The sequence below is a fragment of the Bidens hawaiensis genome, unplaced genomic scaffold (genome assembly GCF_021521415.1).
Source record: "Bidens hawaiensis isolate Kalapana, Puna unplaced genomic scaffold, B.hawaiensis_p1.1 tig00006359_1, whole genome shotgun sequence".
Classification (NCBI taxonomy): domain Eukaryota; kingdom Viridiplantae; phylum Streptophyta; class Magnoliopsida; order Asterales; family Asteraceae; genus Bidens; species Bidens hawaiensis.
In genome coordinates, this window is record NW_027491424.1 from 1,333,895 (window position 1) to 1,400,002 (window position 66,108).

At 38.7% G+C, this 66,108-nt stretch overlaps 4 protein-coding genes across 5 annotated transcripts; all 4 read right to left on the minus strand.

The window, feature by feature from the left end:
* Window positions 1–6,321: 6,321 nt before the first annotated feature.
* LOC143632075 (uncharacterized) lies at window positions 6,322–6,771 on the minus strand. Its single transcript, XM_077100664.1, has one exon. The coding sequence runs from the start codon at window positions 6,769–6,771 to the stop codon at window positions 6,322–6,324; it is 450 nt and encodes a 149-aa protein (XP_076956779.1).
* A 22,126-nt stretch (window positions 6,772–28,897) lies between these two features.
* Window positions 28,898–31,396, minus strand: LOC143632028 (uncharacterized). Of its 2 annotated transcripts, none has more exons than XM_077100623.1 (3): window positions 31,221–31,396; window positions 29,532–30,398; window positions 28,898–29,009 (listed from the first exon to the last, which is right to left on the minus strand). In XM_077100623.1, the coding sequence occupies exons 2-3, from the start codon at window positions 29,990–29,992 to the stop codon at window positions 28,907–28,909; spliced, it is 564 nt and encodes a 187-aa protein (XP_076956738.1). In that variant the 5' UTR covers window positions 29,993–30,398; window positions 31,221–31,396; the 3' UTR covers window positions 28,898–28,906. Both variants share the same exon structure in this region, with proteins under 2 accessions (XP_076956738.1, XP_076956739.1).
* A 2,475-nt stretch (window positions 31,397–33,871) lies between these two features.
* Window positions 33,872–50,059, minus strand: LOC143632029 (RCC1 domain-containing protein RUG3, mitochondrial-like). Its single transcript, XM_077100625.1, has 6 exons — window positions 49,576–50,059; window positions 35,423–35,562; window positions 35,136–35,330; window positions 34,456–34,584; window positions 34,224–34,379; window positions 33,872–34,136 (listed from the first exon to the last, which is right to left on the minus strand). The coding sequence occupies exons 1-6, from the start codon at window positions 50,052–50,054 to the stop codon at window positions 33,940–33,942; spliced, it is 1,296 nt and encodes a 431-aa protein (XP_076956740.1). The 5' UTR covers window positions 50,055–50,059; the 3' UTR covers window positions 33,872–33,939.
* An 11,298-nt stretch (window positions 50,060–61,357) lies between these two features.
* On the minus strand, window positions 61,358–62,279 carry LOC143632076 (ADP,ATP carrier protein 3, mitochondrial-like). Its single transcript, XM_077100665.1, has 3 exons — window positions 62,057–62,279; window positions 61,936–61,970; window positions 61,358–61,561 (listed from the first exon to the last, which is right to left on the minus strand). Exons 1-3 carry the CDS (start codon window positions 62,277–62,279, stop codon window positions 61,358–61,360), a joined length of 462 nt encoding a protein of 153 aa, XP_076956780.1.
* Between the last annotated feature and the right edge of the window lie 3,829 nt (window positions 62,280–66,108).

The following is a 66,108-nucleotide window of genomic DNA, read 5'->3' on the forward strand; positions in this document are numbered from 1 at the left end:
TACGAGGCAAGGGATAACGATTTCGAATGGTGATTTTATTCAACTCCCGATAGTCAATACAGAGTCTTAATGAACCGTCCTTCTTCTTCACAAATAAGACCGGTGCGCCCCAAGGAGAGACACTCGGTCTAATAAAACCCAGTTCCAATAATTCTTGTAGTTGCTCTTTGAGCTCCTTAAGCTTCAAAGGTGCCATACGATAGGGTGCCTTAGAAATCGGCTCGGCACCAGGGACAAGATCAATAGTAAACTCTACCTCGCGATCAGGTGGAAGTCCAGGCAAATCTTTAGGAAAAACGTCCGAAAAATCACAAACAGTCGGATAATAGGAGATTTTGGGTTCATTAGAAGATGTAGCTTTAACCGAAGCAAGAAATCCCGCACAACCGTGCGATAGAAACTTATGAGCCTTGAGCGCAGAAATAATTTTTAAAGATTTTCGAGGCTGGGTCCCCTGATAGATAAATTCGGGAAACTGAGGATTTCCAAATAAAACACGACGAGTCTGACATTCGATCGTAACATTATGTTGCGATAACCAGTCCATACCCAGAATAACATCAAAGTCACTCATATGCATAGGATACAAGTCTGCGGCACGGATAACTGAATTGATTCGGATTGGACACTCATTATAAACGTGAGAGATAACAGTGGTGTCTCTCAGAGGAGTAGATATCACTAAAGGGTACTCTAAGGCAGTAGGCATAGTCATTAAATATTTAGCAAATAAGAGTGACACCACAGAATGTGTCGCACCAGTATCAAATAAAACATACGTATCACGATCACCAATTTGTAAATTACCGGAAACCATACCTGGGGCATTAGCTGCATCATTAGCTGTAAGTGTAAAAACTCGTCCTCCTGCAGCAGATCTAGCATCTTCCCTAGTATTAGCCCTAGGGTCCCGCTGAGGGCAGTCTCTGATCATGTGTCCTGCATCTCCGCATCTAAAACAACGACCTTCAGCTCGACGACAAGCACCTCCATGACGTTTCCCACACGTGCTACACAGAGGAGTATTTCGGTTTTGTTGATTAAGTGGTTGAGCTCTGGTGGGGTTATGATGTTGTTGCATATTATTCTGTGCGGGCCTATGATTCTGATTTCGATTTCCCCCATTTCGTGGCTGATTGTTGAAATTCCTATCAGTACGCTGTCTACGGTCTCGGGGTACAAGGGACTGTTCGGTTCCAACTTGAGAAGAAGATTGACCCTGATTATTTTCTCTAGGCCGCTTACGACTTTCATCAAAAGATTTCTGGCGGTGTTTCTTATCATTATCAAGGTTCTTAACCGCATCAACTATCTCATTTATGTCATTAAAACGGAGGTTCAAGATAAACTTCCTATCTCGGTCACAAATGGCCCACTTGAAATGGTTGGTCTGTTGTTCTTGCGTGCCTACAGTTGGGCCAAGAAAACTAACCAATCGACTGAAACGATTTTTAAACTCAACGATGGGCTCATCATTAGCCTGAATAATTGAAGAATATTCTCTCAAATATTCACTGCGATCAGCATCAGTGAAGTACTGTTGGTAAAACAAAGTACGGAATTCATTCCAAGGAAGTGTAGCAGCATAATTGTCTCCACCACGGGCAGCTTTCAGTGTCTTCCACCATCTGTGAGCGTCATCTTCGAGCTTGTAAGTAGTTAATCGAACCTTAAACACATCTTCAACACCCAGCACTTCAAACAGTTTCTCGATGTGCGCGATCCAGTTTTCAGCTTCTACTGGAGAACTAGCAGTACTAAAGGATTTTGGCTTTTGCTTTTGAAAACGCTCAAGCCAGACATGAATACCAACAGGAGGATTGTTGCCTCCAGCATTGTTTCCATTGGCGTTGTTGCCACCGGCGTTGTTACCACCGACATTGTTGCCACCGGCATTGTTCTGCTGCAACTGTTGTATGATGTTAGGGACGGCCGCAGCAATAGCCGCATTGACGGCATTAGCGACAAGGGTCGCAAGAGGTGGGTCGTTTCCAGCATCATTCCCGTTTTGGCGGTTAACACGTCTTCTAGGAGGCATCTGAAAGTAAGATAACGTATGAATTGAACGATAAGGATTTACGGAATACGCGAAAGACGAAAAGGAAAATCCTAACCCGACGTCTACCCATTAACTCACATTTTTAATTATTTTCGTGTAAGTTTTCTACAAGAAAGAGCCTGGGCTCTGATACCATAACTGTAACACCCCAACCCGGAGCAGGCTGACGTGTTACTATTACAGATATCATAGACCAAACAAAAACCATTTAAATGAAATGAAAAGAATCCCATGGCAACCAAAAGTGTTAAAAACACTGAAAGAAATTCTAAGTCAAATTTATTAAATGCTTAAAGAAAATTAAATCAAGTCCTTATTCTTGAGCTTCATTTTACTCTCATCACTGATCTCCCCGATTTCCCGAATTACCTGTTAGCAAATAAGACAGACACAAACAAGAAAATACGGCTGAGCCAAAAATTGCCCAGTAACGGAGAGAACAATAGTACAGGTAAAGGCATACATAAGACAAAACACATACTGAAATAAAACTGAAACTACTGCGGATATAAAACCACGTTTTAGACCGAACTATAATTAGATGCGAAACAAAATCCGATACACTAACGGGACGTAATCTGAATATACTCAATTTTAACCAAATGCGTATACACATATCAAAACGGACCAGAAATACAGCGAAACAAAATATAATTACTAAAATACACGACGATGATGTTAAAATAAATAGGTCGTGTAATACGGAAGCACCCAGAGCCTAAACAGAGGGTTACACAGCTAGCTAGTCCATGCACCAAGGAGACGGTGTGGGTGGCGTGCACACATTGTTCCATCTCAAACAGGAGTCAGGAGTCGGAGCTAAGATCGATCTATACGCCTCTAAGTGGCCAAGGTACTACATGAGTACTTTCAGAGACGCCGTGAACTTTGATTACGCACTGTCACGATAAGTGCCATGTCAGGAGTCAGGAGTCAGGAGTTGGAGCTAAGATCGATCTATACTCCTCTAAGTGGCCAAGGTACTACATGAGTACTTTCAGAGACGCCGTGAACTTTGATTACGCACTGTCACGATAAGTGCCATGTCGTTGACGCCCCAACGACAAGTCAGAAATGCTCGGGTAACAGAGTACTGAACTAAAGTCGTATAACTAAAATATATTATATAAAATAACTGAACTCAAAATATAACCGACGCGTAACGAAAATCCGTACTACAAAGTAACGGAATAGAGTCAATACTAAAAGTGAACAAAAACAGAAACCGTACTACAAAGTAACAAAATAAAATTTATACTATGAGTGACAGAAACCAGAATCCGTACCTTAGTTTAGCAAGCAAAGAAAAATGACTAAATTCGCTGTTAATGACAAAGAGCACCTACAATTTAATTACTATCAAGTCAGGTTTGCTTAGCTTAGTTGCGCTGCCCATTTTGTTGGTTGGATGATGTTCCGGCGACACAGACTTTATACTTTTAACATATATCTTTTCAAAGTTATCTACGATCCTCATAAGACTAACATGTTTTCTTAAAAACCAAATAATTAGTAATGATTATTATTATTTTGTTGAATGAAAACAATACATATCAATATGTTTGTATACAACTAGACCAGTAAGTATTGGATTATAAAAATACTATATCACTTATCTCATATAGTTGTAAAGATAGGAGAACCAATTGTATGGATATTTTTTTTATTTTATTATTTACTTTAAAGAAGCATGAGAGCCATTGCACAACAAATTTAAAACACTTATCAAACTCCTGCAACATATACATGGCCCACGTTATTAAAACATGTATATATTAAAGGAAAGCTTTTCATGTCTATAATATGTATGCAGACGAGGAACACGCGATATATTCAACTAATTTCATAAATTGTTTTTTTTTTTTAGATTCAGTCACGTAAAAACAAATAAAATAGTTGTAGCCGCCGGAACCTAACCAACAGTCGCGAAACAGATACGGTGAGCTCGAATTCGTTACCTCATAAGCCGAACAAAACCGAACGGATCTAAATCGAACACGGATGCGTGACGGTCGCTGAACAGTAACAACTAGATTGGAGGGAAGTGATGGTTGGCGGTGGTGTCGCCGGCTGCCAAAGTGTAGCAGCAGCGGAGTCGTTCACGCGGAGGTGTGAGAGCAGATGTGATGTGAGAGTAGTTGATAGAATGGTACGATGGAGTTTGCTAACAATATATAACGGAGGTTGTTGGTAACGAGGATTCGGAGATCACCCGAATTATCTGGCCGTTCGTTTGAATTTGAAAACAAGGTTTTCTAGAAGATGATAAAACAATTGAGTTTGAACTCATCAGGTTTCAACTTTTAAATTATTATCATTATTATTATTATTATTATTATTATTATTATTATTATTATTATACATATATATATATATTTATTCATTTGTTATCTAATACAAAAGTTTGGGTTATTATATTTATATAAACCCAAGAACTTCAAAACAACATTGTAACGACTAGTTTAGACTATAAAGTAAGGAGACGAGTAGATTGTTATGTTAAACTAGTCAAGACGAGTTTGTTACTAATTAACTACTCGTATCGGTAATGTAAACTAGACGCGACGAGTTAACTACCAATAAATTACTCGTATCGTTAATGTAAATCTGGTAAACTTATCAGAACAAGTTAATTACTAATAAAATACTCGTATCGGGAATATAAACAAGGTAAACTAGTCAGGACGAGTTAACTAGACATGAACTACTCGTATGAGTAATGTTTACCGGGTAAACTTATCGAGACGAGTTAATTACTAACAAAATACTCGTATAATGGATGTAAAGTAATCGTTGACCAATATCTACTCGTAACGACTAGTTGACCAAACAAACTAACCAATCCGGTTAGTGTTTTGAAAAACAAACTGGTTCGATGCATTTGGTAATCAAACTCATCGTCATGGTTAGTTTGATAAACTACTCGCGACTCTTAAGGTTTTATAATCTGCTCAACGCGACTAAATGATATCTTATTTACTCGTGGACGTTGATTACGAGGCTTTAAACTTATTTAATCTTTACGAGTAGATAATTAGTGAAACTGGTCGTTACGGTTAGTTTATAGACACGTGACAAATTTTTATTGGTTATACAAACTACTCGTTGACAACCGTAAACTATTTGTCTCGACTAGTTTATAATACATATTTTAGGAATTTGTTTGAAATGACACATAAAACCTGAAAAACGTATTTATAAACACCTATTTTTTGAGAATTTTCTCTAAAATAAAACGTGAATCACATAAAACACAAATGTCATTCTTACCTTTTCACCACCATTAACACGTTGACAAGATCTCATATTTGTTCTTTGTCGTCCATAATCTGATATACAATCATTTTCTATACTTTAAATTTTACACATCATATATTTTTATATTATTTCTGAGAAGACTAGTTTAAGTTGTTCTAGAAAAAGAAAGAAAGAAAATGCAGTCAACACCGAGTGACCGAACTCCTCGTAATCCCCACCACCCATCCTCATCAACTTGGTCCAACTCGTCGTCTAGCTACACCTTTCACCCGACCCGACCCGACCCGTCAACTTTTGAGTCTTGATGTTCAACCACTTGTGGTTTAGTGTTCTCGAGTCATTTCATTTCAGAAATAAATAATACAAAACAAGTATCAAATGATATGATATAACAAACCAACATTCAGGGGGTGTGTTGCCTAGCTTATATTTTTATGTTTGTGGTTATATCTTTTTGAAACTTATAATTTATTTTATATAATTTGATAAACCCTTTTTAAGTGTTTGAATTAGTTTATATTCTATAAGTTGATTATACATCTTAATAAGTTATTAAATCCATCATTTTTAATTTGTTAGAGTAATAAGTTATTTCAATATTATTAATCCATCACCATTTGAAAGTAAATGAGTAATTTACCCTCTTAAACAAATAAGCTTATTCAAATAAGCTAAATAATAATCTTCAAATAAGCTTCTACAAATTAGCTTATAAGCCTAAGCTAAAAAAGCTAAACCAAACACAAAATAAAGCTTATTTTATAAGAAAAGCTAAAAAAGCTATAAGCTTTGCTAAAAAAGAAGGCTCAATCTCCAATAAACACAAATTCAGACCATCTAATCATCAAATAAATAAAAACTAAGTTACAATTATTTTTCTATTTAATTCCAATAAACACGTAGTCAGAGTTGAGTACTGGGATTTGATAGCGGACTTAAAAAGCCACCTTTTTCCGCATGCTTGCTGGACAGAGAAGCGCGAAAGGTGTGCGTTAATTCATAATTCATATTCTATCAATTTTAGCCGCTTTAACCACCGGATTCTCCCGCGCAATAGCCTCTCGTCCAACGCCTTTATAATCATAACCACACTCATGCCTATCCGAATACCGATGCTCCGAACAGAACAACTCACCGCACCGGCACCGGAATCCGGTCAAACCTACCTTCTTCTGGCATCCAGAGCACCGCATCACCTCCTTCTTCACCACAACAGCAGCTTCGTTGTTGTTCCTCCTCCTCCTCTTATTATTATTATTATTATTATCATTCAATTCTTCATCTAACAACTCACACAGCGTATCTAACACCAGATCACGTCCGATGCGAGACGGTGACCTCAACGAACTGGAACGAGTGCGATGCGACGTCGTTGTGGTGGCGTTGAAGCGGTTCTGACGCATTTTGTCGCCGGTTTCAGGTACCGGTTCTTCTTTTTCAGTTCTTTGAGACATTTGTTAGGATTGAAATTGAAAACTATAATAATAATAATAATAATAATAATAAGTTTAATGGTTATTAAGAAGAGAGGAATGAATAATAATAATAATAATAATAATAATAATAATAATATGGGTTTGAGTTTGGTTCGGTGTGGGGCTTTTTAAAGGGAAGGAGGTCGGTCAAGCGCGTTATGATAATGCGTGTGCGTTGGTGGTTTAGATTTACGGATATGCCATTGAGGGTGTTTTGGTAATTTGGGAAGGAGGATAGGGTTTGGGAAAAGGGAACAAGTATGACCGATGACGTGTTAATTTAATTACTAGTATCCATTAGACCACTCGTAGTGGGTGCGCTGTGGGTTGCCTTTTGATGGATAACGCGGGGGGTACATCGCCCCTCTGTGTTTTGTATTTTTTTTGACGCATTTTACATCCCTGTGTTTTGTACTTTTTTTGACGCGTTTTATGTAAAACGCTACAAAAGGCACAAAAATCAAAAATTGACCGTTGCTTGTTTACCGTTGGAGAATAAAAAAAAAATTTATTTCCTATATTAAACCATTTCATCCCCAATCAAACCTCATCAAACTTATAAAAATTCTCTTTCAACTCTATAATTCCTTACACAAAATTCACTGTATACGGATCCTCCATCTATATATAAACTTTCGGGCCCGACCAACAAGCCGAGGACGTGGAGGAGGAACATGCGGTTACGAGTGCGATTATGCTCGCGACAAAGTATATGAGTTCCGTTACGAGTGCGATTAGCTCTCCACCACCCCCGTTTCAAAAAGAGCATATATCGAACGAGATCGTACCGAAGCCAACAACCGGTTGATGGCGGATTACTTCTGCGACTCGCCGAGATACAAGAACCCGAAGTCCTTTAGGCGTCGTTTTCGGATGTCTAAAAATTTATTTATGCGCATCACCAATGATTTGGAGCGTGAATTTGATTACTTTCAGCAAAAGCCTGAAGCTCGAGGGACGCTAGGATTCACAACTATTCAGAAGGTTACGCCAGCCGTACGCGTGCTCGCCTACGGAAACACGACCGACATCAACGACGAGTATTTAAAAATGGCCGAAAAACAACTTGGGACACCTTGGAGTATTTTTGTTACCGTACGTTTTGTTTTTTTTTAAATAGTTTATCACTTGTTTACTGTGATCATTTATTTTTTAAAAGTTTTGTAAAATATAGGAATATTGAAACTATATGGACCACATTATCTGAGAGAGCCCAAGGTTAACGATCTACAACGTCCTTACGAGGCACATACAAGGGTGCATGGTTTCCCCGGCATGATAGGGAGTGTAGATTGCATGCATTGGGAATGGGCTAATTGTCCAACTGCATGGTGAGGTCAGTTCACACGAGGTGACCAAAAGGGACCAACAGTCAGCCTTCAAGCGATCGCTTCATACGACCTTTGGATTTGGTCGGCATTCTTTGGTGTTCCCGGTTCCAACAATGACATAACCGTCTTAGAGCAGTCTCCTGTGATGGAGAGTTACATATCTGGGACCGTTCTCGTCGCTTCGTTTTGGGCTAACGATAACTTCTACGATCATGGGTACTATCTGGGTGATGGAATACATCTAGAGTTCGCGATAATCGTTAAAACATTCAGAGACCCGATGGATGAAAAAAGACAGTATTTTAAGAAAGTGCAAGAGTTTGCGAGAAAGGATATCGAGAGGTGTTTTGGTGTTCTTCAACAACGATTGCATTATGTTAAAAATCCTTGTCGTCTGTGGTCTTTAGAAAGAATGAGATGTGCTATGTATGCGTGTATCATAATGCATAACATGATCATCGAGGACGAGAGAAGAGCAATATGTCCAACTTTCATACCGGACCCGGATCCACCACGGACTCCGGCAAGTATGGAGCAACGACTCGAAAACTCGGATTCCATGCGGTCAAGAGAGATACATAACACACTAAAGGAGGATTTGGTCCAACATCTTTGGATGTATCGGCCTCTGCCTGGTGAAAACAATGATCAAAACGAGGGCAACAATGAAGACGATGATGAAGACAACGACGAAGATGGTGAAGACGATGAAAACGACGACGAGGACGACGACGACGAGGGCGAAGACGACGACGATGACAACAACGACGACGAATAGTTTTTTTTTATTTTCATGTAATATTTATTTAATAAAATATTATTGCTATTTGATATTCTTATTAAAAATTAAAAAAAAATAAAAAGTGTAAAAGTGACTGGGCGTCACGTGGCACATAATGCCTCGGAGTGGAGAGTTATGACTACAGCCTGTTTTTGTAAAAAACCATAACTCTGACTGGACGCCACGTGACGCATAATGCCTGGATGTGGAGAGTTATGACTATACATGGACTTATGATTAAAGTATTTCCACTTGTGTATATAGTGTATATATACACCCGTGTCACACCCGGTTATAAAATGAATTTTATAGGATTTATGTGCATTTGATATTATTATATTTATATCAGCCTTTGTAATATTCATCATTAGGATTTTCATTATAAGTGTACGTTGGTGTTTTTGTCCTTTGAATTACTAAATTGCCTCAAAAAGTAATTGTGGCAATTTCAATTTTGAACTATTGTTTTCAAATGAGTGGCAGACCTAACACGATTGACAGATAAGTCGACGCTAACTTTAAAAGAACTAGGAGTCTAATTTGGTGAGTGTAGCGACCGAAAGAAAAGAACCACAACAAAAGGAGCATCGACAAGCAATGATTTTCCGAAACTTGGAACTGAAAGTTTGAAAAAAAATTGGAATATTGGCCGCTAAAAAATGTCTATGTGGACTTATAGGGGAGTTCACTACAATGATTAATGCTATAATACTTTTTGGTTTCGATATTTTCCCTGTTTTACTTAAGGGAAAATTTAAAAAACTTAGAAAAATATAGGCGTAATATGACCAAAAGGGTATCAAAATGTATTTGTTTCTTCGTTTTTTCTTATGTTATGTGGCGTCTAAACTCCTGCATGGCAACAACTACCGACTAAAGATAAAACTGATAAAATATAGCATGTTTGATTAATTGGTAGGGTTAATGTGTGGCGAATTAAATAATAAAAAGATGTAAATATAGATAGATAAACCCAATAATATAATGTGTTCCATTATATTGGTTACGATTATTTTCTAAAATTGAGGTTTATTATGTAAATTGATAAGGATCTATTTCAATTTTAAATCATCACCACGTGTACTATCTAGCGGATAATATGTGGAAAGCTAAAAATGTAACACGTAATCTATTTTAATTTTAAATCCTCACCGCGTGTACTATCTAGCGGATAATATGTGGAAAGCTAAAAATGTAACACGTGTTTGCTGATGTGTTAGATTCAACTCTTCGCCACCTAAGAGATTGACAAGTGATTAAAGTTGGTCAATGTAATTAATTATTTACGTTAAACTACCCGACCATCAAACTGGTTTATATTGCTTTGTTTTTCTTTTTATGAAGTTGGTTATCTTTTACATATAAATAAATTAAACGAGTTCTAATTTTATTTTAAATAAATATTCTTTTTTATTTACAATGCAAACAAAGATAGTTTTACTTCTTATGCACTCACACACATTTCATCCACCGGCATTGATTAAAATAATCTTTCAAAACCTCCCGGTTTTTTTTGCTAGCATCTTTATGTTCCTTTTGACGTCGAAAACCCATGCATGCCTCCTTTTCGAAGTCTCGATTTCTGCTTTGACCCTTGCCATCTCATAATCATGCAATCTTGTAACGGCTTACTCCTTTGTTGTTTCCGTACCCATCCTTTCGGAGACGGGAACAAAGATGATCGTAATAAATATTATGTATTTATAATTTAATCCCACCACCAAGCAATTTGCAATCATCCCATCGGTCATGAGAGGTCTCAGAGGTTGTAAAACTATATGTTTTATGGGGCCCGACATTTCATCTAACTGAATGTGTTCACTACAAACTTGTTTGTATTTTTATGTTAAATTATCGTTCGGGTTATTTCAGATTCAAGTATACCCGTCTCTTACTAGGAAATGGAAGATTTGTATTGAATCTTTCCGTTTATTTATTTGTCTCATCTTGTGCCACGGGGTTTACTGGAAAGGCGGTATTGGGCTCCATTTCATAGCAATCCCGTTCCTTTGTACTTTAACAGCGATGATGAATAGTTGCAAACGTTGCCCTTACTGGAGGGCTTGACCGTGCCCTTGGTGTATCCCCAAATATATGAAGTTTGTTTTGGCGAATCAAGAAATCATCTGCATTTGGTGGTATACAAGGACAAAGATAGTACTAGTTTATCAAGTTGGATTCCCGAGCACCTTCTATGAAGCTATCTCATGTTTTCACCGTTACACCGAAACCTTAACTTATTTATGTTAGACAATTAGGTTTGATTATATTTTTCGTTATCAAGTTGTTAAAAATGTCGATGCTTTATTCATTGGACTTCATATATAGTCAGTTAGTCACCAATGAAACTACTAGAAGTTATAAACTCATAATATACGAATTTTCTGGTTTCTAATAAAAGCTTAAACCAAGTTCTATTAGTTGTTAGATGAGCACATGTAACAATTCAAAAAAGAAAAAAGCCATTTAACAATGACTTCGATATGTCCTTGTAGATTTGTTTCTAGAAGTGTAAGTCTCATTTTGACCATTAATGGAGTATTCAAAGTTAAACCTCTTGAGGATATTCACAATTCGTTAGTCACCTCTTCGACTTAGGGCCTAGGCGTGTGACCACAAGTTGGTACCTGTTTTGTAAATATATCAGAGTAATGGGTTAATTTTTAGCGGAAGACTTTAGGTTGAATATAATATTAATTTACATTGAAAATTTACTTGAGAATTAAACACCCAAGTATTTGGTTTACAAAATATGTTTTCATAATACAAGGATTTAGTTTATCAAAACGGAGCAATCTTGTATGCGCTTCTATCTTCATTAAGATTCCAATCCTTGCTAATGCTACTTATGCTTAATTACCTGCAATGGGTTGGAAAAATACGTCAGCTATATGCTTATGAACACGTATGACTCTATAAAACATTTGAATGACATTACAATACAATTATAGTTTTTTGTACACTCAGCAGAAGTAAGTCTACTTCTGGGCTTTGTACCACTACCCTACACACATACAAATGTTTCCCCGGAGCCATGGTAGCCCCTACAAGGAGAACTAGTTATGACCGTTAGCCCGCGGCCACCTCGCCTTTGACTGATTAGGCTGAACAGTTATGTTTGGATCCAGACACATGTGTACTTGGTCTGAGTTGTTTTTACTTTCTATATTGTATTATAACGTTTTTTTAGAGATAACATAATCTCATGTAAACGTTGACTGACTCGTTAAGGCAAACACCCGTTTAACTTATCGAGTATAAATATGTTTTGATTGATTGAAAAAGTTAACGCATTCACGTTATAAAAGGTTTGAACGTATTCACCTGTACCGTCAGTGTTGGAAACCTTGACTGATTGATTGATTGTGGGTGATATTTAACCTATACATAATAGTTTTGTATAAATATCTGAATGATGTTTTGATTAAGCTATTATTTCTAAGCTTAACCTTGAAATCGTTTATCTTTGATTGTGAATGAAAACACTTGGTTTTTATGTGACTTTTGATGTAGCATGCTTTGGCTTATAGGTTATAACACGTTGGTAAGTTTCTCCAGGTAAGTAAACGGGTCCCTCAGTTGATTGGGATTTGTACGAATTACTTTTCCTTAGGCAAGAAACTTACTACTAATGTTATCACCCTTACAGTTACTACATGCCCGTCAAAATATATCTTTGGTTAACATTACTTTACTATGAAGTACGTTTATGAAAACCTGTTTATGAATGTGAATGTTTACAAAATACTTTCAAGGTTAAAGGCCATAGCCTCGATTGATTGTCTAAGCTATAATTCAAATAACTCAAACATAACTCCTACCTTATGTTGGTTACTTAGATTGATAATAAGAAAAAGGCAGGATCTCGCTCTACTCGATTGTATGATTGCTAACTTGATTATAACTTCGTTACTTGCACAAACTTCGAGAAAATGACACGTCGACTCGTTACGGCAACCGGGAACGCCTTCCTATGTTAAGTGTGTGTAAATTGAGATGTGATGGGATGAATTTGGCTTCAAACCCATTCACCCCTTTTATAGGCGAATTTCTGGACCCATCGCGATACGCGATGGGCTTTCTCAACCCCGTCGCACATCGCGACGCCGCAATTTGACGCCGCTTTATCAGAATGAGACACGTGGCCTGTCATATCGTGCCACGTGTTGACACGTGGTTGGACACGTGTCCAGTGACTCAGAATGGTCATCGCAATATGCGATGACCTTGATGATTTGAGCTGTAGCGTATCGCTACGCCGCCTATTTCTGGGTTGTTGTGCAAGTCCGTCGCCCTACGCGATGGGCTTAGTGCCTATCCCATCGCGTATCGCGATGGATGGAGTTTTCTGATTTTTACTTTTTGGTCCTTGTATTTTATAAGTTAGTATATTTAGCTAATATTTTATAGGGTTTAAGACGCGGTGTTACACGTTATATCGATTTTGACAAAACTTTTGGGTTGAATCAATTGGATTGCTTTAGTTTGTTGGGAACAAAGTGGCGAGGCAGAAAAACACATGAACCGGCATACACAATAATTACGCAGTAACAAAAATTAATAACGATAAACGACACAAGAATTTAATGTGGTTCGGTCCCAGCTGACGACCTACGTTCACGGGCTGCAACTAGGTTATATCATTGATTAGACGCAAAGATTACAGTTACATGACATGTATATAAATCGAGATAGACTAGGGTTAATAGCTTAGTCAACAAAAAACAATGAATGGGCCTTTAATAAAACAATTAACCTCGGCCCAATAATACATCATGTTGACCCAAACTAAAAGCCCAAAAGCCTTCACAAGTCCTAACAATCTATGTAACATTTCCAAATTTTCCAAAACATATGATGGAAATTATAAAATAAGAAAATGGAAATACCACACTTTGAATAAATGAAAAGATGGGTTCATCCCATATTAAAAGATGGAAAAATATGAAATTTCCCACATGGGTATAAATATGGAAAGGAATTTGATCCCACATGGAAACTTGAAAGGAAATGGAAGCTCTTTATAAGGAAATGAGTTTCCATAATTTAATTCTTATATGATAGACCACTCTCAAGTGGTCCTAGCGAAGAGTGCGTAAGCACACGACGCGCACGCGCACGTGCTCGGGCGAAGTGCGATGGGTGCAATGTGGCGCTTTGATAGCTCACTTTGCACTCGCATTGCCTCTATAGGGCCGCCTTAGTATTTTTGTGGAAAATTAAAAATCCACCCATCGCGATACGCTACTGGTTTAGTTAGCCTCATCGCATTACGCGATGACATGTAGCTTATCCAGAAGCTTACGTGTCGATCGCGATACGCGATGGATTCCCAAAGTGACCCGTCGCGATACGCGACGTGAAAGTTACGCAGACGTGCCATGTCACCTGACACGCGTAAAAAATGGGGACGACTCATCAACCCATCGCGATACGCGATGTCCTCTTATTGGACCCATCGCGATACGCGATGGGTCAGAAAATCATCTATAAAAGGGGGAAAAATCAGCCTTCTTTCCCTGCTGATGTGCTAAAAATAGTCAATTAAATATTAACTAAATTAAACAAGTAATAAAAACTAGACCTAGACTCAACTACACAAAACACCGGCAAGTGAACCGATCAATTGTACTAAAGCTAAGTAAGTCCGGAATATCAAACCCACAGGACTCTATAAATTACGTTAATTAACCTAATTAAACTCAATTACAAATTACTGCTATTTATTAAATAAGATTAACGGGGATTTTATTAAACTAGTATTAAACTAAGAAAGTAAATAAACAAGTAAACTAGAAACAAGCAATCAAACATAAGATCAAAACCAATAAGAGAAGGAATCTACCTAGGTAAGAATCCCATGCATCAACAATCAACAAGCAATGGACAACTAATATGATATGGAAACTGATCTCTAAACATATTCATCTAACAAACCCTAGAGGACCCTCGATCTCATCAAGTAAAATCCTAAAGAATAACTATTATATTATTAAGCAATCAGATGGATTGATTTCCTCACGGTCATCAATTAGGGTTAATTAATAGTATCTAAAGTAAGCAATCTCACGAAACACTAAACTCAAGATAACTTTATAAACTAACTATGATATCATGAACAAGGATCAACACAAACCAAGCAAGAATATTATCACGAAAACCCTAACTTAGTATGCGATTGACCAAGACACATGAACAACTCCTCACCTTACAGCTATTGGAATCAGCAGAACATTATAACCCAAATCAAATATCAACAAGCTTCTATGATCTGATAGGCCTATTCAATCACAATAATCAAAACACCAAGTAATGATTAAACATAAACCCTAAATCTAAAGAACAAAATCAAGAGATAAAAGATCTATGTGAAGCAATAGTTAACAATCAATCTAGATAATAAACACTCATATGCATCATGAAAGCAAAATCAAGTCTTTACTATTAAAATAACGAAACCATATTCAAAACGATCGTCCAAAGCAAGAATCAAGTCGATACATGTTCATTAAACCTAGGTAGACATGAAGTCTAGCCTAGAATCATTATTAAAAACAAATCCAAACAAAGATAACAAAAGAGAATCATGATAAATAACAAGAACGAAGAAAGTAGAGCGATAAAACCCTTAAAACTTCTTCCTTGATTGATTGAATGAAGCTTCTTGATCTCTAATGTAATCAACCTCCAAAGAACCTCCAATCTCTTGGCTTCTCTCTCTAAAAACGGCTGCCATTGGTGTCCAAAACGGCTAGGGTTGCAATCATAAGTTTATATAGTGCATGTTGGGCTTATTTGCGAAAAATGATGGACCAGACTGCTGGAGGCGTCGCGCGACCATGCTAGTTCTCCCTGTCGCGCGGCGCGACGTGCATAGAAGGGGGGGTTACGAGTTTTCTTTTTATTTTATTACTTAAACATGCTAGATATCCTCCTTAGCTTCCAAGCAACCATGAGAAACTTCTAGGCCTTCTTTTCCTTGACTTACAAGCCACAATCTACATGAAAACAAATCAAAACACTAAGTGAACTAATCATGTAACCAATGATGAGAAAAAACGAACTTAAACCTCACATTAAATGATAGAAAGAATTAGAGTTTAACATGCAAGACACCAAAAGATTTAAAACATGATAAATATAAATAAACTTGACTCAAAACCTAAATTAGTAAAAGATCAACAAAACATGAACTAAAACGAACTCAAAGCCTTAAATAAACATAAATTTACAATGGATTCAAGATGTATAAATAGATGTATATCAAATATCCCCACATTTACTCTTTTTTCGTTCCTGAAAAAGTCTGATGCTGTTGGATCAAAATCGGAAAATACAGTCTTAAAAACATATAGGTTAATTTAAAAATTAGAAAAACGCAAAAACCGCGATCACCGATATTGTTGTCCACTTAAACCCATGCCTTAATATTTACCGGGACAAATAAGACCCGCCAATAATATTACTCAGTGGTTTACACAATTAAGACCCGCTTCTTTTCAGCTTTTACCGGACCAGACCACCCCAACTTGACTTAAACCTCAAAATTAGTAGATTTAAAACTTTTGTTGCTCTATTTTTTTCATGAATAGTTAAGACGATCAAGGGTATTGTTTATCCACCTAAGCTTAAGCATCAAAGTCTACCAAGCAGCCATTAGATACGATTAAGGTTCAATTAATTAATAGCTAGTGTTACCCACAACATGACATACCCCCGTTATCAAGCAATACCCTGAACCATCACCATATGTGAGCATGCAGAATTTCATCTGTAGGGCTTACATGTAGCGTGTCCCTTGTGGTCCGTTTTTCTTAATGGTAATAACACGCGAGCAAGGGGACCCCACATGGCTAACAGCGTGGATGATCAAGTCAGTAGTGTATTTGTACTTTTGTACGTAGTGATCATGGTCTATTGACTTATAAGGGTTTGCTCTTTTTAGCTTAATTTAAATATCCACAACCCCACTTAGGAATTGTGAATACCCAGATCAATAGATTGCATACAGACCCATGGTCTCCGGACCTGAAGCATCCCATCAATACAAGATTTAAGGTTATAAAACCATAAGCCAATGAGGTGTAAAACACTAAAACTAAGCAGTTAAGATTTATATCACAGGCTACACGGTATACTCTAACGTTAAACCTATCCAACATCATATGATAACGTATTCAAATTTTTAAAACTTTATAATATTTTTCACTTTTCATACCAATAATTGAAGCTTGTGTATGGCCCGACCTTTCATTACTTATCTTCCACGGACAAAACACTTTACCCACAAAAGATTTCCATTTTAACCATTTTATCAAATTGCCCTTTCATTTTCAAGGCTGAGCCTACCGACACATCCCAAGTTAAGTGCATTTTCTTTTATTTATCTCATATTATTAATAGTTTGAAAAAACCGATTTCCAGCAAATATCATCATCTCCCACTTTAACGCAAAAAACTAGATTCAAGGGACATTTTATAAATCATTTTTCAATTTTTTATTTTTTTATAATTTTTTTTATTTTAACAATTAAATTTAAACTATGACTCAAATACCCTATCCCCACACTTAAATTTTGCATTGTCCTCAATGAAAGGATAAGGATGACTTAAAAAAATAAAATAAAAAAAATAAAGTCGGACTACAAAAAACTGATGTGTCGTAAAACACACGTATTTTCCATACCTTTTTATCATCTTTTTATTACTAATTTATATAATAAATAATGCTTTTAACTCGTTTTAAATTGATCTTACAAAGTTTATTATTTTTTGTAGGTGACGAGTTTTACAAGAGAAAAGGTTCGGGTTTTTGAAGACAAAAGAGACTCGTATGATCAAGTTTGAAGAACCAAGTTTAAAGCCCGGCCCGACCCATTTATATGAAGCCTTACATGTGTTAATATATATTAATACACAAAAAAATAAAAACCGAATCTTTGGCTGCAAGAAGCCGATCGGAGGAACAGGAAGAAAGAAAATAAAGTTTGTGTCTTTTGCAAGATTGGTCGGCTACTAGTCCGATCGGAAATTTGGCAGCAAGAAAGAAAGAGAAAAATTCGTTTTTTGTGCTTGTGAGGTCAAGGAGAGGAAGGAGATCATCGAGTGACTCGGGACAGCAGCTCGGGGTCGTTTTTCATCACATATCTCAGCCACAATTGATAGTATAACTCTTATAAACTTTACTTTCTTGTTCAAGGTTCATACTTGTTGATTTGATATTTAAACTTGAATTGTTTTGCATTTGAATTGAAGATTGAGTTGTGCTTGATTGATATTGATTATTAAATGAGTTTAATTATGAATTGGTTGAGTTTTATGGTGTTTACATTAAGTTATACCGGCTGTCCAAAAATCATGAGTAACTAATCTTTTTTGTACTACCTAGGTTTTGATGATTATTGACATTGTTTGACGGTTTATTTGGTTTTAATTGATTACATGACATTTTATAATTGAAAGGCTTTATATAATTCGATCTTTGGTGTGTTAAAATATTGTTTTTATATAATTATTGTTTATTGATTCCGCGTATTACTTTGATTGATTGTGTGTCGTTCGGTTAGAGTTTTACGTTTAGGTCATAGACTTGGTGTTTTTGATCTATTTGTGGTTAGCGCGGCCATAGGATTCTTGAGTGCGTTTAATTATTAAAATTCAATATTTTCACCTTCCTTGCGACCGAGAGGTAATAGGGAGTCGGTTTGTCTCGTATCTTTATTCGGTTATGTTAGAATTGCGCGAGAGCGAGTTTTGGTCTTATCCGGTTTAGTTTTGCGTGCAAATATGTGTCTTGGATTGGGTTAGATATTGTTACCCCTTTATCCCTATAATTGCTAGTACCAATTTTAAGTGGGTTTTGTGTCGTTGAGTTCGAGAGGAGATGCGCCAGTAGGGTACCTTAGTAATCTTTTTCCCGGTGCGTTTATTCAATCTTCATAGATTTGTGAGGGTTAGTTGGTGAGACAGAGAGGTGATCTAGCGAACTTTAATGAGCCTTAGTTGATTATTTTAAGATCCCGGTGTCGTGTGATTAGTTAATTCCATTAGCCGTTGAACTGTCAATAGGATTCTTGCCTAGGTAGTCCTTTCTCCATATTTGTTAAAACCTTCTTAAGTTTCGTTAAGTTTTCTTGTTAGTTTCGTTAAGTTAAGTAAGTTAGTTAAATTAATTAAAATAAAATAAAAAAATAATAAAATAAATTAGAAATCTTTCAAGGTAGGACTTGGATTAGGGTTTACAATCTGAGCCGTTCTCACGTGTCTTCGAGTTTGACATCCGGACTTCCATTAGACTGTGCTGCTACGCAACCGTACACTTGCCGTTTGTGTGAAGCTTAGTTAGGATTTTTGGTTTTATAAATTTAAGACTTAGTGTTGAATTGCGAGAATTAGTTACTAATATTTATATATAGCTTTTCGCACATCAAAAACTAAAAACTTAAAAGGAAAAAGCAAAATAAAAAGAAAATTAAAAAGCTAGATAATGGAAAATACTTAGCTGGTAATATGCGCATGAAAAATGATGTCAGAGTCTTCTTCCATGAATGTCTTCCAACTACGAACGTGCTCAACAATTGGTAACTCCTTCTCTCACACACGAACGTAAACGGCCAAACAAAACAAACATCTCTAAAAATGTATCTTATCAAACTGATAGATATTATGCAGTTAGACTATACGCTATGGGGCGGGGTTGGCTGAGGTGGCATGGGGCGATGGGCGCAAAACACCGCCGTGGGGCGCGGTTGTTCCTTGGGCGCGTTGATTCCAACTTTCAAACGCCCGGCGCGCTTGGTGGGGTTTTGGTCCCCCCCCCCCCAACGTTCATTTTGAACGGCTAGTTTTTTTTTAAAAAAAAAACTAATTATTTTATTATAAATACTAACTCATTTTATCATTCGATACACAAACAAATACCAAATACTATCAAATTTCAAAACAAAAAAACTCTCAACTCTCTACCATGAATCCTTTCTCAAATTTCACCGGCTCGAGCTCAAACCCAAACCCAAACCAGAACACGAGCTCGAGCTCAAACCCTAACCAAAACCCGAACACCAACCCAAACCCGTGGGATCTGTCTCAAAGGTGGTGGGCTAGTTTACTCGCAAACAATGACCCTACCAACCCTTACTTTACCAACCAGCATATACCCACAATGCCTCCAAACGATATGTTTTATCGAATGCCAATGTCGTTTATGCCTCCGCCACCCCAAACCCAAACACCCCAAACACCCGAAACCCAAGTTGTCGAAACCCAAGTCGACGAACCCCAAGTTCGTCGCAATCGAAGCCATAAAAAGAAAGTCGTTGCCGATCAAACACCAACCGAATTGTACGACAGGAAGAAGTGGGAAGACGATGAGGAAGCGGCGTTGGCGCAAGCGTGGATCGACTCATCCAAAAACTCGGTGTTAGGTGACGGTAAACGCACCGCGATATTTTGGGTAGAAATACGTGGTAAGTTTTTTGAGATAATGGGTCGAGGTCGCTACCGCGAGGATGATTCCATCTCCAACAAATGAAAGGCAATGGTTTTAAAAATGAACCACTTCTCCACAATTCACACTCGCCTTAAGAACAACAGAAAAAGCGTCACGAACGATGCCGACCTTCTTAAGGATATGTTGAAGCAATACAAGCGCCTTCATGGTCACCAATTCGGCATGGGGATGTTTGAAATTTGGAATAAATGCACGAGCTCGCCAAAGTGGCATCCGATCCCGACATCTTCACCGCGACCGTCCAAACGGTCAAAAACAACGTCTACTTTCGGCCGATCAATCGCCGTCTCAAGCCACGTCGGATGCTCGTTCTCAGTTTAACTTAAACGAGATTGATCCCGATTTTCAATTTGATGAACCGGATGAGTTTCCACGTCCTGTAGGAAGAGAAAGGGCCAAGGCGGCGGCTAGAGGTGGGGGGTCTTCATCTAGAACGACATCCTCGATGAGTTCCGACGTGAGCGCGCGGTTTGACAACTTGGAGCTTGCACTTAAAGAGTTTCGCGAGGAAAAAAAACACTCGAAAGAGGAACTCAAGATAATACACGAAGAAAGAAAAGCGATGCATGCGGAATACAAAGCCATGCATGAAGAAAGAAAGAAGGCTAAATCGGAAAGGCAACTTGAGAAGGACTTCAAGCTCCTCGCAAAGGATCTTTCGCATCTAGATCCGGCCACGCGGGCGTTTTTGGAGAAAAACAAAGAAAGGATAATGGCAAAATACGCAAACGAGGACTCGGACGCCGAAAATTAGTTGTAATTTTTTTCTATTTGTATGTTTTTTATGTATTTTAGTTTAATTAAGTTTGATTTTTATTATTTAGTTTGTTATATTAAGTTTGTTAGTTTTATTAAATTAAAAAAGAAAAAAAAATTAAGGGGCTTCGAAGTCCCGTCACCATTGAGGGGCATCTTTGGGGTGGGGCTTTGAAGCCCCCAGTGCACACGTGGCGCTGACGTGGCGCTGGGGAGGGGCTTCGAAGCCCCTCACCATAGTGACCAGCCTTAAAGTATTTCACCAACAAATATATAAAATATAATAATCATGAGCAAATAAATAAGCATGAAGTATACGGCTCCACTGCTACTCCATCCCCACACTTGTCTTTTTCATTAAATTCTTACTTGGGGATCGTCTCTCTAGCTCATACAATCTTCAAACTAGCAAAACTTAAAAATACGAAACAAAGAAGAACTACAAAAAACTACGTTAGTGACTCGATGACTTATACAAAACTCGAACAACTTAGACCTTAAAACCTGACTCAAAATACCAAACTAAACACAAGGAATAACACCTGAATGATAAAACAAAGGGGTAACAAGGAATAATAAATACATAATAGAAAAAATTTGGTCTGTGCACCCATGGTCGCGCTGCGCGACCAGGGATGAGCTCCTGGCCGCGCGGCGCGGCGCTTTTCTTTGCTACATACCCCCGCGTCGCGCGGGGGTGGGGGGGGGGTCCAAGTAATTCGCCGCGCGGCACGACGGGGGTGTTTAACAGAAAGTTTAGACGATTTTTTCCCCTATTTGCCTTAAAAAAATTTCAAGAAAATTACCAAGTCTTTGTTATGCCCATTTTATGTCATTTTTACGTGTGAAACTTACCTGACATCTCTTGAATTCTCGTCAAAACCTCTCGTCATGATGGTGATGATTCCTTGGAATGACTCAACGACGCAACCAAACTATAAAGACTAACGTTAGTGACTCAAAGAAAATAAAAATAAAATAAAGGAAAAACTACAAAATCTACACTTGAGTTTTCACTCAAGATCCCATTTTATGTGAATCACGTGGCGGACCGAGTGGAGCTTCCTCCACCTCGGTAGAACTCCAATGCCCTCACTGATACCGAATCACGATCCGGCCATTCATCAATCTTGGTCTTCTTCTTTCTAACTCCACGAACCTTATCAAACTTGCGCTTTCCACCACCTCTTTCTCTAACACACTTCACCATTACTCGAGAACTAGAAACCTCTCGAGATAAATGATTCTATCGAGTAGACCGGATGACATGGATCAATAAGACCTTCTTGACCACTCGGTTGTCTCATGAATTTAGGCATATAAGTAGCACTATCATCGCCGGCTCTAAGAGTGATATTTCCTTCAAACACGTCAATGATTTCCCTAGCCGTACGTAAAAACGGACGACCCAAAATGATAGGAACTCTCTCGTCGGCCTCCATATCCAAAACAACAAAATCTGCGGGGAAAACCAAATTATTAACCTTAACGAGCAAATTTTCCACGACACCCCTCGGATACTTAACAGAATGATCGGCTAAAGACAACGTTATATGTGTAGGGGTGAGCTCTCCTTGGCCTAGCTTTTCATATAAAGAATATGGCATGAGGTTTATGCTATCTCCTTGATCAGCCAATGACTGACATGTCGTGTCACTTCCGAAAAGGCATGGAATGGTAAAAATGCCGAGGTCGGGTAACTTTTCCGGTACTTTATTAAGAACCACCGCAGAACACTCTCCATTTAGTGGAACAGTCGAAAGCTCCTCCAACGTATCCTTTCTTTTAAGAAGATCTTTCAAAAACTTGGCATATTTAGGCATATGCTGAAGGATTTCAATGAACGGAATATTGTTATTCAATTGGCTAAATATATTGAGAAAATGCTCGTAATCTTTCGTATACTTTTGATGTTTTAAACGAGCGGGATACGGGACATTGGCAAGGTCAATGATGTGTGGTCAGGCTTCATCCGGCTTCTTTTTGATGCTTTTCTCTACTTGCGGCTCAATAAATGGTGTGTTACCTTGTGTTTTTCCCGGAACCTCCATCTCTATCTCCTCATCTACCAACTCATCGTCCACATCTTTCTCAACTTCTCTAGTAACTTTTTTCGGACCAAAAACCCCACCACTACGAGTGGAGATGGCTTTCAATTGAGCATCTGGATTAGTTTGAGGAATTCCCGAAAAATGACCCGGAGGCCTCTCTTCTAAATGACGAGCAATATCACCAACGGTCCTTTGAATATCGAGAATGGCAGAATGTTGATTCTTGAAGGGTAAGTCATGCTCGGCGAACTTCTTCTGTGTAGCTTGGTCTCTCTCCAGGATTTGCTTCATCATCTCTTCCAAACGTCCAATTCCACCATTCGAATCATGCACATTATTTTGAACATTAGTACCATTATTATTATTATTATTATTATTATTATTATTATTATTATTATTATTATTATTATTATTATTGTACTGACCTTGTCCTTGATTATAAGAATTTTGAAATCCAGGTGGTGCGCCCGACGGACGCCAATTAGAATTGTTCAGTTTCGGGTTCTTGTAGGTGTTCCAACTCGAATTGTTGCTACTATTAAAAGCATTTGGAACCCTGTTTTGACCAGCAAAATCAACCTCTTGATTAATCAACGGGCACTCCAAAGTGCCATGTCCACCCCTACAAACCTCACACTTATCAACCTTCGCCTTCAGCTCCTTAACCTCTCTAGTTAGTGATTTCAAAGCAGCAGCCACACTAGTATCCAGATTAACCTGGTGTACACCTCGAGCGGATGAGGATGTACTAGTGACGGAAGTGGAATTCCCGCGATGTGGCCCTTTGGCAAAATCAGATTGAGCAAAGCTTTCAAACATCTCGTTGCTTCGGTGACATTCTTCTTTGCCATTAGATTTCCTCCCGCAGCTGTGTCAAAATGAACCTGGGTTTCGTAGTTCAGCCCATTGTAAAATTTCACAACGAGAGCCCATGGTGTGAGACCATTCTGTGAGCAATGAGCTAGCATGTTCAGGAAACGCTCCCAAGCATGACAATACTGTTCATCCGGCTCCATGTGAAACGAGTGAATCTGATCACGAAGAATAGTCACTTTTGCAGGTGGGAAGTATCTTTTGATAAAGGCTGAGCACAGTGTTTCCCAAGTAGTGAACGTGCCAGGTGGCTGAGTGTCAATCCAACGAGCCGCTTTTCCTGCAAGTGAAAAAGGAAAGAGATGTAAGAAAATGGCTTCGTCAGTTGCCCCTTGTAAATTAAAAGTTTTCAAAACGTGGTAAAGCCGGTTAATGTGTGCCGGTGTATCCTCGTCATCACGCCCTGAAACTGATTAGTTTGAACGATATTGTTCATGACGTATGACGGAATCTGCCACGAGTTGGGATTGTCGATTTCGGGGATAACGATGCATGATCGATTTCCAGTTAAGCCATCGAAGGCTTGAGCAGCAACTGCTCTATCTTCGGCCATTTGGTTGTCTGGTTGACTTCTCGGACTTTCTGGTGGTGAACTGTTTGGTGATGACTTTGGTGTCGAATCAACTTCTGACAGCTGTTTCTCTGCTGACGAGCTAGCCTCGATCTTCAACGGGGAAAATTCTAGATTCTCCAGCGGTGGTCCTTGCGAACGAAGATGTGGCATAAGCCTGAAAAACGCAACGGACCAAGTGAGTAGACTAAAAATAAAAACTAAAACAAAAATAAACTAGAAATTAATTAGACTCCTACGACTAAAAAAACAAATAGCACGTATGTAGCAAATAAGTCCAATTAACGCTAATAACGCAATCGCCATGAGTCCCCGAAAACGGCGCCAAAAACTTGATGTGCTAAAACAGTCAATTAAATATTAACTAAATTAAACAAGTAATAAAAACTAGACCTAAGACTCAACTACACAAAACACCGACAAGTGAACCGATCAATTGTACTAAAGCTAAATAAGTCGGAATATCGAACCCACAGGACTCTATAAATTACGTTAATTAACCTAATTAAACTCAATTACAAATTACGGCTATTTATTAAATAAGATTAACGGGGTTTTTATTAAACTAGCATTAAACTAAGAAAGTAAATAAACAAGTAAACTAGAAACAATAAATCAAACACAAGATCGAAACCAATAAGAGAAGGAATCTACCTAGGTAAGAATCCCATGCATTAACAATCATCAAGCAATGGACAACTAATATGATATGGAAACTGATCTCTAAACATATTCATCTAACAAACCCTAGAGGACCCTCGATCTCATCAAGTAAAATCCTAAAGAATAACTATTAGATTATTAAGCAATCAGATGGATTGATTTCCTCACAGTCATCAATTAGGGTTAATTAATAGTATCTAAAGTAAGCAATCTCACGAAACACTAAACTCAAGATAACTTGATAAACTAACTATGATATCATGAACAAGGATCAACACAAACCAAGCAAGAATATTGTCACGAAAACCCTAACTTAGTATGCGATTGACCAAGACACATGAACAATTCCTCACCTTACAGTTATTGGAATCAGCAGAACATTATAACCCAAATCATATATCAACAAGCTACTATGATCTGATAGGCCTATTCAATCACAATAATCAAAACAACAAGTAATGATTAAACATAAACCCTAAGTCTAAAGAATAAAATCAAGAGATAAAAGATCTATGTGAAGCAATAGTTAACAATCAATCTAGATAATAAACACTCATATGCATCATGAAAGCAAAATCAAGTCTTTACTATTAATATAACGAAACCATATTCAAAACGATCGTCCAAAGCAAGAATCAAGTCGATACATGTTCATCAAACCTAGGTAGACATGAAGTCTAGCCTAGAATCATTATTAAAAACAAATCCAAACAAAGATAACAAAAGAGAATCATGATAAATAACAAGAACGAAGAAAGTAGAGCGATATAACCCTTAAAACTTCTTCCTTGATTGATTGAATGAAAACTTCTTGATCTCTAATGTAATCAACCTCTAAAGAACCTCCAATCTCTTGGCTTCTCTCTCTAAAAACGGCTGCAATTGGTGTCCAAAACGGCTAGGGTTGCAATCATAAGTTTATATAGTGCATGCTGGGCTTATTTGCGAAAATTAATGGACCAGACTGCTGGAGGCGCCGCGCGACCAGGCTAGCCCTCCCCGTCGCGCGGCGCGGCGTGCATAGAAGGGGGGTTACGAATTTTCTTTTTATTTTATTACTTAAACATGCTAGATATCCTCCTTAGCTTCCAAGCAACCATGAGAAACTTGTAGGCCTTCTTTTCCTTGACTTACAAGCCACCATTTACATGAAAACAAATCAAAACACTAAGTGAACTAATCATGTAACCAATGATGAGCAAAAACGAACTTAAACCTCACATGAAATGGTAGAAAGAATTAGAGTTTAACATGCAATACACCAAAAGATTTAAAACATGATAAATATAAATAAACTTGACTCAAAACCTAAATTAGTAAAAGATCAACAAAACACAAAGTAAAAGATCTCAAAGCCTTAAATAAACATAACTTTACAAGGGATTCGAGATGTATAAATAGATGTATATCACATGCTCATAACTTTCTTTCTCTCTCAAATTTTCTTAAGGATGTTGGTATAATACCCGAGTGGTCGTAACGATATCCTATCCGATCGAAAGAAGCTTTTTAGACACGAATCCAAAAGCTCTACCTGAATAAGGTAAGACATTGTGTCATCGTGTAAAGTTTCTAATCTCGTGATTATCATTATGATTATGGGTTTATATTAACTTAGTTATACTACGTGGTGTTTAACCTATGTGCTTAATACCAGGAAGCTCATAAACCGTAAACTTGCAAGGTGAGACATTCGAGTTTTTGTACAACTCACATTTGCGTGAGACAACTATTTTTCCGACACTGTCATGTTAATTTCAAAACCTATAAAACTCATGGCAGATGGTCTAAATGTTTTCAAATATGTTTTTAAAGTATTTTAAATACATTACAATGATTAAGTCTCAGTAGGCTTATGTGATGGTTACTACTGGTATTGTGGGGTTTTGTATACAAGGCTTACCTACTGGGCTATTACACGTTACTTATTGGACAAGTGTTAGCAAATAAGTAATATGACCACAATCATAGATACGGTCGAGTGACAAGTACCTTTCGGTAATTTGTAAGCAGGCAGATGTAAAAACATTTTAATGCTGTAATTGTATATGTGTCATTATAAATGAATGTACTCACCATTATTTTCGGCTGATCAAAAAATTTTAAAACATGTTTCAGGTGAGATGATAAAGATAAAGGAATGGTGCCCGCGTGTCTTCCAGCTTAAATAAGTGGTTTATCACCAGAATAAAGAAATATGTTTTTTTTGTAAACTAGGGTTTATCCCTATAAAACATTTGTAAGGATACAAATGGGGTTTATCCAACTAGATGAAATGAAAATCATGGTGTTTTACACTCTGATGATTTCTTCCTAACTACGGTCCTGATGAATTTTTCCGCTGCTAAATAATAAACACCGATACCACTACTCGCTTTCACGGCTCCCCTCCCGAGGTATGGGTTCGGGGGCTGTGACAATGTAACATAGTTTGGGTTGTTCTATTAGTTTCGACCGTTTATGAACACCTCAATCTAAAATAAGGATTGGTTAGTTTGATTTTTACCCACGTGCATTAAGATGTACTTGTGCACGTTAAAGTGCTCCTATTGAAATTTTGGTAATTGTAAGCTTTATTGAGCTTTCAGCTTTGGTTTAGTATTAGTCGAGACTGACATAAGAAAAATGGACCAAGCTGGTGTAACATGTGAGGTATCACACATGTTACACCAAAGCCAAAAATGTTGTACAGACTTTAAGTTATGTAATGTGTAGATATGATAAAGTTATCAACATAATGTGTCTCACGCGTTAATAGCTATCATAAAAACAAACTTTAGCAAGTGTAACCAATTTTGGTACTCTTTATTTTTAAAATAGCTTGTTTCCAACAGGTCCATTTTGATTGAAACCCAGTTTCACTAAAATCATTTGAAGATAAGTTGTTGCCCAAATGCATGCCTAGCTCATAAGGATCAATGTCCATCAATTATCGATACAAGTTTAATCAACCAAAGCATATATATAGATATATAGTGCCATATTAACACAAGTTCAAACTAAATATGTTTCTGACAAGATTTCAATCAATCAATCATACCCAGTGAAGTCCCACCAATAGTATAGCTATAAATAGGGTCTGGGAAGGGTAGGATGTAGGCACACCGTACCTCTATCCACATGGATAGAGAGGTGGCTTTCAGAGAGACCCTCAGCTCTAAAATACATATGTATGAAGCAATACAAAGGAGATCAGAGTTCAACAGTAATAATAATAATAATAATAATAATAATAATAATAATAATAATAATGACAATAATAGTAATAACAATAATAATAATATTAATACTATTTATGTAGAGAGAATATTATTATGGTGTGTGCTTAAAATAAGGTAAATAGAGGCCCTAGGGTATTCTTTTCTCCCTAAAAATCCTTAACTTTAATTCTACTTCTCCAAGAATTCCTATCCTCAACCATGTCCTCCGAGAGGTTTAGGTCTATCAAATCCTGCTTAATCCTTTCATCCCAAGTCAATTTAGGTCGTCCTCTACCCCTTCTCCCCTCTATAGTAATGTTTTCTACTGATCTGACAAGATTTAAGAGTCCTAATTGATTAATAGAAAAAACTCGCAAAATCATCTTGCAGTAAAAACAGGCTCAGCGTCTGCAGTAGGCTGAGTTCTTCTAGTGTATTTAAGAAGTAAACCATCTGAAGTCAGTCCGGGAACACTAAGATCCCTACACCAAATACAAACAACAATGTCTTTAGTAATAATATTTTACACTAATTATTCAGAAAAAATAAGATTTTATTTTCACCAAAACCCGTTTTGACCCGTTATCCGACCCACCCATTTGCCCCCTACAATTTGAATTCAGATATCAAAATGTTAAGAAGCAATATTTAGTAAAAAAATTCAAAGCGAACCTGTTTTGACCCATTATCCAACCCGTCAATTTGCCGCGTTTAAACTAAATTCAAATATCAAAATGTTGGGCATGATCTAGTAACAAAAAAACATCACAAGCCCGTTTTGACCCGTTATCCAACTCATCCATTCCCCCCTTTAATTAAAATTTCAAATATCAAAATGTTAAGAAGCAAGATCCAGTAAAGAAAACACAACACAAGCCTGTTTTGACCTGTTACCCAACCCGTCCATTCGCCACCTTTAACTTAAATTCAAACATCTAAACACTAGGAAACAAAATCTAGTAAACGAAAAACAAAGCAAGCATACAAAGAAACATTAACAAAACCTGATGTAAGGGTGTAGATCCTTCCAATCCCATTTAGCCCGTTCTTGAAACAACCTAGAAAACCGGTTGGCAGGATCCGATGGCAAAGAAGAAACACTAAACGCATAAACCCAAGATTGAACTGCAAGTTTTTCTACCAAAATTTCACCTTCCAACATATCCAAACTCACCACCATTCCACCTGGCACTTTACTTATCCACTCCTCCATAAAATTGTTCATATTCATTTTCCCATTATCTAATAATATCCTTCGTGCAAAATGCATGCAAACCCGTTTGTTATCCAGTTCCCAAACACCCTCATTTGTTTTATCACCATACACTTCCAAACAATGATGTGCAATATCCATATCGAATCCATCGCTCACTAAAGATTCAACAACTTTATTCTCATCAAGTGAACTCAGAGACCAGTCATTTAACAACGAGTTGTTTATAAGCATGTTTAGTATCTTATCCATGTACTTATCATCAACAATTCTTCAATACCCTTTAATCTCCACAGCTGAAAGAACACGAAGAGCCGACTTCAACTCATCATCACTAGCTTGAACCCTGTTAATTAGGTCATCCCACTGATACAAACCAGAAACTTGCATATTATTGTCTTCATCGCATCTGTATGGATTTTGTAAAAGAAGTGTTTTAAGTTTGTCTATTCTTGGTGAAACCTCTACTAGCTCCATGATTCCTGGAGCCACCTTAATGACAGATGCAACTGGTGGATTCAGATTCTCGGTTACTGGAAACTGCTCTGATGGAGGTACTAGGAACACAGAGTTTGAGGTTCCAACAAATTTGACAGCATATGTTTTTGATTTTGTGCAGAGAACTGTGTCTTCATTTGGTTCTCCCCTTAAGCTTACTCTGAGTAGGGATAGTATAATTAATGGTTTGCAACTTTGCATTAAGATAATAATAAAAAGGGAAAACTTCATCTAATAGTAACCAAGTTTTTCAAGTGTTCCGTTAAAGTTATTAAAATGTGATCTAGACTTAGATTATTTTTATTATGTACTTCATTAAATTGTTCACAAAGCAGAAAACAGAAGATAAACTTGACAAAAGTCAAAGGTCGTTAATTGGCGGTTATGACAGTTTTCTGAAACCCCAAACGAAGGGGTATGATCTCCTAGTATGCACCACTATATATAGGCGCAAAATTGTAAAGATATGTTGGTCAATTTTATCATTATAAATGGTCTGCTTTGACTTTGTCTGGCAGACCAGATTCGACAAAATTTATCCCATCTTTCTTGATTATAATCGCGTGATATGAACTATTATTTCGTAATTACGTGCTCTTGATATCCAACAAAGGTCACTCAAACTTATTTGTGCACTTCTAAAGTCACTCAATTTCAATTATACGTTCCAATTTTGTATACGTTTATTATCAATGTTAGATTTTAAGTGAGGAAAATAAAACATATACGAATCTTGGTTTCCTTTTAGTCACTATTTTTCTCAAATAACTTAAAACATGAGGTAATTACGAAGGAAAAAAAACTCACTAAATAAAAACCAAGTTTCATAATGTTCATTTTAAGTCAAATTGTAAAAAATTGGGACACTTGTTTCCTTCCTTTTGTGTATAGTTTAGTAAAAAAAAAAAGCTTTAAGTAACTTTAGCAAGACACTTGGTTACTACTACTGTAAAGTTACCCTTACAATTATTAGAGATGTTACCTTTGGTTAATGACATCAGGAAGAAGCTTTTCATCAAGCTCAAGAAGAAGCAAGTCATCATGAGGACCAAAAAGAGGGTGATATAATATCAGGATTGACGAGTTCGGGGGAACGTTTAAGACCGCTTCGGCTCCTTTTGTGCAGCTAAATTCAGTCTTGTCCATCTATGGTTTATATCAATTTATCTTCAAATTAAGAACCTGAATCACAGTAAACCACTATGGCCAATAACAATCAGAAAACTAAATAAACCAAACTATGTAACAGCATTATCATTGAAAAAATAAAGAGCGGTTACATTTATAAGTTAGTGTTAATCATCAGCGTGCCATCCATACTTTTTTTGTATAGCAATGGTACGCTTTCGTGATAAAATAATTTACGAATTAGTCATAAAACGATAACACTATCTGATGCTACTGAATCTGTCAAATCATGAAGATATGTAGTCTCCCATAGTGTTTTAAAAGTCGTGATAAGGGCTCCCGATTCGATTTCATCTAATCGGCCCTAAAATTCTGGTCAAAATTGGTCAAATCATTGAAGCATTTTAAAAACCATGCTAATTTAGAAAAATTACACATATAATTTCAATCCGATTAATCCTTATTAGTCAGTAGTATATAGAGATGAGATCGGTACCAGTACCTAAAATAACAAATTTTTGGTACTGGTATCAAAATGTTCGGTTCGGTACCGGTACCGGTGGTATTGAAGGGAAAATTCAGAAAATACCAGCACCATACCATACAGGTACCAAAAACTCAAAACTTGGTACTACCGATTCGGTACGGTACTGAATCTGCTCATCTCTACTAGTATTGTACGCCGACCGCATAAGTAGCGCGTGGTGAGTTGTACAACACCAAATAGAGGTTTTCGGTTGATTGAATGCGTGTGCATACTATGCTAAACAAAGGCTTTAGAGAAGCACATTATTAGTAAATCGAAATGAATATCTATCTGATTGAATTGTTTGAGAAGACTGAAATTAAAACTACTACCCAATACAGTATAGTCAAATTAACGAGATCTAAGGAAGTATAATAAGATCAATGATAACAATTAGAGAAGAATAATAATAATAATTACCTGAATTTGAGATTGATTGATTGATTGAATCAGCTAATAATGAGATGATGAACGAATGGTAGCTAGGGTTTAGACTAGTAACAAAATCCAGTGCTGAAATATTCGGAGGGAAACACTCACAGTCACAACCTGCTGCTGTTCATTAAAAAGAAATTTCTTTGCCTTATTTTATTGGTCTAACCCTCTAAAAATATTTGGCTAAGAATAATGCGGTATTTCACGCCTTTTAACTTTTTCAAAAGTTAATAAGTTATAAATTGTTTAAAATAAGCAATTCCAACCACCTACTTAGTGGGTACGGTGGGTGATATTAAAGCGATGGGTTACTTATGTTTATAATAGATCGAATAAAGAGAAAATATCATAGAAGAAATGGAGGTTATTTAATATTTAAGTGGATGTGGATGTTTTCCCTTTTTATGTTGTTGACGTAAATACTTACCAGCGGTTGAATATGTTTGGTTTGGTTAGTGCATTGCTATACCGTTTGATGGTTAACAAAATTGTGTTGGATGTCAACTCGTGGCAGTGTTCAGTGACGGATCTTGAATAACAAGTATGGAGGGTCGAAATTCACAAGAGCCAAAAAAATTTTCCTCTACTTCTATGTTTCTGTTCGGCAATCCGATTCGGGCCGGGTCAAATAATAAAATTATATTCAATCATTCAACAAAAATACCAATTCAATAATTTAAATTTAAACATAATCATACAAATTAACGTTCTTACAAAAAAACCAATTTTTTAAACAAACAAAAATAAGATGCAAGGAGAATGATGAGTACCTGAAATATAATCATAACTCAGCACAACTCGGCGACCTTTAAGCTCTTTGAACTCATCAGTTATTCGTGAGATAATCATCGGGCATCTTACTACGAAGACGATTCTTGAATACTTTCATTGCAAAAAACCACCTCTGTTGTTGCAGTAGAAACCAAAAGTGCCAAGATTAGCCAAACCACTCTATCAAGCAAATAATATTCGCCATGTAATTGAGCATCCGCAAGACTTTTGAATAGATAAACAATAGATGATGCACCACTTAGCTTGGGTAGGCTAAGTAGGTTGTTCAAAAAAATAATTCATTTGGGTAACCGGGCTTTATTTTTTAACCTTTCGCGGCTAGTCCGGACTCAAATAATGGGATGGAACGGACTCAAATAACATGGTTGGGCCGGACTTCATACATATATTTTTTTTGCGATACTTTCGGTAAAGATACACTACCAAACAAAAATATGGTGGGGCAGTGGCCCGGTTTGGCCCAAAGAAAGGACCACCCCTGGCAGTGTACATTGTACAACTTGATCCCGCTTTTTCTTTTCCCTTTGTTTTCGGCCAAATTGACGGCCATAAATCATTTCTTGTTACTACTTGTCATGAGTTGACAAATTATTCAAATGCTATAATATTTGTGTATATAGTCAACCATAAACCGTTGTTAATCACAACAAAATATCATTTGGTTCGAGCTATCTTAAAACTTGTGGTATAAACCGTACAGTGAACACCCCTAACATCAATTGAGTTCTAACGAGATTATTTTCTACTCCCCATAGAAACCATCATAAAAGTACAAAACAAAACAAATATGAGGTGATACAAAACAACATTGTTAAACTCATCATGAATCATTTGACCTTGAAACCAAGCAAAGAGCATGCGACGCCCCAATGGCAACCGCAACAACGTTGTGTGACCCCAAACCGTCATCATCCTTAAGAAACTTCACTTCTATTGGAAACGGTTGTATCTCGGGCAGACCCGGAACACCTAGCTGACCGTCTTTTGCATTTCCCCACATGTACAACTTACCATCATCTACATATATTAACAAAACCAGCTTTACTCGCCTTACACATGCTAATAAAACTTTTTAAAATTATTTAAAACTTAGATAAGATTTACCAGTTACAGCAGCTGATGAAGATCCGCCACAAGCGATATAAACAACTTTTTCAGAAGCTAAAGATTCAATAACTGTTGGAACCGGTTGATTTTGTGTAGAAAAGTGGCCTAACTGTCCGTGTCCACCATACCCCCAAGATAATACTCGACCTTCATCTTTAATATTACAAACAAATATAACATTAGTTTTTGATAAGCAAAAATTACAATCTACCGTTAGCAATTGTCATACCAGTTAAAGCAAGCGAATGATATCCACCACTTGCTATTTGAATGACACGAATACCGTCCAAACCAGGAATCGGTTGAGGTTTCCAACTGCCCACTCGATTACCTCTTCCAAGCTCATTGTTTGAGTTTGCTGCCAAAAACATAACACGCTAAGGTTTATCAGTTTTAATCGTTTATCATCTTCTGTTTCGCAAACATATATTGAATTATTACACGAAGTTCAAATAGTTACAACTTTAAAGCAACTGTTTGCATGAATGCAACACCGTTCGTCCCTAAAATGAATGGAAGTTAACCTGTACCATTAAGTGCATATGAAATGTCCAAAATTCCCCTTAACACAATTGTCTAAAATAAGGGCTTTTGAGATCTATCTCGATGCAACTTTTTATATTTATTGAGCTGTAAAAGAGATGGGACCCAAATGATTATAATTTTGTATTTTATTCAATGTAATTTTAAAGGGCATTTTGGACATATTACACGCGTACTTAATGAAACAAGTTAACCTCCATCAATTTTAGGGATCAGCAGTGTTAGTTACGTTCGTGCAAACAGTTGGTTAAAGTTATTATTTTTTAAACTTGGGGACTAAGTGACTAAAGATGCAAATGGCCAAACCAGTGGAACTATCTGTGCATCTAATTTTTAAAATATCTAAAAAAACAAAGAATTACTTACCACCCCAGCTCCACAATTGACCATCATCGGTAATAACTGTTGTGAAAAAACCACCACATGCAACAGAAACAACAGAAACTGGTAACGCTTTCACTTTGGTTGGTATACTAAGCCCACCAACTTCATTTGGGCCACGATTAGGCCCAAGCCCAAGTCTGCCTTCCCCTTCATCCCTTCCCCAAGTATATAGTTGACCTACATTGACCATGTATATAAGAACTGTTATGTTACAATTTGAATATGAGTACATATTTTATAATGTAACAAGTTGGAAAAACGAGACGCGCCTGTTTCGGTGATGGCAGCAGTATGTGTGCCACTAGTTGCAATTTGACAAATTTTGCCCTCCCAAGTGCCTTCTACTCTTCTAGGAGAAAGTTCTCTAGTATAAAAAGAGTGGCCAAGAGCTCCAAACCCACCATAACCCCTGTAAACTTCATTATAAACCGCAAAAATAACATTATTTAAAGGAAATATTTACATTCAACGAGTCTTTTTTTTGTGCTTCAGAAAACTTTCAAATAATCATTTTTGTTCTCCATTCTTTTTAAACTGTGTTTTGATTACAACTTACTTACAACTTACTGTTGTTTTGTAAATGTTGGTCAACATTTTTAACTGTCTGGTTGATTGGTTTTGTAAACTCTTTTAAATACTTACGCAGTTACGCTACAGGTATTATTTTGATAAGCTTTGGAACTTTTGTGAAATAGACTAAACACATAGAATACTATATAAGGGTTCGCAAAAATACGAGTGTTACAATTTCTCACACCCTCTTATGATTATATTTATACAAGAAGCACATCACATATGAAAACAACAAACGTACCCACTAAATCCCACAAATAACAAAAGCTATTGGTAGGGTCTAGGGACATCACATATGAAACTTACCAACAATTACAAGATGTGTTATATTATCATTTAACCATGTATAGAATTTAGCATCCTCGCTACATGTGAAGCATAAACAAGCAACAACATTGACTAACAGATTGAGGGGTGAGAAATGTAATTCTTATTCTACAATAAATATTCGGTGGATGAAGAAACACTAAGTGACCCGGTACAGATTATAGATAATCTGAGGGTTAAGTAATGTTTCCCACGAATGAGGTCTAGCTGAGAAGGCTGTCCTTCAGGAGACCTGCAAAACAAACACCGTAAGCTCGTCACTGAGAAGGGGGGGGGTTCCTCCTTGTGACCACCCTCCGGCGTGAGAATCAGACTAGGTTGCTCTGAATATAAGTGTATATTAAGAGATTGCTAGATAACTGGATAGCAGATGATCTTACCATTCCAAGATGTTGGAGTATTTATAGCCGAAGGTAGGTTTTCTAGAAGGTACAGCCGGCTGAATAGTATTCCTGTTCAACCAACAGTGGACTATGCACAGGCCATACTGGTTGGTGGGTAGGTTACGGCCAACAGTAACAAAGTCGGCTGCACTATTCCACCAACTGTAGATTATGCACGTCCTACTTACTGTGGATTGTACGCAGGCCATGCTGGTTGGTGAATAGGTTACGGCCAACAGTAACACTATTCCACCAACTGTAGGCCGCGCATGCTCCTCAGTAAGGGTTGGTGAGTAGGCAGCGGCTGATAGTGACAAACAGTACTAGAGGGTGCTCCTCCTCGTCCTGTTGTCGATGAGCTGTCACCCTGTGATTGGCTCATGGGCTGTTCTGGTCAGATCGTCTGTCCTATCCATACTTCTGTAGGTATGGTACAAGAGATCTTTCAGAATCAGACTGGCTCATTTAGGCGGGATTGTTCCCGCCTTGCTCATCCCTTCATGTGACTACTGAAGTAGCTAATGTCTTGTGCGTGTAGCCCTGCTGTCTGCGGGTAGCCTTTCCTGGTGGCTTGTATCCGCAACTGCGGGAACAGGCGGGGTACTTCACCATTGGGAGGCTTTCCCTGCGTGTTCAGCTTGTGTACTGCGCGTAAGATCCTATGAGCATGGTGGGTCCTGCGGGAGCAGATGGCCTTTGCGCAGACGTCCCTGCTCCAGGTGAGTCTTGCGGGACCAACTGGTCTCTGCTGGGACCTACCTCTTCAAGTCCCCCCAGTCCAATGTTCTTCTCATGAATGTTTAATAAAGTGAGGTGAACTTTTGGACTTTGAGCAAGGGGTTTTGAAAAGGGTTTCTAGTTTTAAGGTTCTCCGTGGGGATTCTTCCCGCGGGTTTCCTAATGTCACTTGCAAAAATTCCCGATTTTTTTGCTTGATCTTTGGGTATGATGCGGGTAGGTATGTAACCTTCTCGCAAGTCATGAGCGTTGAGTCTCACTTGTGTGGATTCTCCTTGAGGTTTTAGTGGTTTTGAACATAGTGATCAATTATGTTTAAACCACCAATTCCATCCTGGAGCCTCAAACAATGTAGTTCTCGACGTTCCCGCTATGCGGGGATGTTATTTCCGTTTCCACAAGCATTGCCCAGAAGATCCTTCCTGGTTTCAATTCCCTGCCGAGCGCTAGGTATGTGAAGGGTTTTGCCTTAACACTGTACCCGCGCTCGTCTTACGGTTACTTTACTTTCAAGGTACTCCTGGCGTCAATTCCCTGCGGGTGCTAGGTACGTGAAGGGTTTTGCCTTAACACTGTATCCGCACCCGTCTTATAGTTACTTTGTTGCCGGGGTATTCTTGGCTTCAATTCCCTGCGGGTGCTAGGTATGTGGAAGGTTTTGACCATAACACTGTACCCGCATCCGTCTTATGGTTACTTGGTTGCCAAGGTAAGGGGTATTTTCCCGCTTACTTTTGAATCTTTTTGAATTTTGAATTTTGAAATTCGAAAGGTTGGTGAGGATAAGAACAATCCAAACATCTGAAACGTCGTGTGACGGTTTCTTCTGACTGTGTCAGGACGTGCAGGAAGTTATGGTGACGTGACAGAACATGGTCATTCCAGTCGCTTTTTCAGGCGCGTGGGCGTGTTTTTTCGGGCGCGTGGCCGCGAAGTTACTGGCACGTCCTTTCAACAGCTGTTGCCAGCTTGCTTTTTGCCACGTGTCATAGTTTCATTGCACTGTCGATTTCTCTCTCCTCCGCATTAAATTCACCGCATTAATTGCGATTACTATATAAAGGGGAAGAGGGTTATTTGCAATTCACACTTTCACCTCTCTTCTTCTTCTTAGTGATTTCCGGCAAATACTCCCCTTTTTCAGGCAAGCATTTTCCCGAAATCACTTCTTTCTGCAAAAATGTCTTCTCATGATGCTGAAGCTGTAGCCGACGATAGGAGTACTGCTGGCGAGTGCCAGTGTGCTCTACCTGTCGATCAGTACCAGTACATCGTCAGGAAGTTCATGCTCGAGTCTCTCGAGCCTGAGTTTCCTGAATCTCACCAGACTGTGTACGATGCCCCCAGTGGCAAGATCGGGGTATATGCTGCATTCTTTGTTTATGGAAACCTTAGGTTCCCATTGACAAAGTTTATGTACCGTGTCCTGGAGAGGCACGGGGTGCACCTGACCGAGGTGCATCCGATGGCGATTGCCAAGGTCCGGCACTTCGAGTGGGTGTGCCGGATTCTGGGTATTGAGCCCTACGTGGACCGCCTGATGACCTTCTATACTTGGAGGTGCGTCCAAGGGTGGTACACCCTGACAACCCGTATAAAGGGTTTAAAGATCTGCTTGACCGAGCGCAGTCTCCGATCGTGGAAGCGGGAGTTCTTCTACATCTCTGCCCGCGCCATCCCCATTGCTATGAAGTTCAAGAAGGGTCAAGCGCTTCCGAGCCTTCACGCTTCCAGCTACCAGGAGGCGGAATGGTTCGCGAAGATATCCCGGGTCCAATCTCCGGTTTACCGGTTTGCGGAGTCCGGGATGGTGCTGCTGGGGATGAGCCGGGTATGGAAGGATGCGTCTCGGTTTCCTATCCTTCTCGAATACGGTTTGAACTCTATTCCTTATGGTATGTCTTGTCTTTCTTGCTGATATTAGTTTATTTTTCTAACTGTTTCTTTTCTTTTAGAGGGGAATAATTTGGAGTCGCTCCTGTTCCCGCGGGAGGCTGACCGTCCCGTGCGGGTGGGCACTCGTGCTCTGGACGACAATGAGTTGCCCATCCTGGAGCAAACGGCGGATAGGTTTGTGGAGGTCTATCCGCCAGGCCAAGAGATCCTGAGCCACCGGCGGCCAGGTAAGGAGATATTTTATCCCGAACCCCTCAATGCTGTACCCGCTGTTGGAAATCCTTACATCCTATCTTCTTCTGAGTAATCCGCAGATGGTCCTCCCCTTGTGCGGAAGAAGAAGACTGCTGCCGGCGTGAAGGGGAAGGAGAAGGCCACAGCTGATCCAGTGGTTCTATCTGACACGGAGTCAGATAGTGAAGAGGTGGCGGGGAAGCCCGGTGGTGAGAAGACCACTGCTCCGGAGGCTACGACCGTTACCTCCGGAGAACCAACGAAGACGACGGTGACCGGTACCAAGAGGCCGGCTCCATCGGGTTCCTCCCCGCCCGTCCGTACGTTCAGGGTCAAGAAAACCCGTAAGTATAATCATAATGCCTTTGTAGATTTGTCACTTCATAATTTTCTTTTAACACTTTCTTCTTTGTGCAGGCGTGGATGTTGACGCAATCCTGGGTGAAACGCAGGGGAGTACCTCCTCGCCAATGACGGTAGGCTCGGTCAGCCTTCCTGAGGCGTCGACCCAGTCGCCTGCGCCTGCATCCGCTGGTCCAGTTGCTCGTTCCATCGAGCCAACTGTTCCGGCCGAGATGACGTCACCGCCGGCCGTGAGTGCGATTTTTACAGCATCCTTCACGGAACCGGCGGTTACTGCTGCTTTTAAGGAGGCGGCGACCGCGGCGGAGACCACGACGGCGACCACGGCGGCTGCCACCATGCCCGCGGCACCGACAGCCGGACCATCAGGTACGCGCAGGGCTTCCCGCCGATCTTTGCCACCTTCCCATCTGCCTGACCTGTTGGATGGATTTCCTTTAGGTTCAGGTGATGGGTTTGGCGGATATCGGCCTGTCATTGACCCTACAGGTGCGTAGGGTTCCTTTGTTTTTCCCCTTTTTTTATCATCTTTTCCTTACTGTCTTTGTTTCTTTTGCAGTGTCGGATTCCAATGAAGTGTATGTTCCACGATGGAACATACGCCGAGGAACAACCCTTCGTACCCCTGTGGAGTGCGTGGACTGGGCTCGCCACGCTGCTCCTCATGGTGCGTTGGGGGAAGCCATGGCTAGCTACCAGGAGGGTAGGCTAACCAATGAGCTTCGGGTTCTCCAGGCCCGGATGCAGCCGCGCATCGAGCTGCTTTGTCGTGAAAACGACAAGTTGAAAGCAGCTCGCGCCAAAGACGTATCTGAAGCGCGTGCTCTCCGGGAGGAGAACCAACAGCTGGCGGCAGCTGCCGCCACCAAGGAGAAGGCCTTCAAGGCCCTCGAGGTTGAAGTTCAGGCGCGACTCGAGGCCCGTTCCAAGGCTGCCCAAGCTGTGAATGAACAGCTTCGGCTGGCCAGGGAAACTGCGCGAAACGCAACCGAGAGGGCTGCCCAGGCTGAAGCCGTTGCTGAGCCTCTGCGTTTGGAGAATGAGGAGCTGAAAGGCAAATTAGAGGCTCTCCAACGCGCTCATGATTCCTTGGCAATGGAAGATGCCAAGAAACTCCAGGAAATCCTGGACCAGAGGGGGGTGCTTGACCAAACCGAGCGGAAGCTTAAGGGCGTCGAAGAGGCTGCCGCTAAGGAAGTTTTACTTGCCAACCTTAACAAGAGCGAAGCCGAACGCGCCCATACCGAAGCTCAAGCTGCCCTCCGATGGCTTCTTCGAGAAGCGTTGCCTCAGGTATGTTTAGATTTGTCTTCACGCATTTCTTTTGTAAGAAAAGGTTCTAATACTTGTATTTTTTTCTGTAGGTTGTGCGTCGGGTCTTTTCAGAGACCTCCTACGATGATGCTATGACCGCAGCCCTCAACGCTTCTCATGATGATGAGGAAAAGGCCGGCTTCATGCTTGGTCTAGGGTTTGTTGAGAAAGGCGTCCCGCCTTCCAACTTCCCTTTGTTCGATGTGGATACCGAAGCCATTTACGACCAAGCATTGAACCAATACGCCGCCTTCCCGCATCCAGTGGTGGAAAAGGTGGATAAAGTAGCTGTTGCTGATGATGGGTTAGCTGTCCTCAAAGCTTTCCTCGAACCACCCCGTTCTTCTGACGGAGCGGGTCCTAGTGGAGGCGGCCCTGAAGCTTGACCCCGAAGATCCCTTTCCATTGCTTAAACTTGTATAGATTCTCTTCTAGGCGGGTAGTAACCCGGCCATTCTTGTAATATATTATTGAAATATAAATCTTTTTTGCGTATAAGATTGTTATTTCCTTCTTTGGATTCCTTGCTTTATAAACTCATGACTTGCATACTTAGTTTAACTTAGCAATTTTCCAAGTGTTCTAGAATAAGTTAACCTCTTGAACGTGGTTGATGATGGGTTAAAGTTTCGCTTCCTCTTTCGTGATTGTGCGGGTAGAACCGTCACTTGCACTTGGTAGGATGGCTAAACTTTAACCTTTATCTGACCTGCGTGCAGGTTTTCCTCATTTCTAAGTATTTAGGATAAGTTAACCTTTGAACGTGGTTGATAGTGGGTTAAAGTTTCACTTCCTCCTTCGTGATTGTGCGGATAGAACCGTCACTTGCACTTGGTAGGATGGCTAAACTTTACCCATACCTGACCTGCGTGTAGGGTTTCCTTTTTTCCTTGTATTTATTTATTTATTTTTTTTTTTTTTTTTTTTTTTTTTTAGGATAACCTTTGAACGTGGTAAATGATAGTTTAAAGTTTTGCTTCCTTATTTGTGATTGTGCGGATAAGACCGTCACTTGCACTTACAAGGATGGCTAAACTTTACTTACATCCTACCTGCGTGTAGGTTTCCCTTATTTTTAACGTTGTGTTTATGCGGGTTTTGCCGCCTTCCACACGTAACGACTTACTTCTCCCCCTTTATGGTAAACACCGGCACCAGCGGGGAGTTCATAAGAATAAAGGTAAACATATTATGAAAGGAGAATCATTTCCATTAGAAGTGGCTCTTGGCCTTTTCTTTACAAGTATTGGAATTGATCTACATATAACATTTGCGTAATTGAGCTCCATTCCATGTTCTTGGGATGGGAGTGCCATCGAGCCTTTCGAGCCGGTATGCGCCCTTTCCCAGAACTTGTTTGATAACATATGGCCCTTCCCAGACTGGGGCCAACTTTCCTGGGCGTTCTTGGTTCGAAGCCTCGTTGTTACGCAGTATGTAGTCTCCTTCCTTGAAGTTGCAGAGTTTTACCCGCGTGTTATAGTACTTTTGCATTTGTCGTTTGTAATTCTCTTCACGCACTGCGGCTAAATCTCTGCGTTCCTCGGTTAGCATAAGATCCAACCGTCTTTCCGCATCATTGTCTTCTGGCTGACTCAAGACCCTTGGTGAGGGTAGACCAATTTCGACCGGTACCATGGCTTCCGTGCCATAAGTGAGGCTGAACGGGCTTTCCCCCGTACTGGCCTTCTTCAGCGTTCTGTTTGCCCAAAGGACGTGCGGAAGCTCGTCCACCCAGCCGGATCTGTGTTTCAAAAGTCTTTTCTTGATGCCTTCGACGATGCTCTTGTTTGCTCTCTCCACCTCACCATTACCTTGCGGGTGTGCCACTGAGGTAAAGGTGTGGGTGATTTGAAGTTCTTTCAGCCACTGTTGTAGCTTCTTGTCAGCAAAGTTGGTGCCGTTATCGCTCACCAAATTCTGTGGAAGTCCAAAACGACAAATTATAAATTCCCAAATAAATTTTTTGATATGCTTTGCGGTTGTTTGGGCTAAAGGTTTTGCTTCTATCCACTTGGTGAAGTAGTCGATGGCTACCACTAGGAACTGAACATTTCCTGCTGCTGTAGGAAATGGGCCTGTCACATCGATGGCCCACTTCTGAAATGGCCACGAAGAAGTGACTGGAACCAGTTCGTTTTTTGGGCGATGCGTGTTAGGTGCGTAAAGCTGGCAAGACCTGCATTTTCTGATGTATGCCAGTGCATCCGTATGCATCCCCGGCCAAAAGTATCCCGCGTTGTTTAGCTTGGCTACAACAGCGCGGGGGCCTGCGTGTACCCCACAGATGCCTTCGTGTACTTCCCTTAGGAGGTAGTCGGCATCTTGGTTGTCCACGCATCTCAAGAGTGGGCCAAGAAAGTTACGTCTGTAAAGGATGTCATTGACGAGTTGATAATTCAGTGCTTTACAGCGTAGTTTTCTTGCCTGTGTTTTTGACTCTGGTAGTATTCCTGCTGCAAGGTAATTTATTATTGGTGTCATCCATGTTTCTGTATTGTTCTGGATGACACAAATTTCCTTGTGCGGGACTGATGGTGCTTCGAGGAGTTCAATGCGGATGTCCTTTCCCAAGTGGGTGAAGGCTAGTGATGCAAGCTTGCTTAACGCATCCGCAGATTTGTTTTCACTGCGCTTGACGTGTATGACTTTACAATCACTAAAATCACGCATAAGGGTTTTTGCATGGGCGAGGTACAGGGCCATGGTGTCATTCACAGTCGTGTATGTTCCATTTATTTGGTTGGCCACCAGCATGGAATCCACGTGGGCTTCTAAGTTTTTCACTCCCATCTTACGCGCAATTCTCAAACCGGCCAAGAATGCTTCATATTCGGCTTCGTTATTCGTACTTGGAAAGTCCAGCCGAATAGCGTAAGTATATTCTTGGCCTGCTGGGTTGGTTAATTTTAACCCTGCGCCTGAACCCTCGTTACTGGCTGCTCCATCAGTGTAGAGTCGCCAGACATCATTGACGTCCTGTGCTGGGGAGGGTTGAGCCTCCTCCTGGCACTCTTTTTCCCGCGAAACGGGGACTTCTGCAATAAAATCGGCCAAGACCTGGCCTTTTATGGCTGGTCTTGGCTTGTACTTAATTGCATATTCTCCCAATTCAATTGCTCATTTGGCTAGACGTCCCGATAATTCGGGTTTGCCTAGAACATTTGAGAGTTTGAAGTTGGTGAGAATGGTGATTGGGTGGCCCTGGAAATATCGTCTTAACCTGCGTGAAGCGTGTATAAGTGCTAAGACCAATTTTTCGAGGGTAGAGTACCGGGTTTCTACGTCTGTTAGTACACGGCTAACATAATAGATTGGCATCTGGATGCCCTTTCGTTCTACTAGCAAGACTGCCCCGGTTGCTCTATCTGTTGCGGAAAGGTATAGGATTAACTCCTCTCCCGCTTGTGGTGCTGTAAGCGTTGGAAGTTCGATCAGGCGTGACCGAATCTCCTGAAAAGCTGCTTCCGCTTCTGGTGTCCAGCGGAAGTGCGTTTTCTTCAGGCAGTTTCTCAGTGTTGACACGAAAGGAAACGACTTATCCGCATGGTTTGCCAAGAAGCGATTAAGTGCGACTAGTCGCCCATTCAGTGTCTGAGCCTGTTTGATGGTGGTAGGTGATTCCATTTTAACAATGGCTTCGACCTTTTCAGGGTTCGCTCTAAAGCCATCTTTAGTAACAATGACTCCCAAGAACTTCCCTTCTTCCATCCCAAATGAACACTTGCTCGGGTTGAGCTTCATGTTTATCTTTCGGAGCGTGTTGAAAGTTTCTTCAATGTCTTTCAACATCGCCTCAGGCTCGAGGCTTTTGATGACCAAATCATCCATATAGACTTCCAAGTTTCTCCCGATTTGGGCATGAAACTCTTTGTCCATTAGCCGTTGGTACGTGGACCCTGCATTCTTAAGTCCGAATGGCATCATTTTATAACAAAATGTACCATCGGGCGTCCGAAATGCGGTTTTGTCCTGGTCATCAATGGCCATGTGGATTTGGTGGTACCCCTTATACGCATCCAAGAAGCATTTAAGGCGAAATGGCGCCAACGAATCCACTTTGAGATCAATTTCTGGTAACGGATAACAATCTTTGGGGCATGCTTTGTTCAAATCTTTGAAATCTATGCACATGCGCATTGTTTGTCATTCTTCGGTACCATTACGGGATTTGCAACCCATGTTTGATATCTACTAACGCGTACGATGCCTGCGTCAAGGAGTTCCTTGACTTGGGTTCTACACGCGTTAGTTTGTTCAGGCCCCATTACCCTGCGCTTTTGTACGATTGGCGTAACAGCCGGATCGCATTTGAGCTTATGCTCCGCCTTACTTCGGGGTACACCAGTCATGTCAGCTGGTGTCCACGCAAAGATGTCAGCGTTTTTCTGCAGTAAGCGCTTGAGTAAGGTGCGGGTGGGATCAACAATTGTTGGTCCAATGGTAACGGCCTGGTCGGGGTATTTGCCATTGAAGGCCCATTTTTCCGGTTCAGTGATGGTTGGTTTAGCCTTCTTCAGTTTGGGTTTAGATGAGACAGATGCAATGCATACCTGGGGAATGCCAGAGATCATTGCTACACCCTCAGCTGTTGGCCATCCCATCATGCCGTGGACTGAAGATACCACGGCGTTGAATCTTGCCATCCCATCTCTTCCGAATAGGATGTCGTATGTGTGGTGTGGCTTTTTCATCACGACAAAATCCACGTCTTCTGTGCGTGAATGATTCCCATTAGTAAGAGTAACGGGGAAAGATAGGATACCCAGGGGTGTTTCTGTACTGCCATCAAACCCTTCCATTGAAGCGTAGACCGTTTCCAAGCGTTCCTTGTCTTCATCATCCAGCTTATCAAAGAACTGCCTGTACATCACTGTCGACGAAGCGCCGTTGTCAGCAAGAGTGCGGGAGGTGATGTAGTGCCCCAGCTGGCTTCTGATGACGATGGGGCCTTCTTTGCTGGGGCCTCCTGGCACTCGCGGGAAGCGCACCTCAGCTTCCTTCCACGCGCATGGTTCTATCACCCGTCTTTTTCTTCCTCTGACCTTGCCATGAACCATGTTGATGCTGATGTCGACGGGCTTTCGTCCGTTACCTCTGTACCGGTTGTCATTCCTTCCTCCCTTCCTGATCGATGCCACGAGATGTGCAAGCCTTCCATCCTTAACAAATGTTTCAATAATATCCTTCAAGGATGTGCACTCTTCAGTACCATGACCCTTTGTCCCGTGGAAATCACAGGATTTGCTTTGATCCGCATTAGGTTTCTGCCGGATCGATGGGGCTTTGGGCCATGGCAATTTTTCCGTGGCAAATATCTCCGTGACGCTCTTTGTGAGTGGCGTCCACCGGTGTTTTCGATTTGAAGGGTGTGTGTTGTCCCTTCCGCCAACAAGAGGGCGAGAGCTGGATGAGGTGTCAAAGTTTACCCTTGACTGCCAAATACCTAGCCTCCTCTTTTTGTTCTGTCGGGCGATCCGGACATTGTTCTCTCTTGTCCTCTGCGTGTAGAGGTGCGTACTCTGGGGAAGGTCCCTTCCCAGTTGCTTTTCCGTCTCGGCAAAGCGCTTTGCCGCCGTCATGATGGCATCCCATGTGGATGGCATGCCATCCTTACCCGTCAACGTGCGGATAAGTTCTGGGTATTCGGCGCCTTGGATGAAGGCGGCGCGAACCAGATCCTCACTTATGTTGCCGAGACTAAGCTTTTTAGAGTTGAAGCGAGTGATGAAGTCTAGTAAAGATTCATCCTCCTCTCTCACGCAGTTGAGGATCGTCCACTGCTCTTCAGTGTACTTCCTCTGTTGGCTGAAGTGCTGGCTGAACTTGTTCTGAAAGTCCGCCCAGTCATATATGTGGTGGATCGGTAAACGATCGAACCATGCCCTGGCTGCTCCGACCAGAGTCATCTGGAACATGTAGCACCACGTGGGTTCCGTCCAGTTGCTGACGGTAGCCCCCGCAATGAACCTGTTCAGATGGTCGTCTGGGTCGGATAGACCATCATAAGTGCCAATGTTTGACATTTGTTTGGCACTTCTTGGGGCGATTGCCTCCGCAATGTCTCTTGCGAATTTTGACCTTCCTGCATTTGTGGCAGTTGGTCTAAAGGTTTTGGAGAAGTCACGCGGGTTTCTCTCCGCGATTGGTTTAAAAGCTTCCCCAAAATTCCTTTTTGGTTGGACGTCCGTGTCCTTACGCTTCCCTTTCGCCTTATGGCGAGGGTTCGCGTCGGTATCAGACTCCAACTCATCTTCTGAGTACTCGCAGTCACTGCTCATATTGAGGTGTTGGCGAGTACTGGTGAATTCGTCAGCCTGTTGAGCTGAACGCAAGCGTTCATCCAATTCGGCTTGGAATTCTCTTTGCCGTGCTTCGGCCCACGCCTTCACTTGATCTAGTGTTTGGCGAGGGACCTTCGTTCGTTTTTCCAGTTGGGTATCGGTGAACCCCAATGGAATATTTACTCCACTTGCCCCGGCTTGGGTAGTCGGGGTAGTGTTCGTAAGGATTGTATAACCGCCGGTGTTCCCCACAGTTGCTGGGGTGGTTACCGGGGTTTCTTGGTCAGTTACAGGCCTTTGGACCGGAGTAACGTTAACCATTTCTTCAGAAATTGTGAAAACTAAAATAGTTCTAGCTTTTATGCACGGATGGCGCCAATGAAGAAACACTAAGTGACCCGGTACAGATTATAGATAATCTGAGGGTTAAGTAATGTTTCCCACGAATGAGGTCTAGCTGAGAAGGCTGTCCTTCAGGAGACCTGCAAAACAAACACCGTAAGCTCGTCACTGAGAAGGGGGGGGGTTCCTCCTTGTGACCACCCTCCGGCGTGAGAATCAGACTAGGTTGCTCTGAATATAAGTGTATATTAAGAGATTGCTAGATAACTGGATAGCAGATGATCTTACCATTCCAAGATGTTGGAGTATTTATAGCCGAAGGTAGGTTTTCTAGAAGGTACAGCCGGCTGAATAGTATTCCTGTTCAACCAACAGTGGACTATGCACAGGCCATACTGGTTGGTGGGTAGGTTACGGCCAACAGTAACAAAGTCGGCTGCACTATTCCACCAACTGTAGATTATGCACGTCCTACTTACTGTGGATTGTACGCAGGCCATGCTGGTTGGTGAATAGGTTACGGCCAACAGTAACACTATTCCACCAACTGTAGGCCGCGCATGCTCCTCAGTAAGGGTTGGTGAGTAGGCAGCGGCTGATAGTGACAAACAGTACTAGAGGGTGCTCCTCCTCGTCCTGTTGTCGATGAGCTGTCACCCTGTGATTGGCTCATGGGCTGTTCTGGTCAGATCGTCTGTCCTATCCATACTTCTGTAGGTATGGTACAAGAGATCTTTCAGAATCAGACTGGCTCATTTAGGCGGGATTGTTCCCGCCTTGCTCATCCCTTCATGTGACTACTGAAGTAGCTAATGTCTTGTGCGTGTAGCCCTGCTGTCTGCGGGTAGCCTTTCCTGGTGGCTTGTATCCGCAACTGCGGGAACAGGCGGGGTACTTCACCATTGGGAGGCTTTCCCTGCGTGTTCAGCTTGTGTACTGCGCGTAAGATCCTATGAGCATGGTGGGTCCTGCGGGAGCAGATGGCCTTTGCGCAGACGTCCCTGCTCCAGGTGAGTCTTGCGGGACCAACTGGTCTCTGCTGGGACCTACCTCTTCAGTGGATTAGCTTTCCTATATATAACTTATATGATGGAACACTAATCTCAATTATCTTAATATTGTAAATACTAAACATAAAAATGGGGATGTAAAATTTTGTAAATATATTATTAAATGGTATATAAAGCACTTCTAGCCACACCTGACATGTTTCATATAACCGGACACAACCTGTAGTTATACTTGTTACGTATAACTCGTAACATAGATTGTTGATGCGTGATGTGCTTCTTATATAATGAAATTAATGACTTTGATAAAAAGGTACAGATTAGGTCATAAAAAACTCAATGTAGTATCAACTTATATAAAGCAAAGATCTAATGCTATCAACCAGATTAGACCCGCTGAAAATGAGTTTTAGTCTCTTTAATTATGTGCACTTGTTTATAGGGCACATTTTGATGAGGAACAATCCCAAAAAAATCTATTTTGCCCAAGTAGCCTAAAATGATTTTTTGTTTCGGATAAAAACCGGCTCAAACAAAGCAACAAACTCTGACTGATCTTATTCCAACGGCATTGGAACCGGCTCGTCGAAACCTAAACAGTAAAGTTAGCCCCTAACGCTAAAATTATAAAACGAAACCCTAAAGGCACTATAAGCTATCCGCTAAACCGTAAAAGCTAAACATTAAAAACCAAAATGGTATAGTTCGACAAGCCAGTTCCAACGCCGCTGTCGTGAGTTCAATCTGAGTACATCTGAGCCAGTTACCGATAAAATAAAATACTTTCCTATGCTACCTAAGCAAAATACTTTTTATTTGATCTCACATTCTCACCAATGTTTGATACTATTCAACTCTAAATTCATATAAATGTATCAGCATACATTCAATTAATAATTCGACAATTAAAATAAACAATTAACATAAAAAACACAAAATTCAAGTTAAAACAACTGACCATGAGAACACTTGACCAGCCGAATCAATCGCAACAGAATGAAGCCCACCAAGAGCCACACTCCGAACCGACTCCAAACCCGGGTTCACCGTCGGCCGAAACACGGTATTCTCATGACCAAACCCAAGTCGCCCACCGTCTCCTTTACCCCAAATCCACAACCTCCCATCAATTAACACGGCAGAATGAAACAACCCACACCCAACACCAACATCCAATTGCCCATTTCCACCCTTGGCACAAGATGATATTATATTATAAGACACAGAACCAACAATCATTGATGAAATGGGTGAAGGGTATATTTGGGATTCTTCTTTGCCGTTACCCAACTGCCCGGAAGACCCTCTACCCCACGCCAGCAGCTGGAGGGTAACGGCGTTGTCGGACGAGGTGGTCGTGGAGTTATTGTATAATATTGGGAGTTTGTCGGCGGCGGCGGCGGTGGTTAGTGTACGGCGGAGGTGACGGAGGGCCATTTGCTTCTACCGGGTTTATTTCATTTCTCAAAATCACATCTATACTGCACAAACTTTGTAGGAGCGTAAACGAACAGGGTGTTCGGCAAACTGTTTATGAACTGTTTGATAAAAAGTTTGTTTATATTTGTTCGTTGAATAAATGAACGACCATGGATAAGGTATTACGTTTGGTTAGTTAAATGAACGAATACGAATAGATGTCATGTCCCTTCAATTATGTTCGTTAATATTTGTTTGTTTATGTTTATTTATTAAAGATTTTTTATTTTACCGTTGATAGAGTTAAAGAAAATTGAATTCTAATAATTAAAACCATTATTTATTGGTCAATATTAATTTCAAATAACAGTCTAATTACTGGTAATCTTAACTTTCAATTTTGTTATCATTAAAAACCCTATTTTAACGGATTAACTCCGCTATTTTTTAATTATGTGGTGTGTGACGTGGATAATAATATTAAAAATATAAATAAATTATTATTAAACTCATAGTAATAATACACAAACACATGTTTCTTCTCGAGAATTTTCTGATTGTGTTCCTAAGTTCATTTAAGAAAGAGAAAATTATTGTTTACGTTATTGTGGTCTAAAAGCGGAGTCACATTGAGTCCATGATGTGCGAAACGGTCTATTAAAACGTAACCTAACCTAGACACTCTAGTTTTAAATTTATAAATCTAGACTATCCTAATGCTAGACCACTAGACAGGCAAGTGTACCTATCAACCGTAGTAAAGCCTAATGAAGTCCGGATATCGAACCCAAAGAACACTAGCGACACCTAAACTAGACTCTGACTAATAACTTAAATAAATAGATTTAAATGATTTTTGTGTTTTCTAATTATTAACTATAAATTAAATAATACTTAAACTAAAACTGACGCGAACAAATAGGGGTAAAACTCAAATAGGGAGAACAACTACCTAGGTAAGGAATCCTACTAGTCAACTCGTAAACTCTCAGTAATGGATTAATGAATGGTACCGTATTCTAAAAATATGAAATTTAAGGAATAACTAAAGTATGTTAGATCTCCTCCCGGTCTCACCAACAATACCTAAGAACCCTAAATATCATGTAAGCTCACGGTTTAATGGTAAGGATCACCTCCCGGTCTCACCTTACCTAACTATGCTAAGGTACCCAAAGATTAAATTACCTCCCGGTCTCTCTAATCACAAAACACACTAAGGCGTAAAGGGGTATTTTTATTAAATTCGGTTATAATTCGGATCTGTGAGAATCTATGTAGTCTAGGGTAACTCACTCCCGTGAAATCACTACCCAAACCCGCAAAAGACCAAAATAGACGACACTTAATTACCTCCCGGTCTCTCAAGTGGCAGAATATAAAGTATCTCTAAACTTTCAATTACCGTTCCTATGGAAAACGTTAACAATAAACCATAAACTAGTTGTAAACACACAGTAAACAACCTAATATGCATCCATACATGAAAGACAATCACAAAGACGCATATGGAACAAAAATTGATTATAAATTAATACCAAGTACGCATACGCATCACAACCAAATAAAATAAAAACTTTATCAAAACATGAACCAATTAATATATAATCCAAAACTGAAAATAGAATGAGTCTAAAAAGTATTCATCCAAACCCAGACAGTATAACAAGTTTAGTTACTCATATAAAAAGTATGAACCAAAAAAAATCAATTCATTTGTATTCACGACAATAATTATAAAGAAAAATATATAACTAATAATAATAATAATAGTTCGAACCAGGATGCTTTTTTTTTGTTTGTTGACTCCACGTGACCAAGTACCCCTCTACCAAAATAACTTTTTGATTCTAACTTCACGTGTGTGGGTAGCAGCTGACCAAAAGGGGCGGCCCCCCTTCTCTTGCGCCACCCTCTCTTGACTTCTTCATCTCCATAACCTAGCTCCCAATCCTCTTTATATTAATTTGATTGATCTTATAGAGTTTTTCTTGTGGGCCCAAGATCCAATTTAGCATGTCATGTGGGCTGGAATTGAACCTCACAATAAAACGAAAACCAATTTTGTTATTAGTATTTAAATATGTATCCATATAAATACATACTTTGAAGCTTGTTTCACACTTTTAAGTTGACATGAGTTTCAATTTCATACAAGAAAATTGATTTTTAATATTATAAGAATTAAAGGTGCATAATAATAATATTTGTCCCCATTGGTCTCATTTTTAGAGAAAATGCTTCATATTAGCTCGTTATCTTATGAACCTTTAGACTTTTAATATGGACCAACTAAAAGTAATATTTTAATAAAAACCACCCCAAAACAACTTATAAGTGTCAGAAATAGCTATAATATTTATATATAATTTAGCTCATATCAGTCCCGACAAAAAAACTGAACTTGTTGAATCCCCGTGATTCAAAAAATGAACTGAATGAGTCACTGCTGTTAAATTTCCATCCACATAAAAATTGAAATTACCAATATACCCTTAAGATTCATATGAGTCCATGAGGATTGTTGCCATGCTCAGTTTTAGTCCCTCGTTATAAATTCCATCCAAACTATTTATTTTTAATAAAACTAATCGATCCGAACTATTTTTTAATAAAACTAATTGAACCGAATTACTTAACAACAAAACTATCCGAACCGAACTAATTTTTTAACAAAATTAATTGGGCTGAACTCGTTTTCTAACAAAACTAACCGGGCCAAACTGGTTTTTCGAAAAAAACTAAACGAACTACTTTTTTAACAAAACTAATCGAACCGAACTACCTTTTTAACAAAACTATTCGAACCGAACTACTTTTTCAACAAACTAAACGAACCGAACTACTCTTTTAACAAAACTAATCGGGCCAGTCTAGTTTTTAAACAAAAACTCATCGAACAAAACTATTTTTTTAACAAAACTAATCAAACCAAACTACTTTTTTAACAAAACTAATCGAACCAAACTAATTTTTTAACAAAACTAATCGAACCAAACTAATTTTTTAACAAAACTAACCGGACCGAACTAGTTTTTCAACAAAAACTAATTGAACCGAACTACTTTTTTAATAAAACTAATCAAACCGAACTACTTTTTTAATAAAACTAATTGAACCGAACTACTTTAACGAAACCAATCGGGCCAAACTTGTTTTTAACAAAAACTAATCGAACCGAACTACTTTTTTAACATAACTAATCGGGCCAAACTAGTTTTTCAACAAAAACTAATCGTACCAAACCATATTTTTAACAAAACTAATTAAACCGAACTACTTCTTTAAAAAAACTAATCGGGCCAGACAAGTTTTTTAACAAAAACTAATCAAACCGAACTACCTTTTTTAACAAAACTAATCGAATCAGACTACTTTTTTTAACAAAAACTAATCGAACCAAACTACATTTTTCAACAAAATTAATCAAACCGAACTACTATTTTGACAAAAAAAACTAATAACCAAACTACTTTTTCAACAAAGCTAATCGAACTAATGCGTCGGAATCTGGTGGGTTCGGCGGAAAGCTTGTCGGATTATCACAAAACGTTTCAGTTGTCAGAATCATCTTGCAAACTACTGAATCACCAGCTATTCCACCGTAACCAACCATAGTCGACATACAACGGTGAAACCCTAGCTCGTGCGTCGTCACCGCCGTTCACCTACTTTTCTGCTGTTGTTACAGATGGTTGTGGCTACCGCTGCTACTGAGGTGCCATCGGAAAGTTGGTCGGAGAACACCCTCACCCTTGTAGCAACCTTAATTGATTGATATAACATAGAGGGTGGAGCATGTGGAGTGAAATTTGGGTTTCAAACGTTCGAATTAAGAAGTGATGTTGAATCAGAGTGTGGATTTAATTGATTTGAGCATAGAATTTGAAATTAGAAACTGGAATTTGATGATGAAGATAATGAATCGTGAGTTAGGATTTTGATTGTAATTGATTTGGGAAGTGATGAACGTAGTGTTTAAGTGATGAACGTAGTGTTTTTCTTTTTCTTTTTTTTTTCATTTTTTTCTTCTTTTAGTGTGAAAGGTCCTTTGCCCCTTATTTTAAATGTGCTGATAACTCAAAGATGACGGGGGACTCGTCCAGTTCATTTTTGGAATCACGGGGATTCAACAAGTTCACTTTTTTTGTTGGGGACTCAATGTGACTCCGCTTTTAGACCACAGGGACGTAAACAATAATTCCCTCTGGCTTTTGATACATTTGGCTCCTTGACACCGGAAGCTATCCGTTTTCTAACCAGGGTCCAACAGGTTGTGCATAGCAATGTGTCGACTCCAAAGGGGCAGGGGTATGTCTTTAGCAGGTTAGGGTTTGCAATTCAGAAAGGGGTGGCGGCGCAGCTTGTTGCCCGCCTACCTGCCATGTTGATGTAATATCTATTCTTCTACATATTGGAATGGAATCTTTATAAAAAAAAAAGAAAAGAAAGGAAATGAAAGTTATCTTTTTTCTTCTCTTCTATTTCCCCTTTTCTCCTTTCATTTTATTTTCTTCTGATCAGGAAGAAACATTTTTTTTTCTCACATTTCCTTTTTTTTTTCTTTTTTTAAATGAAACTTTAAAACACAAAATATTATGACTTTTGTACACCTGAAAAAAAAAAAATAAATTTCCAAGATAACTTGAAACAATAATTGTTGCATAATAATTATGTAGTGAAATAATAGTTTTTACATGAATTGAGTGTTACTATAGACCATGCTTTCTAGTATAGGGAGTAAAAATGAGAAATTGGTTATGTTGACTTGGTCAATAAAAGACTACATGCTTAGAAATCCTTAACACGTTCTAGGGTGTGTTTTTATGTGTGTTTGTGTTTTTGATAAACGGGAAGAAAAGAAGAGGAAGAGCAAACCCCAAAATTTTTCATCGTTGCACAAATCAAGTGGTCTAGTGAGATCATCTAAGTTTCTAAATTCATCACTAATGTTTTCTAGTTTATGTAAGTATCATCCTCCTCATCTCTTGAGCATGGATGAAGCTTCAAGCTCACATGTGGTTATTGTAGCTACTTTGCGTGTAAATTGATATATCTAGCAACCAAGTTTCTAGTGTTCATGAGTGTAAATTTGGGATTTTATAGTTGGTGCTTTATGTTAATTTGGATAATTAAATGAGTAGAAATTGAGGCATGCTAGAATATTATTTGCGATAGACGCCAATTCCTTGTGTTATGTAAATATGTTAGAATTCATGTGAAAGTAGTCCAAAAGAGAATTTGTTATATAATTTGGCCGATTGATGATGATTATGAGTAGTTGACTTTTAAGAAAGTCAAAATTGCTAATTATAATAAATAATATAACAAATCAAAATCGGGCACACCTTCTATGAATACATATTGTGAAGTGCTTATGAGATATGAAAATGATGGTCTAATGACCTAAATTGTGAATGTTTAGGTAACCGAGCCATCAAGATTTAAGATCGTCAAGTGGAATCTTCTTCGTCTTCAAAAGGTACATCTTTGTACATGTGATAATATTGTGTCTATTATTTTATCCGATGCAAAAGAACGCAGTTTGTAGAGTATAGATGAACTAGTGTTGCCAAGATGTGGATATTTTATCTAAACGGGCAAGTGTTGAAATCATAAGCATTGAACATGGAAGTTAATCCTTGTAAATGGTTAGTCATCGAGTGTTATGTAAATTATGTTTGTACGAGTCGATGGGTAATGGTATAAAAGAGAAGTGGAATAAAAAAATAAAAAAAATGTAGGAACCGGCACTCGGGGCGGTGCCTGAGGGGCGCCAAAATAGGCGCCTAGGTCCTAAAACATTTTGTGGGCGGCGAGAAGAGGGCGCCTAGAGCTACAAGTATCGGCTCCTGGGGCGCTAAGATGAGCGTCTAGGTTCTGAAACCTTCTGTGGGTAGCGAGAAGTGGAGGCCTAGAGCTGCCAGCACCGGTGCCCAGGCAAATTCGTATTTTGTAACTTTGATCCATATTTAATCGATTAAGTGCCCAACATATATAGTCGTTTGCCTATCTTAATGTAATGTTTTGCTAATACATTTGAGATGTTTTTGGCACTAGGTAAAGCTCAATAGGGAAGCTTCATGAAGCCGGGTCTCAGAAGTACAAGTGTTGTTTTGGAAGTAGTAGACGTTTTGTTTAGATACTTCTTAAGTAGATCAATATGGCCATATGGGTGTCTTAAACTCTTGTTTTAGGCTACAAACTTGTAATCGTGTAGTTTAATATGGATAACCACTATACTTAGTTGATTTAGTTATCCATGGTAAACCTTGTTTTGGTTATAAAACTAAATGTTTATGTTTTGTATCAACTATAAATGAGTTTAAAAGAAATTTTTTGTTGGGACCAAATTTCCGCTGTGTCAGAAGCTAACATTATCCATAGACGATGTTGGATGTGACAACTTTCCTTTCCTTTCTTTTTAACAAAAACTCTGAACACAACTCCTCTTTTGTTTTCTTCCCTTTCTTCTCTTAAATGAGACTCGGGAACATAATCTTGTTCTCGATGACCCAACTTTGCCAATTTCAATTTCAAACTACCAGTCGTCGATATCATACACTTCATATTTAACCTAAACATTTGCATGCGAGATCCCGTTCCGAGCAGTCTCAATACCATGATGCACACATAGATGTTGTTCTAAGCGGTATTCTTGTCGGCATTGCAAGTTTGGCCGGAAACACAGGGTGAGGGTTAAGGTTGTACCAACTTATCGAGCATTCGTTTTCTCTTGCAAGCCGGAGTAGTCACTGGAGTGGTGCCCGAAGTGGTGATCAATTGTGAATGGGGTAAGTGATGAAGATGATGAGTTGGAGGAGATGGTGGGTGTAACATCCCGTTTTTCGGGTTCCGGTTAATAAATGAAATATGAGTTATTATGAGTCGGGCTAGTGTTGGGTTAAATGAATATGGGTTATGGACTTGGGTTATGAAAGAAGGAAAAAGACCATGGGCTAAAGCCCATGATCCATAAATATATAAACCTTTAATCACCCATTTAATTCATTTTACACATATTCCATACACCACCAAAACACACACTTAAGCTCTCTCTCTCTCTCTCTCTCTCTCTCTCTCTCTCTAATTCTCTCTAGCCGAAACATAGAAGAAGAACCGATCCCGACCTAAGGTAATGATAGTATGATGTTATATGAGCTTAAACCGTTAGATATAGTCACGAAACGACGAGCCGACACAGTTAAACCATTTAAGTCATGAGATCCGGGTGGATTCAGGTATAAACCGAACCTAAGATGAGCTTAGGGATCACCCTAGCTCAGATCTGGATCGAACGGGCCGAAAAACGGTGAAAAACGAGTCAAAACTCGTTTTTCTGGCGAAACCGCGTTTTTTCGGCGACAACGCCGGAAAGGCGGCGCCGGAAAAGGTGTACGAGGTAAGGATGTCAGGGAATGTTCTCTGACATTCTGATCTAACCCTAGTTCGTTAGCGGGTGTAACGAATCAGCAGGTAATTCGTGTGTTGATTCGTTAAGGGAGGAATAACGAACTAAGTCTCATTCGCTAAGCGATTCGTTATAATGCCAGTTCGTTATAAAGAGTCCAATTCGTTATGATGACCAGTTCGTTAAAAAGTCTAATTCTTTATGAGGACTGGTTCGTTATAAGAGTTCAGTTCGTCATAAGGTTCAATTCGTTAACCAGACCAAACGAATGAGGTCTGATTCGTTATAAAGTAACGAATGGGTTCATTCGTTATGAACCCCATTCGTTAAAGGACTGGGACGACCTAGAAGTTTAATAAAATGGCAGAATGGTCCCTAGACCTAGAAAGGAATTGATTAATTACAAAGAAGTCCTCGAACTTTTAAGTTGGCAAATTTAATAATGATGCAAAATCCTAATGGAAAATGTGATAAGACAGTTAATAGAAATAAAATTTTTCCAAGCTGACCTGACAGCTTAACCCCAGCCAGGGGCTCTGCCCCTTGGACCCTGCTAGGGGCTGTCGACCCTAGAACCCCGCTGCCAGGGGTGCTGCCCCCGGACCCCTGTTCGTTGAGGGTAATAATTAAACTAGAAAGACGATATGTGTAGTGATAGTTTATTGATACGTATGATTATTATACAGTTAGTCGTGCACAGCTCAAGAAGGGAATAACGATTAATGGTGAACGTAACCGAGTTCAGGTGAGTTTCTAGCCCCATTCCTTGTTATGTTTTCGGGGCTGTGTGCATACTCGACATGATAGTTAATACACTTACCTTAAGTGGTAAGTGTATGCCTTGTATGATTTATGACTGATGATTGCTTGACGGTGCGTGAACGATCTTTGGATATTGCATGTACCGTCAGGTGGTAGTTAATGATATGATTGATATGTATGATGTATGTATGAATATAAATGATGTATGAATAATGTATGTATGATATGTTAATGGTACGTGAACGCTCTTCGGAGATTGCACGTATTGTCAAGGAAAGTAAATAAGAACAGGTATGGAAGAAAGGGTGACTGGACCCTAATAATATCCGAGGATGAAGGGAGACCGGACCCTAATAATATCCGAGGATGGAGGGTACCGGACCCTAATAATATCCAAGGTATGTAGGGTGAAACGCCCTTTATAACGTAAGGTTAGCTATAAATGTGTATGGACGAATGAAGTATAGGTTATGTATATAATGCGTACCTTTGGGCACGTATATGTGTATGTAAAGTAAGTTATGTGATTAACTAGAACTCACTCAGCGTAGCTGACTTTTAGTATGCACGCAGGCTAACAGATTGAGACAGATGGTTTGAGATGGACACATGGCAGGATTGAAGAGGCTGGCATCCGAAGATTGTTATGATGTTTTGAATGTTATAATTTATGTTATGTTTTAAAAGACAAATTATGGATATTTGTAACGAATGGTTGATGTTTTATATTATTCCGTGAAAGTTTTAGTTAACTCTGATTTCTAGAACAGTGTTTATGAGTAAATCCAACGTCCAAAGTAGGGCACCGGTAACGGAGCCTTACAGTGGGTCCATTCTATTTTTATTTTTGAATAGCTAATTTTTTCACCTATTTTATCCTCATGTCTCAAATGAGACTATAACCAACGATCATTTGGTTGAAAGTCATACATATTGGCCATTGGACCAAGCTAGTGACAATTGCACTATTATGTTTATTCTCCTGATTTATATAATTAATTAATTAATTTTATATTTTATTTTTAATACTATTACACATAATACAAAATTAATGGAGTTAATAGTTCGTTAGAATGAGATTGTTATTGGTAACAAAAAATGAAAGTTGGGATTGCAAATAGTTAGATTGTTAGTTGAGATTAATATTGACCAGTGGTTGATAGATTGGATTAAGTTGATTTAATTTTCTTTGAATTAACGGGCATACTTGTTTAAAACCTGTTATTTTGTGGTGAACCGAACAAAATTGGTTTTTTCCATATTGTATTTTTAGCATGCATACATGTTTCTCGATGAAATACATGGATGATAATTGTATGATTATTTTGGTACAAACATCTGATTTAGGATGATCACTTGACCAGTTTTTAATAGCTATGATAAAATCATAAAATGTTATTCCCATTGAACCTTTGACTACGTCTATGATATGATATTGGATGATTTCATGTTGTAGAATAACAATTTAAATAATGAACATGATCACATTCATGCAGATAAAGACAAAAGGAGGGTCATGCGTAACGACCATAAAAAAGAAAAGGAGGCCCGCAATATCACAATTGAATAGCGATATGTTATTCCCCCCTCCCCCCCCCCCCCCCCAACCAATAGGAATAATAGTACAATGGTAGATGTTATGGGATATTTATAAATAGATTTAATTGCATGGTTGGTCCTTGTGGTTTGTTGATATTACAAGCTTGATTCTCAAACTTAACTAATAGTTGTAAACTTATTACTAAGGTGGTCAAGATGTATGAATTTGGTAGCCACGATGGCCTTTGCCCGCTAACGTCGTTAAATTGTTTTGGTAAGTCTGTGTAAAATGACTAAGCTACCGATAATAATAATAATAATAATAATAATAATAATAATAATAATAATAAATGACCAAGCTATTATCTTCTCCATTCATCCTCGCCATCGTCCATGGCCTCCACTCACTAGCCCACCACACAATTGCTCTCACCCCCTGTACAATCAACGCCTGAAAATCGAATTTGCTCATATCGAGGGAAGGAAGAGCATCCCCTATTGAAAATGGATGTTGCACAACCCACCTTATAAATCCCAATCTAAAAGCTCATGTATGCCACGGTGTCTATGGCGAGATTGATGCCATGCATGCTGTGGTGGTGTTGGATGGGTGGTGATTGTGGGAGTATGGGAAGAAGAAGAAATGTGAAGTGTGGGTGGGGCCCACATATATTATATTAATATTATTGTTGTTAATACTATTATTTTTATAGAAAATTACTGTTTTCGTTCCTGTGATTGCAGGGCAGATTCACATTGAGTCCTCGAAAAAAATTTAAACCGATTGAATCCCTCTGGTACCAAAAGTGACCCAAACGAGTCCTTTCGTTATCTTTTTGTTAACAACACTGTTAAATGAGGGGTAATGTAGTCCTTTTAACCTATAACACAAATAATAATATTTTTAATTACCAAATAATTAAAATAATAAATTTGAGTCCACATTACTAACTCATCTTCTATCACCATCAACCACATCCACATTACCAGTACCATCACCACCACCCACAAGCCACTACCAACTCATCTTGCATCTCCATCAATAAAAACAAGATGGGAAAATTTATAAACACAAAGAAGTTAGGGTTCCGCCACCTCCTCCCCCCGTCGTCTAAGCATGAAGCCCCCCCCCCCCCCCCCCCCGGCCTCTCTCTCAAACACTTGATCCGCCCTGCAAATGCTAACTCGATGTCAACATTTCAATGCTATACAATATATACAATGATGCCACTCATAAGTAACTCCTTCCCAATGGTTACGAATGGATCCAACGAGCTTGGCCAACACCCATTTTAGGAAAAAAAATGCCACAACGTTTAATTCTGTTTTATGTTATATACAAAAAACACAGAATGGTCATATTTGGAGGTAAAATACTCTTGTTGAGCCTCAACACTCAACAACTGTTATTTACCAAAATCAACTCATTAGTAAAACTAAACATATTAAAACCAAAATAATATGTTATAAAGAACTCGATCATAGTCTTTAGTCATGCATCATTGTTAATTACCACCACTTAACCCTCACGTATCATCAACGATGAGCAACTTCAATTGATCGTAACCGGAGAGCACAAGCGCACCAGCAATGGCTTGGAGTTTGAGAATTAGAGCACGTTCACCCTTGAACAGAGACCTAGGACCCCCTTCTTCAAGATATGAACAAATGCATCCATTGAATTCTTGTACTTATAAACCGCTTGACCCGATGTCATCAACATCTTTCTTCTTATCGCTTCAATTGGATACGACACAATTTTTGCATTAGTTGTGCACCACCAAGCAACCAAAAAACTTTCAAGGAAGTTAAGCTGAAAATGCACCCAAACACAACCAACAATCATTAATAAACAATGCCATTTTTGTCACAATTTTGACCCATATTTATTTTGGTGGGGTAGGAGGAATGTGATGAAAAAAAAGATATGAGGAATGTGATGAAAAAAAAGAGAGATAGATTCAAAAGACGGTGTTTTAAGTTGAACTATAAGAATTGCGATGAAGAATGAATTGTGAATGCGTTAAGCCACCCAAAAATAAAATAAAAATTAAAAAAAACTTCACCTACGGCTAGTTACCTGATAATCTTCGGTGAGCATGATTTCCTTGAAAGAATCGTAAATGCTACTATAGATGATTGTGCTGACACAAGAAATGTTGAATCCACGATAAAGGCCGACAATACCATCAGTGGCGAGTGTCTTCTTGTAAACTCAAACCCTGAATTTCATAAAATCGCATAATTATTTAAATACAAATTATCAAAAGTTCAAAAACACCAAGGTTATAAATGAATTTTATGTTACAAGCCTGCTTTGAGAAGTAAGGAATGACATTACCGGTGTTTCCTCGCCACAATGAAAGCAAACCTTCATATTTGACAGTTCGAGAAAAAAAGTCACTAACTCCCATGTAAGGATGAGACAACCGACTGACCTTGATAATCTCATATTGGTTACTGACCTTGAACACAAAACAGTCTAATGGAGCTACAACGGTTTTTGATACTGCACCAGACACTCGACCCATAAGGAAATCAATGGTGAACCCTGCTAACCCATTTTCGGCTGGCTTTGAATACAAATTGAAGATGGTTCAAGCACAAGGGGAAGTCTGGATTGTGGCGGCACTGGGTACCGGAAGCCAGCATTTGTGTAGTTATTGTTTTGTTGTCTTAAACCATGGTCACAAGCATGTAAGTGTCTCATACTTGATGCAAGGATATTCCCAACAACTAGCTTTTGGGAAACACTTGGATGATATCATTGTTCAATCATGCTATCCTAGCTTCACAACAAAGAATAAGAAGATAAGTAATTATACTATAACACAAATAAGAACATATAGGTTTATACAAAAAATAAGCTAAAGTTTGGGCTCATCTTTAACCGATCAAATTCTTTGAGGGTTTAATTTATCTGTTTCGTATTCGATTCTTCCTCTCCCATTACAACTTTGAACTCCCTCACTTCTCAATCTCTCAAATTTTTAGTTAGAGTTGTATGAAGGATTAATCTTGAATATTAATAAAGTTAAAGGTTTATTTTGTTAAGTTATAATTTAGTTATTTGAATTGTAGTAGGTTTAGGAAAACTATGTCTTGGAGAGTAAGTTAAGTAGGTCTATAAATAGGGTCTAGATTATTAGTTTTATTTGTGAGAGTTAAGAGAGAGTCAAAGAGTCTCATCTCCATGTACGTTTGATAAGTTCGTGAAGTTCGTTTGTTATGTTCGTTTGTTATGTTCGTTTGATATATGTCGTGTTCGTTTGTTTGATAAGTTCGTTTGATTCGATTGTTTGATCCGCCTGGGCCAACATTGTATAATTTTGTGACATTTGGAAATTGTATACCAAAATTTGTACCGTTGTATTCCTACATGTTAAAATCTTAAGCAAAAGTTAATATTTATACAAAAAATAGCTAAGAAACTCATAATTCGTTTTCGTCCCCCAAATCGTTTGAGCCTAGCTTGCTACATAAAGGCAAAGGAGCAGCAAAAACCAAGAACAAAACAATGTATTGGAACCAAACATCATGTTACGAACTCTTTATTAAACTCACAAAATTAACCGTAAGTAATTAAGCCTTTACATGGACCCTCTATTGATAGTAATCAAATACTAAACTGACTATGACTAATATAAATAAATAAACAAAAAACTAAAAACTGAAATTAAACCAACAGATAAACCTAAGCAATAAACTGTAAAACTAATCAAACTAATTCCCGTTATCTTTTACTTAATTAATAATATTTATCTTCATGGACTTCAAATTCAAAGCGTGTTCCATGGTGTCTTTTAATTCGATCCGAATTAAGCTAACAGTCTAACACTAGAAAACAATACGTAACCATGGATCAAATATATAGCATGCAGAAATCTTCAGATGACATACCCTTTTTAGAGAGAGATGACCATCCAAAATGAGAAGAAGCAGCTGTTAACAAATTGGCAAAAAATATGGCTCACCGTTGTTCACTTTAGGGAGTTCGGTTTTTTGGGCTATTTGTTCACATAATAAATACATTAAAGCCAATAAACGAATGAATAATTATATCCTTTTTATTAACGTCTACAAATGTGTTGTGAAGTAGCTAGGGGGTTATACGTACCCGCCCTGTGAGGCGGATTAATATAATAGGTCAAGAAAAGAATTAAACATATTACAATCATAAAAGAAAATTGTTTATAAAAGAAAAAAACTTTACTAAACATTTCTAGAGTTACAAATTAGGAAAAATATTATATATATACTAATTGGCAAAGTGTGTCATACTCACATATTCATACTACTAGGCTATTGACCCGTGTACGACACGGGTGGAATATAGAAATCGTCAACTAAAGACATATTTAAGATGATAAAAGTTTGTTTCATATGTTTATTGGGAGAATTATTTGATATAATTGCAATTCATATTCCTATGTAAACAAAGTACTTAATACAAAAACTTACTAAAAAATAATATTCATAGTACATTGTTTAGAAACATAATTTAAAACTTTAAAAATTACAAATTTATAAACTGCTAAATATTTCTTTATAAACCATATTTGTTGTCTTGTTTGTAACTTTACCTTACTTTTCCAAAATATGCATTTTAATACAATATCTACTATTTACTCTTGATAAAGCAACATATTGTTGATCATAAGTAGAAAAGGGGTCTCTCATATATATTCCAACTCGTTCTAGAGATCTGCTTTGAGTCGTTACAATTATATCGCGCTAATCTATTGTGTCACCGATATCACCAACGATTAACGCTGCAACTTTAGAAATTTTTGGCAGATTGTAAGTCCTTGCATCTTTTTGCCTTGTTCCAATAATGCACAACTTTAAATCCATACCGGGATCGTTTTTAAAACAATCGCTTACCATCTGGTATCCTTGAAACAAAAGATTTTGAGAATCCAACATTATCTTCAAGTAATTCATTATTTCTTTCCGAACTTGATTCTAAGTCGTTACGTAAGAAAATGATTATGTGTTAAAAATAATAGATTGTTCATAAAAAATATTAAAAATAACAAATGATGTTTTAAAGATCCACCTTGAGTCGTGACAATTATGATATACAATACGTAAATTCAGTTATTTCATATAATAATCTTTATTTATGATTTTTTTAATAAGTTTTTGATATATTTATCCACTATTAATTCAAAGTGTCAAACCAAAATTTGGTGTGATTAGTTATAGAAATAAAAATTCATACCGATATTATTATATTACATTTTGTGTGCATAAAAATGATATTTAGAAAAAAATATTGTCACAGATTTAAAATGTAATCTCACAAAGACTAATACTTTGTTGTAAAAAAATTATCTTAAAATAAAAAGAGAAATGTTCAGCACGAGTTAGTAAATCAAAGAACCGTTTACCACACTAGGGATGAGCAAAATCGGTACCGATTTGGTACCGTCCGTACCGAATCCGTACCAAAGTTTTAAGTTTCGGGATCGGTACGGTACCCGGTACTGTACGGTTCGGTACCGGTATTTCCCGATTTTTTACTCTCGGTACCGGTACCAGGGACGGTACCGAACCGAATATTTCGGTACCGGTACCAAGAATTTCCTATTTTCGGTACCGGTACCAGTACGGTACAATGCTCATCCCTATACCACACAGGTGGAAAATATATAATATGTTATACACTATAATGAATTGTAAAAAGTTGTACTTCTAAAAAAAATAATATTATATATGAATTATAAGGTATTTATAAAAATAAAATTACAAGTTCAATCATCTTTATAACTTAAACCATGAACCAAAAAAAATACATTAAGAAAAACATGTAAAATCTATCTAATTCATATGTTACATGCCCAAAAACTTTGTAACATTAAGAGAGACGTTCAAAAATATATGCTTTAGTAGGTTATGGGTTAGTGACCCGTGTACTACACGGGAGAAAATTATATTAAAAATGTCAATTATAAATATATGTTAATATATTGAAATATATTGTGAATTTTTTATTTATATGAACAAAATAATTTTATATGAATGTTATGTTTTTGAAATGTATTCAAAAATCGAATGTGTAGTGAGTCATTGCTAATAATTATAATATTTCATTTACTGAACTACTCGCTAAACTTTCTTTAAAAATGATCAAATAAGAATGCAAGCATCGTTATGATCCTTAAACTCTTTTTGTTTTAGCATATCACATTTAAATACAATCACAAAAAATAATATAAAGAAAGTCAATTGAATTTTTAAGAATCCACTGGTGACATCGTTACCATAAAAAGAAAAATCAACGACAAAGTAAAAATAAAATTATAAAATAAAAAATATATATATGTCAAAATTGATATTGATATAATTAAGGAAATC

What these genes read in the sequence shown, in the direction of transcription:
- LOC143632028 (XM_077100623.1), bottom strand. Translation starts at nt 29,992, where the DNA reads ATGGATAAGATACTAAACATGCTTATAAACAACTCGTTGTTAAATGAC. An exon ending in GATCTACACCCTTACATCAG is followed by an intron (nt 29,010 to 29,531) that starts GTTTTGTTAATG and finishes TATTTGGTGTAG; the next exon opens with GGATCTTAGTGTTCCCGGAC.
- LOC143632076 (XM_077100665.1), bottom strand. Translation starts at nt 62,279, where the DNA reads ATGGGTCGAGTGTCTGGTGCAGTATCAAAAACCGTTGTAGCTCCATTA. An exon ending in TTACTTCTCAAAGCAGGCTT is followed by an intron (nt 61,971 to 62,056) that starts GTAACATAAAAT and finishes TATGAAATTCAG; the next exon opens with GGTTTGAGTTTACAAGAAGA. An exon ending in GAAGACACTCGCCACTGATG is followed by an intron (nt 61,562 to 61,935) that starts GTATTGTCGGCC and finishes GTGCATTTTCAG; the next exon opens with CTTAACTTCCTTGAAAGTTT.
- LOC143632075 (XM_077100664.1), bottom strand. Translation starts at nt 6,771, where the DNA reads ATGTCTCAAAGAACTGAAAAAGAAGAACCGGTACCTGAAACCGGCGAC.
- LOC143632029 (XM_077100625.1), bottom strand. Translation starts at nt 50,054, where the DNA reads ATGGCCCTCCGTCACCTCCGCCGTACACTAACCACCGCCGCCGCCGCC. An exon ending in GCTGGTCAAGTGTTCTCATG is followed by an intron (nt 35,563 to 49,575) that starts GTCAGTTGTTTT and finishes TGAAGTTTACAG; the next exon opens with GGGTTATGGTGGGTTTGGAG. An exon ending in TCATTCGCTTGCTTTAACTG is followed by an intron (nt 34,380 to 34,455) that starts GTATGACAATTG and finishes GTAATATTAAAG; the next exon opens with ATGAAGGTCGAGTATTATCT.